Here is a 72089-nt window from a genome sequence, read left to right on the forward strand (position 1 = left end):
GTCTTTTCCATACACTCCATTCTGATTACTATCCTCCTCCCCAAACTCCTCCAGATCCTTCCCATTTCCCCTCCAGTCCAAATCCACACCATTTCTTTCTCATTAGAGTACAACCAGACATTTAAAGATAATAAATAATAAAATAATACAAACTGGGCAGACAAGCAAGCTAGAATTTACAAAAGCACGTGTGACAGTCAGCAGTCAAGGTCATTGTCAAGGCCAATGACCCATTGCTTCAGCTTTCCCCCCAGACCGTTCTGTTGCAGGTAAGGAGTGAAATCATTCTTTACAAATAGTACAAATGGTGCTTTAAATAAATCACTAAATAAATCCATCGGCATTTATCCATTGGTCTTTTCTACTTTAATCTACTGTATTCTTTAAATTTTTAAAATTTATTACACTTTAGTTGTTTAGCATGCACATACATACATTGTTGTATGTGTGTGCAAGGATGTGCATGTATGCATGGATGTATGTGCAGGTGTGTGTGTGTGTGTGTGTGTGTGTGTGTGTGTGTACACAGTTTCAATGGAGAATATGTGGAGATAAGAGGACAACTAGGTTAAACCAGCACCCAGAAAGCAGAAAACTTATATAGAAATTATTACTGCCTTGAAAAGCAGATCTTACCAACAAACTGTTAATGAAGATACCAATACCACAGCTTTCTTAACTCTTATCAAAAGCAAATATTTGATTGATTTGACAAATTGATTCACTATGAAAAATCTTTGTCTTTCTGAAATAAATTAGATATAATTTATTTATGATCTGGAGACAATAATAAATTTAGAACTCTGAATGAAACTAATGGTAGCCTCATATGCTGTTGCACCTAACATAGGACTTCTCTCAGGCAGAGCCTGTGTCCTGCTCCCCACTTACTCTTCATCTCTGCATCGCCTCCTTCCAGCTCCTGATTCAGAGCCCAGTGGTGAGAATAGGAGCACTGGGCACCGAGTCAGCCTGCGGGGGAAACAGCACTGATGACCTCAGTCCCTTGGTCCACTATTTTCTTCCCTGATGTCTGCCTGGTCCATACTCACCATGGTAACCTCTCCTGACATGAAACACCCAACCTTATCCTAAGATCAAGCATATAACAATGCATCATATTTTATGTCATGAGCCATTAAAAAGCATGCAGACTTTTAGGCTCCTTTCTGCTTATGTAACAAAGAAATTAAAACCTGTAGTTCCCATGACTTAAGCCCTTCTGGAAAAAGTGAGGAAAAGAATTTTTTGAGTTACAATAAAATAAATAAAACACAATCACAAAGTACTTCTAAATTAAGTTTTGCCTTCCCTTTCATTTTTTGTTTTTAATTTTTAAATCCTATTCCTCTCTTCTTGATGCATTTAATAACTAAGATAGGTTATTTCCTGCATTACCAATGAATGCCTTTCATGGACCCAAGACTTAATGAGTCAAAAAAAAAAAACCACAAGAAATTGTCAAGTATTCATGTTTGAGAGAGTGTGTGTGGCGGGACTGGGTACTTATTAACAGTGACTATGCACATGAACAGCTAGAGGAACACCTTCTGCCACTATTGCTGGCCACCAGGAACACCAGAAGAACTGACACTGAAAATAGTCCTGTAGCTTAATGGGTGTCCCTCGTGGCGACACCCTGTCACTTTCATCTGCAGACTTGGAATGTTGTCATCTTAGAGGGCCACTGGGAGTTTATCCTGGAGTAGAAATTGTCTTCAATCGTGTAGACTATATCTTCGGTGGGGAGTTGCAGTGTACTTTCGAAAGCTTCATTCATATAAGCATGGAAGACGACTGAGCCGAAAAGAGAGTTGCTGAAAAAGATTAAGAAGGTCACTTTTCAGGTCGGAGCAAAGTTTTCACTTAAGATTAAGTAAGACTGGGTGTTCAGGAGTGCAGGAGCCCCATCCACAAAAACTGGAACAGGAAGTGAATAGCACCACACAGGGACCCGACAGTAAAGTCATAGAAACATTTGCTTGATAAGCATCAGACACAGAAAGAAACATTTAATAAAGTGAGTTGATATTGGCATCTATTGGGATACTCATGTAATAGAACACAAAAGTCAAATATCTAAAAATACAGATACCTAACATCATAGGGAGTAACCCAATCAGGCTGTGCACGTGGGAACTGGCCTAGGAGCTGGATGATTGCTCTATTTGCAGCTTAGGACTGTGGCCCTTTAGAAAGGGTTAGGAGGGCCTGGTGACCCATGCTAGATCCCTGGACCCACAGAAAGGCAGAAGGAGCAAACCAGCTTCACAAAGTTGTTCTCTGATCTTCACAGGTGCCATGGAACCTGCGTGTGTGCACACAAACACACCACCACCACCACCTCCTACCACAACAAAAGATAAGTAAGTTATTGTTAAAAGTGCTTTTTTTAAAAGTGTGCATCTGCACACTCCAACACTAACACAGAAGGGAAATGTGTAAAGCAACGAAGCAGGGCTTTTCCACAGGGGCTGGTGGTCTGGGAAACAGTTGCAGAGTGTACAGTCGGGGGCACACTCGTATACACCACGTGTGCAAAAACATCAGGCACTGTAGGGAGAAAAACTAATGTTGGGAGAGAGTTACTGGTGTTTGGAATCTGGCCTTTCCTATTAGATGAGGCGGGGGTTATCCTGATAGTCACAGGGGATTTCTATGTGAGCTTCTTAGAACTCATAAAGCAGCAAATCAGAGAAGAAAACGGGATAACTTTAACTCATGGGTAGTGTTTAGGCAGAGTGGAGTTTTGTTGTCTGAACACTAGCCATCTCTACAACTGAAATGTAGAACCAGTCAGTCACATCTCTACTGTTGAAATGTAAAAACCAGTCAAGCACTTGAAGAATACATGTGCTGTCATTTACCAAGAAGATGGGACCAAGTTTTGCTTTGTGTAGTTCAGTTTCACATGTACAAGTACGGAAACAACTTAGGGTCAGAAAGCTCAGATGAGCCAGTGTGACAACTGACAGAAAATGGTCTTGGACTTTTTTGTTTTGATCTTCATTTTTGTATTGTTTTAGATTTTATCTGGCTCTTCCTTCCTTCCTTCCTTCCTTCCTTCCTTCCTTCCTTCCTTCCTTCCTTCCTTCCTTCCTTTGTTTGAAAGAAGGAGAACATAGCGTTGGGTGGGTTGGGAAGTGGCATGACCTGAGAGGAATTGGTAGAGGGAAAGGAACATGAGCAAAGTATATATGAAAAAATAATTAAAACAAGTAAATAAAAAAGAAGGGGAAGGAATGGGAGAAAGAGGAGAAGAAAAGGAAAAGAAAGAACAAGGAGAAATCCACAAGATTACAAGCTCCAAAGCAATCGACAGAGCGTGACAACTTACACCTCTGGCTTCCTCTTCTTTCTCGTGTGTCTGCACTCTGAAATGGAGGGGGGGGGGGCAGTTAGGTGGAGTTAAATTGAACATGTCATCAGTAACATTCGTGATCTTTTCTTCTAAGCAAGACTATTGTTTCTGTTTATAATTAAGCCATTCCCTGGTAAAGTGGGAAGGTCATCTGTTCCTCCACCACACAGAAAGTCTCTCGTCTGCCTTTTTGGTTTGATGCACTCACCCAGATACCATTCCTAATGTGCTAGAACGGCATTGGTAAATTCTTGCACTGAAAGAAATGCAGTCTGGGGTTTGAATTGGCTGCTGGAGACAAGCTAACCATCGACTCCCCGAGGGACCTGAGACACAAGGTCCTGCTAATGGTTTCTTCCATCGAGCACCATTTTTTAAATGTCACTATAATGGCTTCGGTTCCTTCTATAATGTTCTTCAGAAGTGTGCACCACTAAGGTATTCCTTACTCTCCACTGCTGTTAAAGACCTTTGACTCCCAGTAGCCACCCTCGGAGGAGAACAAACAACTTTGGGCTAAGAAAGTGAACATATTTGTAGTATTTTACACAATTTATACTCTCATTTTTAAAAAATTATCTTACTATTTTATTCTAAGCTAGTCATAAAGTCATAACCTATGATTCTTCTATATGGGTAGTCTGCATTCTGGGATTATAGGTGAACACCCAATGGTCAGCTTAAATAATCATTATGAATAACCAAGTTTTAAATATTAGAAAGAAACTTTCTGATGTTTGACACATGTATTCTTATTCCCAAATTTCTACACAGTCATGTGAAACAGGTCACTAATGAGCTCATGTTTGTATCTGGAAATGACAATGATTGACATTCTTATTTAGGGAATGGGCTCGACAGACAGAAACGCCTGTGCATTCCCACAAACCCTATAGGAAAGGGTCAAGCAGGCCTGAGGGCCACCGTCAAAGGATTCTGTTCAGGGGTTAGTCATGTAGTTTTCCCTCCAATACCCTATTTGCCTCTTCTATTAGATATGTTCCAGAATTCAACAGTATCATCACAGGGACAAAAACAGATCTGCAGTCTAGAAGAGAACACACTATAGGTCTCCCAATAGTCGCTTGCCTTCTAAATCTCAAGCCTGTTCTTTTAAAAATTTATTCTGTCTCTCTCTCTCTCCCCCCTCTCTTTGTGTTTCTATGTGTGTGTAAATGTGTGTGTGTATGATTGTATGTATACATGTATATGCATGCACCCTTGTGTGTGTGAATATGTACTCTAGAAAGAAAGTGCCTAAATCTAGAGACATCCCATGTGGATGTAATAACAGGCAGTTATGAGTCAACCATCCAGGTTCTGGGATAGATCTTACATCCTCTATAGGAGCAGTCAACTGGCAAAGTGCTGAACCATCTCTTCAGCCACAAATTCAATTTCTTTATGGTAAATGTCAATTTTTCTCTTGAGGTGGCCAACAATCGAAATATAAAGCATATGCTGTAAGCCGAAATACAGAGACAGAAGTCTAAGAACTTCAACACTGGCCTCAGCTACACTATAAGTTCAAAGCCAGCCTGAGATATATATAAGACAGAAAATTTCAAAAATTACAAAGGAAACAAATCAAACAAACAATCATATTTAGAAAATGAGCCACCAGTATTTAAGCTTTACAAGTTACATGAGACAGGAATCCTGATGATGTACTGTAACACTGTTCACTGAGCACGTCCCAAGTGTTAGAATCTCAGTGCAGAGTAGGTCCTAACACATCCCTGGGATCCAGAAGGGACTGCAATATGTATCTTGCATATTGCATGCGAAATGTGAACCCCACAGCATGTGAAGTTCATTGAAGACAGTCAGAGTGGCTGAGAAGCCTTGCTCTAGATCCTTGGTCTGGAAAACAGACATGAAATGCACTGTCTTCTACCAGAGGGCTAAAGAAGACAGAGGAAGTGCCATCTTGAAAGACATGTGGGAAGACACCATTAGGCAAGAAGAACTGGGGAGCAAACATTTTCCTACCGTCAAATTCTGTGCGCAGACACCATTCTCCCTAGTCGCTGCTCTGCTTTATACGACAAGTCTCCTAGACTGTGAGGCCGAGCTCTGAGCACTCAGAATCAGGAACAGAACCTCTTTGCTTTAGAGTTAAAGGCCCAGCAGGACCCCACTTTGCTCAGTGGATTTAAAGTGGTTTTGCACTATGCCACAGGTATAAAATATTTTGCTCTGCCAAAATTCCTTGGCTTGTGTGACCATTTTCCCAGGGAGACCCATTTCCATCCCTAACAATGAGACCTTGATAAAGCTACTCACTTAAGATCATCAGGATGCCCGTGAGAAGCAACAGCCCAACAGACACGGAGATTCCGATGTAGAGGCCCTTAGTGGGGACTGTGATGGGGTGTGGTGTGGGGACCGCTTCCTGAGGAAACATCAATCATTGAAGAGATATCAAATGAGATGAGCAGAAAACACACCCTAGACCTCAATCTAGATTGTTTCCCTCCATCTTCTGTGGCTAATCTAGAATAGGCAAGTATGTGGGAGTGTGCTCCTTGATTCCCAGCACTAGAGAGGCAGAGACAGAAGATTATCTGAGAGTTCCAAGACAGTCTGGTCCACATAGCAGTTCTGGGACCGCCAGGGCCACATAGAGAGATCAGGCATTTAAATAAAATAGACTAGAACACGCAAGTAAACCAGACAACCTGAGCTGGTACTAAGTTGTTCAACTCTAGAGAAAACAAACTTCAAAGTGTCTAGAAGGATGACAATGTTTTCTATGTGATTTGACATTACAACAGGGGTACATATCTTGTGAGTGATTATGTCTGCATTGATATTCAGTATGTTTTTCCTCTATTGAGAAAAACAATGGCTTCTGTCTAATTTGATGTTCTGATGTTCCCAGCCTGTGCTCAGCTACTGAGCCTGGTCTTTCCTCACAGATCCTAATTGTCTTGTAAAATTCTGGATTCTATCTTTTTCTTTTTCTTTCTTTCTTTTTCTTTTTCTTTTTTTTGTTTTTGTTTTTGTTTTTTGAGACAGGGTCTTACTTCTCACTACATAGTCACAGCTCTGCTGAACTCTCTGTATAGACCAGGCTTCCACTGAACTCACAAAGATGGGCCAGACTTTACCTATTTATGGCTGGGATTAAAGCCATGGTCCACCATGCCCAGCAAGATCTACAGCTTTAAAAAAAAATACTCAGAAGAAACTGCTCCAACAAAGCCTAATTACCACCATGTGATCAGACAGAAATGCAGAATCTCTCTAGTGCCCTGGTGCAGGGGATCAGGGATCAGCACACACTGGAATAAGCAGGAGACAGGAGGGCAGCAGGTGTGACCTCTCTAATAGCTTAGCACTAATCTACTAACTGTACACAAAGCCCATGGATGGTTTAACTGCAAGGAAAGGGAGAACAGAGACCAGGTGTTTGTCCATATATGAGCCTCGTCTCCGGAGTCACAATCCAGGCTCCACTGTTTAGTCAGGGAGACCATAGACAAGTTAGCTAAGTTCTGTGAGTGCTGTCGCTATGTCCTCAAACAACATGTTCAGTGGATTCCTGGGAAAGGGATTCTCAGGTCCTTCTTGACAAACACTGTAGGTATATAATAAAGTAATATGTGTTGGTTTTGAGACAGTATCATGTGTATTCTAACTGACCTGATACTCACTATGTAGCCAATACAATGAACTTCGGGTCCTCCCGCATACACCTCCTGAGTACCTGGATCACAGGTAAGTCCATTATGCCTACATAAACATTTACTTCATAACATTTTCCCACTATGAATGGCAGCAATGGCTATTCTTTCTCGTACATCTTCAAATATTTTTTTCAACTTCTTCACGAGCTGAAGTCTAGAAAGTTGATCTACAGGTTCCGGATGCGTGCTGCTATTGCTAGGCACACCTGTAATCCCAGAACTTGAGACGTTGAGACAAGAGGGTCAGGAGTTCTTGATCATTCTCAACTCCATGGAGAATTCAAGGCCAACCTGGTCTCCAGGAGACCCTATCCCCAAAACAAGCAAATCAAAAACCTAGACACAGCACACAAGCACACAAGGTGTGTCTCTGTGCACTGTTCTCAATGCAACTAGAGCCAGATTGACAGCTTCAGAATCCAGATCTGCTAGTTCTTGTTTTGAGTTTAATTCTAAAGTATTTCTTCTTGCTGGTAAAGTTGACTATTCTACAGTTAACCGAGCTCAGGTATAACTACACCATGCAAGGTTGTGCTAAAAACAGCACAAGTCTGCTCAGTTAGCAATACTTTTGACATGGTGTGATGCCCTCTGATATTGTACTAGTATATGCAAATACGCTATGCTAATTTAGTCTCCTCTAGTTAATTCATTCTTTTTATTTTAATGTAACTTTTAAACATAGAAAATGAATCAATCTCTCTGTGTGTCCTTGCCTCCCTCCATTGCTTGTAAAATATCACTTATTGGGCATCGCTGACAAACTTGCCCATCAAAATAAACTTGACACTCTTTTTAGAGACAAATTCGTCTCTTATTTTCATGAGATTTATCATATATATAATATTGTCTTGGTCTCTCTCGGATTGTTGAGACAAGTTCTCATGGTGGACTCAAGCTGACCTTGTAGTTCAGGCTATCCTCAAATTTAGTACCTCCTGTGTGAGCTTCCTGGATCCTACGATAAAGGAAGAAACAACTTTGCTCAAATCTTTTTCTCTTCTATTTCTTCTTCTTCTTTTGAGACACAAGTCTGTAAATTGATTTACAGAGTCTCTAAAGGCAACATGATTCCAGGAAGATAGATGAGAGTCTGGTTGTTAACACAGGGAAGGATTTGCTTACAGTGTGTTTATTCCAAGGGCGGTGTGGAGATGTCACAGTTTCAGTGTAAGCTGTTCAAAAAGAATGAAAATTGTTATTAGAACAATGCTATACTTTCATTATAGACACTACATATATTCGTACCAACTTCTATGGAGGATTAAATGTTAAATAACATGATAAAAAACCATAGCATCAGACTAAATACCAGTATTTTGTTAAATTTATCTAGAAAGTTGTATATCTTAATGTTTCCTCTCTCTCTCTCTCTCTCTCTCTCTCTCTCTCTCTCTCTCTCTCTCTCTCTCTCTCTCTCTCTTTCTCTCTCTCTCTCTCAATGATACATGTACGTGCCCAGGTTGTCTATAAGACTGAGTATGGCTGTCCAGTTTGCATGGCGTATAGCTGCATATGCAAAGGAAGGAGCAAGTTTTGCATTGGTTATTTAATATCTCATGGAAATCGTTTTGGCACATATTTTTAACATCAAATCGCTTTTGAATGGGCTGTTGATGAGAGTAACTTCTGAATAGTGACAATGTTATCTTTTTAAATAAAACACATATAAAAGAAAAATATTAGGTGAAGAAGAGCACTTAGATTTGGAACAGCCTAAGGTTTCACCTCCTCTCTACTTCCATATTAGCTGAGGATTGTAAGTGCACAAAGGCCATACACACACTGAAACATCAGGATGACTCTACTCAGAATGAGAGGAACTACCACGACATCCGAACAGCTTGTGTGCTCTTATCTAATGTGTCAGTTTGCCTTGGCCAGGATCAGAATTGCTTCAGAAATCACCTGTAATATCACTCACGAGTCAACTTGCCACACATGATGTGATTTTGTGTGCCAGGAGAGTCACTGAATTTCAATCTGATTTTGGGGTGTTTCTGAGATACCTTTTTTTGGAATTCTGTTTGTACAGAATTTTCATCCTGCTGAGTCACAGAAATAAACAAATCCTAACAGTGGGTGCCCAGTTTCATTTTATTCTCTCTCTCTCTCTCTCTCTCTCTCTCTCTCTCTCTCTCTCTCTCTCTCTCTCTCTCTCTCACACACACACACACACACACACACACACACGCACAATTCCCAGACAGTGAGTGGTACAGCTGCAGGTCTATGGGACTCCCAGTTACTGCCAAAGCTGGCACTGCCAAGCATGAGTACACTTGGTTGACTATGGCCTCCTGATTCTCACCTTTTTTACTCATCGGGGGCACACTCCCAAGGAGCCAAAGGCTAGGTTTAGGCACCATCTACAGTCTAGAATCTGTGTGTGACCTCATATCTTAAGCACAACCTTCCAGGTATAAGAGAAAGTGACTCAAATATAAAACAAGATAAACTAAATTCAACACTGACAGGCATGGTGGCAAACACCTTTCATCACTAGAAGCAGAGGTAGGAAGACCTCTGTGACTTAGACAAACTTGGTCTACATCATGAGTTCCATGCCAGCCAAGTAGAGATCCTAGCTCAACAAAATAAAATTCAACTAATATCACTCCAGCTGGTCACATAATCATGTCAGCTGTCACTGCTATTCTAAATCTCTGTCTTCCATGAAGTCAGGAACTTGTTCTCCAAACTCAGCCCATGAGCCCAACCCCTGATGCAGGCAGAAACTAAGTCTTGAAAAGTTCTCTCAGTCCCGAGAGATCCTCACAATCCTCCAGTGTTTACAGTGGCCCAGAGCAAAATGGGTTCTCTCACAAATGCTTATGTTCTAAAATCCCAATCTAAAACCTAGGGCCCTCTGCAAATTCAGCTTGTAGCCCACTTCAGAGTCCATTAAGTGTACCCACAGGCCAATGGGAGGCAAGGAAATCAATACTTTCCATTAGATTGATCTAGCAAAACAAACAAAAATCTGTGACCCTTCGGCTGCTCGTCAGAATTCAGCCCTACCTCAGGGGATGGGCTGCTTTAAAAAGCTTTAAGTATCTCAAAGAGCTATTCTCTTTTCAGTGCTGGATATAGAAGAATTGGACCTATTCTTGTCTTTGGATATGACATTTTCCCCTTCTCTAACAAACTGTCTGTTAAAATTAAGTCTAAATTCATACATATGAGTATTTAAAGTTAAATTTTAGGGGTCACCCAAAGCATATGCATAATATTTTATATTAAATTATGCATATATGCATATGTTATCTGTGTTTATATTTCTACACATAATTGCAAATGCTAACGAAGACCAGAGGCCTTAGATCCCCTGGAAGTGGAACTACAAGCATTTGTGAGCTGCTCAACATGGATGCCTGAAACCAACTCACTCAGGATCTCCTCAATAGCAATACTTGCTTTTAGCTATGAAGCCATCTCTCCAGCCCAAGCTTGAACATGTCAAATCTCTAAGGACTTTTAATTCAATGTATAAATCATCAGTATAAAAGACATCTTTTTGCATTTTCCTGATTCCTGAATAATTGGAAAGATCCTTGAAGGAAAAGTTTAGAAAGTATCAACTGTCCATGAAATGGAGTCTTCTTCAGTGAGGATCTGAATACAGGACAAACTATCTAAATATAAATCTCAGAGCCTGTGGCCAGAGTTCTGACCCCAGAATCAGAAGAATCAGCTTCCAACTCAAGTGAACAGGGACAGAGTTTGAGCCACTTTCTGTCTCTATAACTTCCCCCAAGAACTTTCTGACTCTGCCAGTTGCTGTCACTATAAAAGCAGGACAGATCACAGCTATATAGGACACAAGTGTCTGAGAATTAAACACTGCATCATAAAGCATGTAGCATGCTGCCTGGTGCTCAGGAAACACTGAATGTCAGCTTCCCTGCATTGTGGCCTTAGCTGGATGGCACAATTTCAGAATATCTGAAAAGGGTTCGAGTCCATCTACCCACACACTAGTTCTCATTCATTCTTTCTTTAGTTTTTCATCAGAAAGTCATGCCCTACTATCCCAGATTCCTAACATCCTCACAGCTATCCTAGATCAATGATCCAACTAAATCTGGCTAGTACTGAATCCCTGGAAAATCTCATATAGAGAGATGGGTGTCCTCCATGTTCAAATTGTTACAGAAGAGGTGGTGCACATACAAAGACTGGAGAACCATGGACATAGTGAATTCATTGTTTAGAATCCAGCTAATACTCCTTCACCTGGATCATATTTACAACTGCCTTGTGTCTATGTGTTCTACAGAATTCTATGAGAAGGCCTCTGATTAATAAAACACCTGAATTTTACCTGGTTCGGAAGTCTGCCTGTCTACTGGTAGTGGAGAAGTAGAGGTAGAGATTCTGGTTGATTTCGGAGTATTTGTAGGTCTCCTTGTAGTAATTGTGGGTTTTGTGATAGTTGAGGGTCTCCTTGTGGTAGTTGCAGGGTTGATCATAGTCGAGGTTCTGTGTGGAATAGTTGTGTGTTTTGTTATAGTTGCCGGTCTCTGTGGAGTAGTTGTGGATTTTATAGAAGGGATGGTTCTTCTGGAAGTAGGTTTGGGTTTTATGGTTGTTAGGGGTCTACTTGGAGTAGATGTAGGTTTTATAGAAGGTGTGGCTCTTCGTGGAGTCGTCATGGGTTTTATGGTTGTTGATGATCTCCTTGGAATAGTTGTGACTTTTGTGGTAGTTGAGGGTCTCTTTGTAGTAGTTGCATGTTTGGGGGTAGATGAGGGTTTCCTTGTAATACTTGTAAGTTTTCTGGTAATTGATGGTCTCCCTGTAGTAGTTGTAGATTTTGAAGTAGCTGAGGGTATCCTTGTAGTAATTGTGGGTTCTAGAGTAGTTGTAGAGTTCGTCATAGTAGAGGGTCTCATTGTAGTAGTTATGGGGTTTGTCGTAGTAGAGGGTATCCATGTAGTAGTTGTTACGTTTGTAGTAGTTGATGGTGTCGTTGTAGTAGTTGTGGGTTTTGTGGTAGCTGAGGATCTCCATGTAGTAGTTGTTGGATTTGTCATAGTAGAGGGTCTCCTTGTAGTAATTATGGGGTTTGTCATAGTAGAGGGTATCCATGTAGTAGATGTTGGGTTTGTAGTAGTTGATATTCTATTTGAAGTAGTTGTGCGTTTTGTGGTAGCTGAGGATCTCCATGTAGTAGTTGCAGGGGTTGTCATAGTAGAGGGTTTCCTTGTAGTAGTTTTGGTGTTTGTTGTAGTAAAGGGTATCCTTGTAGTAGTTGTTGCATTTGGAGTAGTTGATGGTCTCTTTGTAGTAGTTGTTGTGTTTGTAATAGTTGATGGTCTCTTTGTAGTAGTTGTGGGTTTTGTGGTAGCTAAGGATCTCCATGTAGTAGTTGTGGGGTTTGTCACAGTAGAGGGTCTCCTTGTAGTAGTTGTTGAATTTGTGATAGTTGTTGGTCTATTTGTAGTAGTTGTTGGGTTTGTGGTAGCTGAGGATCCCCATGTAGAAGTTGTAGGGTTTGGCACAGTAGAGGGTCTTCTAGTAGTAGTTATGGGGTTTGTCATAGTAGAGGGTATCCATGTAGTAGTTATTGTGTTTGCAGTAGTTGATGGTCTCTTTGTAGTAGTTGTGGGTCTTGAGGTAGCTGAGGATCCCCATGTAGTAGTTGTGGTATTTGTCATAGTAGAGGGTCTCATTGTAGTAGTTAAGGGGTTTGTCGTAGAAAATGGTTTCCCTGTAATATTTATGGGGTTTGTTGTAGTAGAGGGTATCCATGTAGTAGTTGTTACATTTGAAGTAGTTGATGGTCTCTTTGAAGTAGTTGTGGGTTTTGAGGTAGCTGAGGATCTCCATGTAGTAGTTGTGGGGTTTGTCACAGTAGAGAGTCTCCTTGTAGTAGTTATGGGGTTTGTCGTAGTAGAGGGTATCCATGTAGTAATTGTTGGGTTTGTAGTAGTTGATGGTCTCTTTGTAGCAGTTGTGGATTTTGATGTAGCTGAGGATCTCCATGTACTCGTAGTGGGGTTTGTCTTAGTAGAGGGTCTCATTGTAGTAGTTCTGGGGTTTGTCGTAGTAGAGGGTATCCATGGAGTAGTTGTTGGGTTTGTAGTAGTTGATGGTCTCTTTGTAGTAGTTGGGGATTTTGATGTAGCTGAGGATCTCCATGTAGTAGTAGTGGGGTTTGTCTTAGTAGAGGGTCTCATTGTAGTAGTTTTGGGGTTTGTCGTAGAAGACAGTTTTCCTGTGGAATTTTTGGGGTTTGTCATAGTAGAGGGTATCCATGTAGTAGTTATTGCGTTTGTAGTAGTTGATGGTCTCTTTGTAGTAGTTGTGGATTTGGGGGTAGCTGAGGATCCCCACATAGTAGTTGTTGGGTTTCTCATAGTAGAGGGTATCATTGTAGTAATTGTTGTGTTTGTAGTAGTTGATGGTCTCTTTGTAGTAGTTGTGGGGTTTGTTGTCGAAGAGGGTCTCCCTGTAGTAGTTATAGGGTTTGTCGTAGTAGAGGGTATCCATGTAGTAGTTGTTGTGTTTGTAGTAGTTGATGGTCTCTTTGTAGTAGTTGTGGCTTTTGAGGTAGCTGAGGATCTCCATGTAGTCGTAGTGGGATTAGTCTTAGTAGAGGGTCTCATTGTAGTAGTTATGGGGTTTGTCGTAGTAAAGGGTCTCCCTGTAGTAGTTATGGGGTTTGTTGTAGTAGAGGGTATCCATGTAGTAGTTGTTGGGTTTGTAGTAGTTGATGGTCTCTTTGAAGTTGTTGTGGATTTTGGGCTAGCTGAGGATCCCCACATCATAGTTGTGGGGTTTGTCATAGTAGAGGGTCTCCTTGTAGTAGTTGTTGCGTCTGTGGTAGTTGATGTTCTCTTTGTAGTAGTTATTTGTTTTGTGGTAGCTGACGATCCCCATGTAGTAGTAGTGGGGTTTGTCATAGTGGAGGGTCTTCTTGTATTAGTTATGGGGTTTGTTGTAGAAGACGGTTTCCCTGTAGTAGTTATGGGGTTTGTCGTAGTAGATGGTATCCATGTAGTAGTTGTTGCGTTTGTAGTAGTTGATGGTCTCTTTGTAGTAGTTGTGGGTTTTGATGTAGCTGAGGATCTCCATGTAGTAGTAGTGGGGTTTGTCTTAGTAGAAGGTCTCATTGTAGTAGTTCTAGGGTTTGTCGTAGTAGAGGGTATCCATGGAGTAGTTGTTGGGTTTGTAGTAGTTGATAGTCTCTTTGAAGTTGTTGTGGATTTTGGGCTAGCTGAGGATCCCCATATAGTAGTTGTGGGGTTTGTCATAGTAGAGCGTCTCCTTGTAGTAGTTGTTGCGTCTGTGGTAGTTGATGGTCTCTTTGTAGTAGTTATTTGTTTTGTGGTAGCTGACGATCCCCATGTAGTAGTAGTGGGGTTTGTCATAGTGGAGGGTCTTCTCGTATTAGTTATGGGGTTTGTTGTAGAAGACGGTTTCCCTGTAGTAGTTATGGGGTTTGTCGTAGTAGAGGGTATCCATGTAGTAGTTTTTGCATTTGTAGTAGTTGATGGTCTCATTGTAGTAGTTGTGGGTTTTGTGGTAGCTGAGTATCCCCATGTAGAAGTCGTGGGGTTTGTCACAGTAGAGGGTCTCCTTGTAGTAGTTCTGGGCTTTGTTGTAGTAGAGGATATCCATGGAGTAGTTGTTGCGTTTGTAGTAGTTGATAGTCTCTTTGTACTAGTTGTGGGTTTTGAGGGAACTGAGGATCTCCATGTAGTAGTTGTGGGGTTTGTCATAGTAGAGGGTCTTATTGTAGTAGTTTTGGGGTTTGTCGTAGTAGAGGGTATCCATGTAGTAGTTGTTGCATTTGTAGTAGTTGATGGTCTATTTGTAGTTGTTGTGGATTTTGGGGTAGCTGAGGATCTCCATGTAGTAGTTGTGGGGTTTGTCATAGTAGAGGAGAGTATCCTTGTAGTAGTTGTTGCGTTTGTGGTAGTTGATGGTCTTGTTGTAGGAGTTGTTGGTTTTGTGGTAGCTGAGAATCCCCATGTAGAAGTTGTGGGGTTTGTCACAGTAGAGGGTCTCCTTGTAGTAGTTCTGGGCTTTGTTGTAGTAGAGGGTATCCATGGAGTAGTTGTTGCGTTTGTAGTAGTTGATAGTCTCTTTGTACTAGTTGTGGATTTTGAGGGAACTGAGGATCTCCATGTAGTAGTTGTGGGGTTTGTCATAGTAGAGGGTCTCATTGTAGTAGTTTTGGGGTTTGTCGTAGTAGAGGGTATCCATGTAGTAGTTGTTGTGTTTGTAGTAGTTGATGGTCTCTTTGTAGTAATTGTGGCTTTTGAGGTAGCTGAGGATCTCCATGTAGCAGTTGTAGGGTTTGTCACAGTAGAGAATCTCATTGTAGTAGTTATGGGGTTTGTTGTAATAGAGGGTATCCATGTAGTAGTTGTTACGTTTGAAGTAGTTGATGGTCTCTTTGAAGTAGTTGTGGGTTTTGAGGTAGCTGAGGATCTCCATGTAGTAGTTGTGGGGTTTGTCACAATAGAGAGTCTCCTTGTAGTAGTTATGGGGTTTGTCGTAGTTGAGGGTATCCATGTAGTAGTTGTTGTGTTTGTAGTAGTTGATGGTCTCTTTCTAGTAGTTGTGGATTTTGGGGTAGCTGAGGATCCCCACGTAGTAGTTGTGGGGTATGTCATAGTAGAGTGTCTCCTTGTAGTAATTGTTGTGTTTGTAGTAGTTGATGGTCTCTTTGTAGTAGTTGTGGGGTTTGTTGTCGAAGAGGGTCTCCCTGTAGTAGTTATGGGGTTTGTCATAGTAGAGGGTATCCATGTAGTAGTTGTTGTGTTTGTAGTAGTTGATGGTCTCTTTGGAGTAGTTGTGGCTTTTGAGGTAGCTGAGGATCTCCATATAGCAGTTGTGGGGTTAGTCACAGTAGAGAGTGTCATTGTAGTAGTTATGGGGTTTGTCATAGTAAAGGGTATCCATGTAGTAATTGTTGCATTTGTAGTAGTTGATGGTCTTTTTGAAGTTGTTGTGGGTTTTGAGGTAGCTGAGAAACTCCATGTAGTAGTTGTGGGGTTTGTCACAGTAGAGAGTCTCCTTGTAGTAGTTATGGGGTTTGTCGCAGTAGAGGGTATCCATGTAGTAGTTGTTGCGTTTGTAGTAGTTGATGGTCTCTTTGTAGTAGTTGTGGATTTTTGGGTAGCTGAGGATCCCCATGTAGTAGTTGTGGTGTATGTCATAGTAGAGGGTCTCCTTGTAGTAATTGTTGTGTTTGTAGTAGTTGATCGTCTCTTTGTAATAGTTGTGGGGTTTGTTGTCGAAGAGGGTCTCCCTGTAGTAGTTATAGGGTTTGTCGTAGTAGAGGGTATCCATGTAGTAGTTGTTGTGTTTGTAGTAGTTGATGGTCTCTTTGTAGTAGTTGTGGCTTTTGAGGTAGCTGAGGATCTCCATGTAGTAGTTGTGGGGTTTGTCACAGTAGAGGGTCTCCTTGTAGAAGTTTTGGGGTTTGTCGTAGTAGAGGGTATCCATGTAGTAGTTGTTGCGTTTGTAGTAGTTGATGGTCTCTTTGTAGTAGTTGTGGGTTTTGAGGTAGCTGAGGATCTCCATGTAGTAGTTGTGGGGTTTGTCACAGTAGAGGGTCTCCTTGTAGTAGTTATGGGGTTTGTCGCAGTAGAGGGTATGCATGTAGTAGTTGTTGCGTTTGTAGTAGTTGATGGTCTCTTTGTAGTAGTTGTGGGTTTTGAGGTAGCTGAGGATCTCCATGTAGTAGTAGTGGGGTTTGTCTTAGTAGAGGGTGTCATTGTAGTAGTTCTTGGGTTTGTTGTAGAAAAGGGTCTCCCTGTAGTAGTTATGGGGTTTGTCGTAGTAGATGATCTCCTTGTAGTAGTTGTTGGGTTCGTACTAGTTGATGGTCTCTTTGTAGTAGTTGTGGGTTTTGTGGTAGTTGAGGGTCTCCTTGTAGTAGTTGTGGGTTTTGTGGTAGTTGAGGGTCTCCTTGTAGTAGTTGTCGGTTTTGTGGTAGTTGAGGATCTCCTTGTAGTAGTTGTCGGTTTTGTGGTAGTTGTGGATCTCCTTGTAGTAATTTTGGATTTTTTGGTTGTTGGGGGTCTTCTTGGAATAGTTGTGGGGATTTTGGGGATTGTAGGGATTGTGGGGATTATGGGGATTTTGGGGATTGAGGGGATTGTGGGGATTATGGGGATTGTTGGGATTATGGGTCTTCCTGGTTTAGTTGTGGGGTTTGCAGTAGTTGTAGTAGTAGTGGGATTTGTGGTAGTTGAGGGTCTCCTTTTAGTAGTTGTGGGTTTTGTGGTAATTGAGGGTCTCCTTGTAGTAGTTGTGGGGTTTGTTTTAATTGCTGGTCTTTGTGAAGTAGTTGTTGATTTTATAGGAGGTGTCGGTCTTCTTGAAGTAGTTTTGGGTTTTATTGTCGTTAAGGGACTACTTGGATTAGATGTGGGTTTTATAGGAGGTGTGGGTCTTCTTGGAATTGTCATGGGTTTCATGGTTGTTGATGGTCTCCTCAGAGTAGTTGTAGGATTTGTGGTAGCTGAGGGTCTCCTTGTAGTAATTGTGGATTTTGTGGTAGTCGAGGTTCCCTGTGGAATAGTTGTATGTTTTCTCATAGTTGCTGGTCTCTGTGGAGTAGTTTTAGATTTTGTAGGAGGTGTGGGTCTTCTTGAAGTAGGTTTGGGTTTTATAGTTATTGGGGGTCTACTTGGAGAAGATGTGGGTTTTATAGGAGGTTTGGGTCTTCTTGCAGTTGTCATGGGGTTTATGGCTGTTGATGGTCTCCTCAGAGTAGTTGTGGGGCTTGAGGTAATTGTGGGTCTCCTTGGAGTAATTGTAGGATTTGTAGTAGTTGATTGTCTCTTTGTAGTAGTTGTGGGTTTTGTGATAGTTGAGTGTCTCCTTGTAGTAATTTTGGGTTTTGTGGTAGTTGATGGTTTTCTTGTAGTAGTTGTGGATTTTGTTGCAGTTGATGGTCTCCTTGTAGTAATTCTGGGTTTTGTGGTAGTTGATGGTTTCCTTGTAGTAGTTGAGGATTTTGTTGCAGTTGATGGTCTCCTTGTAGTAATTGTGGGTTTTGTGTTAATTGAGAATCTTTTTGTAGTAACTGTGGGTTTTGGGGTAGTTGCTGATCTCTGTGGAGCAGCTGTAGATTTTCTCATAGTTGAGAGTCTCTTTGGAATCGTTGTGTGTTTTGTCATAGTTGCTGGTTGCTGTGGAGTAGTTGTGGATTTTATAGGAGGTGTAAGTCTTCTTGAAGTAGTGTTGGGATTTATGGTTGTTGGTGACCTACTTGGATTAGAGGTGGTTTTTATAGGAGGTGTGGGTTTTCTTGGAGTAGTCAGGTGTTCTATGGTTGTTGATGGTCTTCTTGTAGTAGTTGTGGATTTTGTGGTAGCTGAGGTTCCCCTTGTAATAGTTGTTGGTTTTGGTGTAGCTGAAGGTCTCCTTGTAGTAGTAGTGTATGTTTTAGGAGTAGAGGGTCTTTTTGGAATAGTTGTGAGTTTTGTGGTAGCTGAGGATCTTCTTGCAGTAGTTGTGTGGTTTGTAGTAGCTGAGGGTCTCCTTGTAGTAGTTGTGGATTTTCTGATAGTTAAAGGTCTTTTAGGAGTTGTGGGTTTTATGGTAGTTGAGGGTCTCTTTGTAGTAGTTGTAGGTTTCATGGTAGTTGAGGGTCTCCTTGTAGTAGTTGTGGGTTTTATGTTTGTTAGGCATCTCCTTGGAGTAGATGTAGGTTTTATAGAAGGTGTGGGTCTTCTTGGAGTTGTCATGGGTTTTACAGTTGTAGATGGTTTCCTTGGAATAGTTGTAGGTTTTGTGGTAATTATGGGTCTCCATGGAGTAGTTGTGGTGTTTGTAGTAGTTGGTGGCATTTTTTTAGTAGTTGTGGGTTTTGTGGTAGCTGAGGATCTTCTTGTAGTAGTTGTGGTATTTGTGGTAGCTGAGGGTCTCCTTGTAGTAGTTGTGGAATTTGTGGTAGTTGAAGGTCTCCTTGTAGTAATAGTGGATTTTGTGGTCGTTAAGGTTCTCTGTGGAAGAGTTGTATGTTTTCTCATAGTTGCTGGTCTCTGTGGAGTAGTTGTAGATTTTGTAGGAGGTGTGGGTCTTCTTGGAGTAGGTTTGGGTTTTATAGTTATTAGGGGTCTACTTGGAGTAGATGTGGGTTTTATAGGAGGTGTGTGTCTTCTTGCAGTTGTCATGGGTTTCATGGTTGTTGTTGGTCTCCTCACAGTAGTTGTGGGGCTTGAGGTAATTGTGGGTCTCCTTGGAGTAGTTGTAGGGTTTGTAGTAGTTGATAGTCTCTTTGTAGTAGTTGTGGATTTTGTGGTAGTTGATAGTCTCTTTGTAGTAGTTGTGGGTTTTGTGGTAGTTAATGGTTTCCTTGTAGTAGTTGCTGGTTTTGTGGTAGTTGAGGGTCTCCTTGTAGTAATTTTGGGTTTTGTGGTAGTTGATGGTTTCCATGTAGTGGTTGTGGGTTTTGTGGTAGTTGATGGTCTCCTTGTAGTAATTTTGGGTTTTGTGGTAGTTGATGGTTTTCTTGTAGTAGTTGTGAATTTTGTTGCAGTTGATGGTCTCCTTGTAGTAATTCTGGGTTTTGTGGTAGTTGATGGTTTCCTTGTAGTAGTTGAGGATTTTGTTGCAGTTGATGGTCTCCTTGTAGTAATTGTGGGTTTTGTGGTAATTGAGAATCTTTTTGTAGTAACTGTGGGTTTTGGGGTAGTTGTTGATCTCTGTGGAGCAGCTGTAGATTTTCTCATAGTTGAGAGTCTCTTTGGAATCGTTGTGTGTTTTGTCATAGTTGCTGGTCGCTGTGGAGTAGTTGTGGATTTTATAGGAGGTGTAAGTCTTCTTGAAGTAGTGTTGGGATTTATGGTTGTTGGTGACCTACTTGGATTAGAGGTGGTTATTATAGGAGGTGTGGGTTTTCTTGGAGTAGTCAGGTGTTCTATGGTTGTTGATGGTCTTCTTGTAGTAGTTGTGGATTTTGTGGTAGCTGAGGTTCTCCTTGTAATAGTTGTTGGTTTTGGTGTAGCTGAAGGTCTCCTTGTAGTAGTAGTGTATGTTTTAGGAGTAGAGGGTCTTTTTGGAATAGTTGTGAGTTTTGTGGTAGCTGAGGATCTTCTTGCAGTAGTTGTGTGGTTTGTAGTAGCTGAGGGTCTCCTTGTAGTAGTTGTGGATTTTCTGATAGTTAAAGGTCTTTTAGGAGTTGTGGGTTTTATGGTAGTTGAGGGTCTCTTTGTAGTAGTTGTAGGTTTCATGGTAGTTGAGGGTCTCCTTGTAGTAGTTGTGGGTTTTATGTTTGTTAGGCATCTCCTTGGAGTAGATGTAGGTTTTATAGAAGGTGTGGGTCTTCTTGGAGTTGTCATGGGTTTTACAGTTGTAGATGGTCTCCTTGGAATAGTTGTAGGTTTTATGGTAATTGTGGGTCTCCTTGGAGTAGTTGTGGTGTTTGTAGTAGTTGGTGGCATTATTTTAGTAGTTGTGGGTTTTGTGGTAGCTGAGGATCTTCTTGTAGTAGTTGTGGTATTTGTGGTAGTTGAGGGTCTCCTTGTAGTAATAGTGGATTTTGTGGTCGTCAAGGTTCTCTGTGGAAGAGTTGTGTGTTTTCTCATAGTTGCTGGTCTCTGTGGAGTAGTTGTAGATTTTGTAGGAGGTGTGGGTCTTCTTGGAGTTGTCATGGGTTTTACAGTTGTTGATGGTCTCCTCAGAGTAGTTGTGGGGCTTGAGGTAATTTTGGGTCTCCTTGGAGTAGTTGTGGTGTTTTTAGTAGTTGATGGCCTCTTTGTAGTAGTTGTGGGTTTTGTGGTAGCTGAGGTTCTCCTTGTTGTAGTTGTGGGTTTTGTGGTAATTGAGAATCTTTTTGTAGTAACTGTGGGTTTTGGGGTAGTTGCTGATCTCTGTGGAGCAGCTGTAGATTTTCTCATAGTTGAGAGTCTCTTTGTTGTGTGTTTTGTCATAGTTGCTGGTTGCTGTGGAGTAGTTGTGGATTTTATAGGAGGTGTAAGTCTTCTTGAAGTAGTGTTGGGATTAATGGTTGTTGGTGGCCTACTTGGATTAGAGGTGGTTTTTATAGGAGGTGTGGGTTTTCTTGAAGTAGTCAGGTGTTCTATGGTTGTTGATGGTCTTCTTGTAGTATTTGTGGGTTTTGTGGTAGCTGAGGTTCTCCTTATCGTAGTTATTGGTTTGGGGGTAGCTGAAGGTCTCCTTGTAGTAGTAGTGTATTTTGTAGTAGTGGAGGGTCTTTTTGGAATAGTTGTGGGTTTTGTGGTAGATGAGGATCTTCTTGTAGTAGTTGTGGGTTTGTTGGTAGCTGAGGGTCTCCTTGTAGTAGTTGTGGATTTTCTGATAGTTACGGGTCTTTTTGTAGGAGTTGTGCATTTTATGGTAGTTGAGGCTCTCTTTGTAGTAGCTGTGAGTTTTGTGGTAGGTGAGGGTCTCCTTGGAGTCGTTGTGAGTTTTGGAGTGGTTGAGGGTCTCTTCGTAGTAGTAATGCGTTTTGGAGTGGTTGGGAGTCTCCTTGTGGTAGCTGTGGGTATTTTAGTCGTTCTTGGTTTCCTTGGAGTAGTGATGAGTTTCTTGGGTGTAGTTCTGGTTTGCATTGGTGTAGTACTGGGTCTGTTGATAGGTTTGAATGTACTTGTAATTGCAACTCTTCTTGAAGAACTTGTTGGAACTCCTGGATCTAGAAATCAATATAAAAGCAAAGGTCAGCCAAGCAAGAGAAAGAAGAGCCTTAGATACACCCTCTCCCTCGAATATCAGGTAGAGGATGTCTCCAGGCAGAGGTTCCTCTCCTGAACTTCTGTTCTTTGTCATTGAGCACCTAGGATGCAGCAGGGTGAGGCTGTGGAGACAGCTCATCAATAGGAGGCAGCTGCACTGACAACCTGGAGATGAGAACGGGGCCCACATCCCTACTGAAACATATTCTAAGCAATAGATCAAATCCTCACATCTCTCTCAGCATCTCCGTGACACTGAGAGGGTATTGGGAACTGGAGCTGAGTGTGTTCCTCTCAATGGTGACTGACTTCACCCACAGACTGCACTCTGAGCATGTTCTAGTCTAGAGAGGACACGCACACAGTGCTGCATCACAAGGCTAACTAGGCCAGTTGGCCCACAAGAGGTCCCATGCAAGGCCCAACACGAAATTATGGGCATATTTGTATAGGGAATAGACACAGTCAACTCTAGATTCTTCCAAGCTAAGAGAAACAGGGTGAATATTCCTTATAAAAAAATTTTGGTGTCAACAGTTTCAGAATTTTGGCAATTCTGAAAATTTTGTAACAGTTTATGTATAGTTCACATATGGGGCTCAAGTCTAAACATGGATAGATGTAGCATTCATCACATACACTTTATATACATAGCTTATAGGGAGATTTATAAACTATTGATAATTCTATGTATGAATACTTAATGGCATTTAATTTTTTAGGTATATTACCAAGGCCATGCCCAAGAGGTTTTAGATATTGAAGCACTGCAGACCTCATATTGGGACAAAGTAGTTTTAACCTGCAATTCACAAATCAGAAAAAGAATCAGAAGTGCTGCAGGAATCCAAGCAGCTCACTGATGCTCAGGGAGTGCACAGAATGCCAAGGCTGGAGTTGAGGGGAAACGGTGCCAGGAGGAAAGAGCCCATGACCAAGTCCAGAAGGAGCACACAGTGCTTATGTCAGCTGATGGCTTCCACACAAGCAGCTCTTAGTGGTGCTAACTCTGCTGGCTACTAAATAAACCCTGCGAACTGGGAATAACTCCTCTGAACACTCTTCTCTGCAGTAGATGTGATGGCATTTGAATCGAGCCAGGTTTTACCTCCAAAGAAGGAAAAGAAATGAGTTCACCTGTTATAGGCAGGAAGCTAGTAGAAGTAGAGTCCAGCCCACTGTTAAAATTTAAAAATTGTATTTCTTCATTCGTTTCTGTTGCTCTCTGTCTCTCTGTCGCTGTCTCTCTCTCTCTCTCTCTCTCTCTCTCTCTCTCTCTCTCTCTCTCTCTCTCTCTCTCTCTCGCGCGCGTGCGCGCGCGTGTGTGGTGTGTGTGTGTGTGTGTGTGTGTGTGTGTGCGCGCGTGCGTGCAGTTTTTCATAGCCAACATGTTAAGGTCAGACAACAGCTTGAGAGAGTTGGTTCTCCCCTTCTCCCAAATAGGCTGCAATAACTGAATTCTGGTAATCAAGCTTGGCCATAGGCACTTTTACCCATTCTTGTGGTTTAAAAGAAAATGTCCCCAAAAGGAGTGGCACTATTAGGAGGTGTTTCTTTGTTGGAGTAGGTATGGTCTTGCTGGAGGAACTGTGTTAATATGGAGGCAGGCTTTCAGGTCTCCTGTGATCAAACTATACCCAGTGAGACAGTTCACTTCCTGTTGCCTGTGAGTCAAGATGTAGGACTCTCAACTCCTTCTCCAGCACCATGTCTGCCTGCAGGCCACCATGTCACACCTTGAGAATAATGAACTGAACCTCTGAAACTGTAGCCAACCCAACTGAAAGTTTTTCCGTTATAAGAGTTGCCATGGTCATGGTGTCTCAGCAATAGAAACCATAACTAAGACACCCACTGAGCCATTTCACTGGTCCTCAAGCCCCTTTCCTACAGAGGGTCAGATAGTTACGTGTCCTGGACTCAGGAACCAAAACATAGGTGTTCAGGAGCATGCGTTCATGTCAATCACTTTGAAAATCACTGCTGATAACATAGCAAGGAGTGGGTGTGGCTGTGTTAGAACAAAACTGTTCACACTATTTGATTCAAACTGTTCACAGTATTCAATTCAAACAGTTCACACTATTCAATTCCAACTGTTCACACTATTCAGTTCAAACTATTGACACTATTCAATCCAAACTAGTCACACTATTTAATCCAAACTATTCACACTATTTGATTCAAACTGTTCATACTATCCAGTTCGAACTGTTCACACTATCCGATTCAAACTGTTCACACTATTTGATTCAAACTGTTCACACTATTCGATTCAAACTATTAGATTGTGATTGAGTCTACTGCATGTGCAGAGGCTTAAGCACAATGCAAACCTTCCCTGGGCGGAATGAAATCTCTTACAGAGAAATGTAAGCATGGGAACATTCTAGTCATAAGACCACTATGAGAACCAGGAAAGAAGCCACCAGTTTGGGAGCTTTGCTTTTCTTGTTCTGGGGCAATTTTCCTCCCAGGTAGATGGGAGCGTCTGAAGGAGCTGATGAGGGTCCTAAGGCATGGGAAGAGGAAGCTTGGTATGTTAAAATACACAGGAAATCATAAAAAGTCATGGTTAAGGATGAAACAGAGTCACTTTTGAACCCCTTAACTAGCCAGACAGAGGACTTGTCAACACTGACCTGTGAAATGGTTTCTATGCTCGATACCAGCCAACTGTCAATAATTTTAAGCAGGTGGGCACTGTGAAACAGGCTTTTGAGCCCATCCGTCAAAAGACAGAGGCAGTTGGATCTGTGAGTTCAAGGATAATCTGGTCTACTTGAGAGATCCTGACTGTCCACACCATGCAGTGAGGTTCCGTGTCAAAACCAAACAGATCAATAAGAAGCAAGGGACAAAATGCCAAGGCTGAACAATGATGAACGATGTGGATATGCTGGATTTTAAAAGTAGAGACAAGCTAGAATTGCTGTCGATTGTCAGTGTGAGTCCTTAGCAACGGAGATTAGGGGATATCAGCAGAAGCTGCATCCTTCTGGCTCTGCTCTTACTATGGCACATCACAGAGAAAACTGTGATGATTTAAGAACTGGGGCTTTCATGAACTTCCCACTGGTCACCCCTGGAAAGGCACTGGGAGAAAAACACCTTCCCTTATGGCCATGTTTTTGTACAAAGGATAATTTTGTGACAAGATGTGAGGACTCTTTTAAAGCTCAAGGCAGGACAGACCTGAAGTGGAACTCTCGTCCTCCTGTGCGTGTGGTCTGTGCTCAGCAGGGTCAGCTGACCCTTGTGGAAGCCAGCTCATCAGTGCAGCAGCTCCCTGCGTGGCCTGCTTTTCAGGTCAGAGCTGCTGGGCTTTTACAGTGTAGAGGACAGGTGACTTAATGTCATAAGACATTAACTCCGAGGCAGAGGACAGCCTTTCGTTCAGGTCACTCAGCTTAGGTAAAGCTCCCCACTGAGTTTCAGGATGGAGAGCAGATGCAGTTTCCAGGACTAACAAGATGGTCCCGCGTACAGTTAGGACCTGGATCCTGACTTAGCTCATGCTCTTGCGTTAGGCTGATCTTAGCACTTACAAATAAATAAACAAGTAAATGGTATACAACTGAATTATCAAGACTAAAGTGCTTTAGGATGGAAAAACAGGAGGGCAGGGCCATCAAAAAACAGCCTGAGATTCATGAGATTATGTCATTAAAAAATAATAAAAAGCAAGTGTTTAATCGCAAGCATGGCTATAAGAACCTACATTTCCTGTTCTAGTAAAAAGAACAAATCTCTAGTAAACAGAAGACTCGGTTCCCTGGCAAGTTCCCTTATAGGACATAAATAAAGCAGCAAGGCACACTCACCCGGCTGAACTTGCAGTGAGGCCGTCAGTCTCTGTACGGCATTCCATCTCTTCATCTCCACTCGACAGCAGTAGAGCCCACTGTCCCTCCCAGTAGCATTCTCTATGGTCAAGGACACATCTCCTTGAAGAAGCTGCCCCTTCAGCTGGTAGCGACGGTCTGTCCGATAGTAGACTCTGTGTCCGTCCGTCCAGATGAGTGTTTGTCCGCATGTATCCCCACATTCCCCTCGGCCCCAACACATGGAGGAGATCCCATCAGACACTGGATAAGTACATGGCAGTGTCACGGAGTGGCCCACCACTCCACGCACTTCTGGGAAAGAATCCACAGCCGCTGTGATAAGAAGGTGAAATTGGAGAATGAGCACTCAACAGTTTCCTACAATGGATCTACTCCTTCATTTCGGTCCCTGTTTTCCTTTTGGCTCAACTGTGGTTAAACCTGGGGCATGGGAGGTAATTGTTCTATTTCCAGCCCCAGCCTTCCTTTGCATGTTTGTCTGTAGAGTTTTCATAGCTTAACATTTTCACTATAAACAATTCTCTGTTAGCTTATTCTTCAGCATGTGTGTGGGAAAAGCCATTTACTGCACTGTAGTATATTCACACTGTATCTTTTTAATTTTTTGTATTTATTCATTTATTTCCCTTTCTTTCTCTCCTTCCTTCCTTTCATTCTATCTTTTATTTTTTTTTTCTTTTTGAGACAGAGCTCACTAGGTAGTTCTCACAGGCCTAGAACTCTCTATGTAGACTAGGCCAGCCTGAAACCCATATAGATCCAGCTAACTCTGCCTTCTGACTGCCAAGATTAAAGGCATGTACCACCATGCCTGATCTCTTGGTTTGTTTTTAGACAGGGTGTTGCCGTGTAGCCCAGGCTGGCTCATACTCACTATCCTCCTGTCTCAGACTCCTGAGAACTGGGACTACACGCATTTACCACTGACATTAGCTCTAATTCCTAAAATTTTAAAATTGTTCTTCCAGACGTTGTACATGATGAAGTAGGTATTCCTGCCAAACCAAAATTTGAAGGTTAAGTCAGGAAACTAGTGAGTTCAAGACCAACCTGGGCTTATGAGACTCGGTCTCAAACCATCTCTAACGCCCCTCAGTGCTATTGAAAGTGAAACCAGTAACTTTACCCACCTCTCCTATACAAAGAGTTGGGCCCAGTTTTGTTTACAGCATCACTGATTTAAAGGCAGAATTTTACAGACTTCAACATCAGTTTTCAGAATGGCTTTGGTTTGCTCACATGGTTTCGCTGCTTTTTTGAGACACAGTCTCTCTATGTAACCTTGGCTACCTCAGTATTTAGAACTCTGAATATAGAGCTGGCTGTCTGAATTCATGGCGATCTGCCTGCCTCTACCTCCCCAGTGCTGGGATTAAGGGTGTACACCACCAAGGCAAACTCAGAAGGGGCCTTGTAATACCATCTGGAGGACTGAGGCTTTAGGATTAGTTCCCCCAGAAAAAAAAAATAAAAATAAAAAAATAAAAAACAGAGCAAGAGTCTCTGCTTATATGTTGGTACCATTCCAGGAATTGAATAACACTCAATTATAAAGTGAGACCACAAACTCAGAATATTAACTCAAAAACTAAACCATGCAACTTTTAAACCTAAAGTAATAATTTTAATATGAATCCATTGAGATCACGGCTTGAAATCCCTATTACCAATTGTTTCCAAGTCAGGGAGCTCTGCGGGCTGAAGATGCAGCTCAGGGGACCATGCTCACCTCACTCATGCCAGCCCCTGGGTTGGATCCCAGCACAGGAGCAAACAGAGAAGCAAACAGCATGAAACAGTGGACTGTGAGGTTTACTAAATAGTCACCCATATTCAGGCTCAGGTCATGAGTTTGGGACATGGTCTGAGAAAGCACACTTCTTATTCTATAAAGCGAGTGTGTAACGAGAGTGTATTTCTCATTGGGACACTCATTCCCTCATTTTGCCTTTTACTTTTTAGGATCACAAACATAATACATATTATAATAAAATTTTAGAAATTATGAAAAGAATTAATGACCTTCCACAACCCCACTTCCCAGAGATTAGACTGTAAAGTTAGAACGTGTACCAGATGTAGGGGCTCACACCTATAATCTCAGCTCTTGGGAGGTAGGGACAGGAGGATCAGAAGTTCAAGGACATTCTCTGCTGTCTGTTACGTCTGGGGCAGCCAAGGCTATCATGGATCCTGTCCCAAATAATGTAATATGCAATTCATTATTTTCCCCAATATCACAGAATGGGTTCAGTTACTATTTGTAATTAAATAATTGAGAACAAGGGATTTTTTGACAGCATATAGTCCAAATGAAGGTTAGGTTGCCTATTCATAGCCTTTCTTCAGCCCTTAAGAATTGACTACAACATGCATGTACTTGTTCTCACCCTTCCTTGAATGCACATATTTTCATCACTTAATAGTCTTGTGGATATTATTTTTTAATTCACATAGGTTAAGACATCTCTATGGAGCTACAGTTTCATTTTCGTTCTTTGCTGTAATACAGATCCCAGGGACCTGGTTTTATTTTTTCTGAACCCCTATCCTCCTCAGCCTCCCCCAGCTCACCTCTCACTTACATGGGAGAAGGAGTAAGAGGCCTGAAACGAGGACTTGCGGATGCATCATGATGTCGACAACAGCAAGACACTCTGGTTGGCTGGGACCCTCACCTCACGGAATCTGGGCAGGTCTTAATTCTCAGAAGACGGCTTATCATCGCATCCTGGTGGGGTGATTTATGTGTGTCTACTCTGCCGACAATGAGAGGAACCCACAATCAAAGGCTTCATCTAGGGCTCTGTGCCTTCCCATTGGCAAGGAAAGCTAACTGTCCTCCCAATCAGCCTCTTCTTCCCGGTCCTTCCCCACATACAGACATCAATCTAACTCCTGGTCTTGGCACAAATAAGAAGGCAAACAGAAATATGAAGGCAGAAATGAGTGTGTTCCCTTGGTAGAACCCTAAACAAGGACCAGCCTTCTAAGGGTGATGCACTTGCCCTCTGGCGGACTCAGGGCTGTTCCTGCTTAACCCAGAGAGGTTGGTCCCTAAGCCTTTCTAAACACATCGTCCCACGCGGGCCAAAGACAAGGGTTTGGAAGCTTTTCCTTTTAGTTTCACTGCAGGCACTACCAGGCTGGGCCGAGGGGGATGAACGAATATTACTCTTACGTTAATATTAAAACATTAATATTAGGCTGCCACAATGGCTCCTGGTTAAGAGTGCCCACTGCTCTAACAGAAAACATAAGAGAGGTTCCAGAACCTATGGTTGGGATGCTCACAGCCACTATCCCTGGAGATGCAGAAGACCCAAACATTCCTTAGATACTGTTGCCCTAATACAACATCACCACACATAGACACACACACAGATGTACAAACTTAAAACAGTAAATATACATCTTTAAAATGGTAATATGCTTATAACAACTTTAAAATCATATATTTATAAAATTAGAAGGTATCTGATTTACTACAGTAAATACTAACATAATACTAAGATTTTACTTATTTCATAAATCTGTTTACTGTCGCCAACAAAATACATGAAGACCTTTGATTCTCTGAATCACACACACACACACACAAAAGCCATAGAGCAAGCTAAGGGAGCTTTTGTGGCAGGTTTGGACGGAGTATGGTGTGACGTTATCCTGGGCAGTCCGGCTTAAATGGACTTTCTAAAAGCTGCTCACATCCTGGACTGACCACCCCCTTCCCATGTCCAACATTCCAACTGAAACAAACTTTAGTTCCTCCTGCCTTTGGCTTCTTCACCTTGTATCACAAAACCTCAAGACTCTACAGCCAACTGAGAGACTTCACACTGCATACAGCTATTTCTTACAAAATTTTCTAATTCACAAACAAAAAAAGTTCAGTGAACATCGCAGCAAATATATGTATGCCCTCTTCTCCCTGATCTCATTTGCCTATTATTATAATTATGCAATTTTACATATTACTTATAGACATTGGCCTCAATAATTAGGACTCAATCCAAGGTAGCAAACTCTTTTTTACAGCTTCTTTTTCTCATTTATCATGTTAACGCTGCTTAGGCAGGCTTTAATAGCTCATCTATGGAAGTCCTTTTAAATGAGGCTTTATCTTCCAAGTCCATTTAAATGAGGCTTTATCTTCGAAGATTCCAAAGAACTCTACTGGATGCTAAGTTGCCCTAATGTTTAGAGGCTCACTCCCCATTGTCCTAATGTACTACCCACAATCTCACAGCATCCCATACGTAATTCCAGATGGTCCAGAAACTGCACAGAACACTATACTGATTGCGTCTCTCTAACGTGAGTCTGTAAAAGCCCCTGCTTACCTGGTACTTAAGAGAGTGGAAACTTCATGTTACAGCTTCTCCTTCTCATCCTCTGCTGCTGCTGGATGCTTCCAGAACTATTTGCGGATAAAGAGGAGTCTCTCTTATACGTCCATCCTTATCTCCCAGCCACCCTTTCACCTGTTCTGTGTGAAAACTGAGTCTCTCCAGTTCTCCAGTCCGCCTCCTAGATAGCATCTACTCGCCGACATGGACAGACTGAGAACACAAGTGAGCAGAGCTTCGCTAATGTGCCCCTGGGCTTGTTCCCAAGCTGCAGCAAAGATCTTCACCCGAGGTGTGACCATGCTGCTTTTGAGAAGACTGGAGAATGAAGGGACTTTAGCACCTGGACCAACCCTCTCAATTTACAGCGAATAAACCACACTCGGGAAAGAAGACTGAACTGTAGGGAACAGGAGTCCCCGGAGCAAGAGCACAAGGGACACCTGGCTCTTATTATATCCCCTGGATGCCATTCAATTAACAGCTTTGTAAAAAGTGTTTACCAGTAGCTTAAGTTAGGATGGAACAAATGAAAGAATACATCCAGCCCACTGTGTACGACTACTTCCCCTTCGGCCACTAGAGGATAATATGTTGTTAAAGCAAGCGTTTCTAACAACAATTATGAATTCTGAGGGTATCCTCACTCCTAAAAACCAAATAAGTAATAAACTAACAACCAACCAACCATGAATGGTCTTCTTAAGACACTGAGGACAAGGTCACAGATCTGTTTGGAGCTACAACTTCTGGCCCATCACCATCTGCGTGGATGTAAGATGCTGCCCCCACAGCCATTTGGGGGAGACAGATGTGTCACAGGGACTCAATAACATTAGTTATTTATTATTATTAGTTATTAGGCTTTACTAAAAGAAGTTAGGATAATCGTTTAGGTTTTGTTGTTTTATTCTTTGGTTTGGTTTGGTTTCTTGGTTTTTGTTTTTTGGTTTGTTTGTTTTTGTTTTTGTTTTTGTTTTTTGTTTTAACAGGGTCTCACTATGTAAGACAGGCTGGCCTGAGGTTCCCTTGTAGTGAAAGATGATCGTGAACTGATCCCTCTCCCTCCACTGCCGCAGGATCACAGGTGTGTGCTGCCTCCCCAGGTTTCTGCTGAGCTGAGGATCCAACGGAAGGCTTCATGCACACCTGCAAAGTCCACTAAAACTGAGTTACAGCCACAGCCTGGATTATAACATGTATTCTGTGTCGGCCACACTGACTTTCCCTCCTCTGCTTCTAGGATGTCTCTTGGTCAAGGCATCGCTTCCATGGCTTTTCCCTTTCTTAGGACACTTCTCTCTGATGGCTTGAAAAAGCTGCCTCATACCTTTCTGTCTCCAGTTTACATTTGTTGTCTATAACAACAAATCTCTAGTCCAGTTACTGTCCTGGAGAGCTCATTACAAAATAACCCTTATCTCAAAAGTAGTCACTAATAGCATGCCGTATCTTAGGGGCCTACACAATGCTTCTCTCAGGTCTCTTGATGTGTAACAAATGGAAAATCACACTTAAGGTGGAAGAAGTGTGAACACTTCTTAATGATTTATCTATCTATCCCATGTTGGGAATAGAATACTTATAATGTGTTATATATAATGTTGTCTAGACTCCACGACCTCCCACAGCTCCTGAGCCCTAAGCTGAACAGTCCATGCCCATATGAAGTTTATATTGTATTATGTCAAATAGTCTTAGATGGAGACTTTAAATAAGGCCAATCTGCTTAATAACAATGTGTATTTATGAAGACTATCGGCATTTTATTGGGACTATATGACAAAATATTTTCAAGAAATCTAAGTGAAAAACTAATTACCTATTTCACAGGAGCCCATTTCTGTGAAATCATCACAACCCCATGGTAACACATTTGCATGCATGTGTTAAATGCCATGGAAAAAACCACCAGGTTCTTCAAAGTATTTGTGGAGTAACAGGGTGGGGAAAAACTTTTAGATTGGAGCTCTATTCTCTTTTCTATATTTCTGAAAAAAGTTATTTGATTTTGTGTGTGTGTATGCGTCTGTGATTTAGTGCATGCATGTACACCACATGCTTGGATGAGCTCACAGATATCAGAAGCTGGCCTTGGAGTATCTGAAACTGGAGGTACAAACAGTTTAAAGATGTCAGGAGGGTGCTGGAACCTGAACCTAGGGCTCGCTACCACTGAACCATCCCTCCAACCCTGAAGCTCTATGTTAACGTATCGTTTGAATATTTGAGAAGACTCACTAGTGTACTAATACAGCTTAAATGCAGGTTATATATTTTTTTAATTTTTAAGCACGTTTGTGTGTGTCTGTGTGCGTGCGTGCGTGCGTGCGTGCGTGCGTGCGCGACATATAAGAATTCCTTTGGAGGCCATAAGAAGGCATTTGTTTCCTTGAAGCTGGATTTACAGGACATTTTGAGCTACCTGATATGGATGCTGGGAGACCAAATATTCCCTCTAAACAGGGGACAACTACTCTTAAGTGGGAAGGCAGATCTTCAAACCCATGGTATGGATTTCAAACATTAAACCAACCAACAAACAAATAAATAACAAATGCAAACAGATGAGTGGCAGCTGCCCACAGGCTGGAGTCTTTTCTCAGTACAAAGCAAACTGAGTAGCAGCATCCATCTCTTTCTACGCCCTGTCTCTACACACTATGCCGTCAGCTGGCTCACTCAACTGCCATCGTGTTCCGCATGTGATGGACGGTTGCTGTAGAATATTATTTGAAGGTGTGTTGCTTTTGTTTATGCTGCATTTGTTTAACCCTGTGAAGCTGTGTTGCTTTGCCTGTCTAAAACACCTGATGGTCCTAATAAAGAGCTAAACGGCCAGTAGCGAGCAGGAGCAAGGATAGGTGGGGCTGGCAGGCAAAGAGTATAAACAGAGGGAGAACTGAGGAAGAAGAGCTAGGAGAGGAGGATGTCAGGGGCCAGTCACCTATCCCCCCTGCCATCCAGCCAGTCCTGGAGCAAGAGTGAAAGTAAGCTATACAGAAAGAAGCAAAGGAGAAAGCCCAGAGGCAAAAGGTAGTTGGGGATAATTTAAGTTAAAAAAAAAAAAACTGTCAAGAAACAAGCCGAGCAAACTGAGCAGTAGTGGCACACACCTTTAATACCGGCACACAGGAAGGCAGAGGCAGAGGCAGATGGATCTCTGTGACTTCGAGGCCAACCGGATCTACAAAGCAAGTTCCAGGAGAGACAGATACACAGAGAAACCCTTTCTCAAAAATTTAAAAAAAAAAGGGACAAACCAAGCTAAGACTGGGCATTTCATAACTAAGAATAAGCCTCCATCTGTGATTTATTTGGGAACTGTGTGGTGCCCCCACTAAAAGCCAAAAGAGTAAAGAGCCCAAAGAGTAAAAGAGTATAAAGCTAACACTACAGACTGTTACCCTCAACTTTGTTTTCTTATTACAAAGGTACAAGGTTGTTTTCATGAACATGGGGTAGTTTTCTAAGCTTAATTACAATCCTCCCTTTTTTTTCCAGGAAGACAGATGATCCATTAATTCCATCAGCAAGTTTGTAGGACAGAAGACGACATGCACACAAGCGCTGCCCTGACACACGTTTCCTCACCCCGTAGAGATGCCTTCCGTCACCATGGGTTTCCTCACCCCGTAGAGATGCCTTCCGTCACCATGGGTTTCACCTGGGGCGCAGCTGTTAGAACCCATCACGTGTATCCAGCCATGAAGTCTCCCATTCGTGGTTTTGAACAGCTGTTCCATATGGTTGTCCTTATTCCACAGCTGCCAAGGATTTGTGTTTCCAGAGAAAAGAGAAAAGGAGGACGCGGTCAAGAACTCCTTCCCCGTGTCCTTCAGAGCGTAGTGGCAGTAGCTCTGCTCCATGCACTGTGTCTTGCTGCAATCCTTTGCTTGGGTCTTGAATCCCCTGCTTCATTCTGACTTCCTAGAGGGAAAAACTCATGAATCTTTCTCTCTAAGGTGCACAGCTTGTGTTTGCAATACAACAGGCATGTGCTCATCCTTCCAACCACAGCACAGACCCTGATTTTATCAACTGTGAGTCAAGCATTGTGTAGCCTCCTAAGGCATGGCATGCTACCAGTGACTAATTCTGATAGCCGGTGTAGGTTATAAGAAACTACCCAAGAAAGAAACTGGACTAGGGATGAACAGATCGTTGCTATAGACAACGGTTTTAAAATGAAAAGTGAAAGATAAGACTCTTCAAACCATCACAGAGAAGTGTCCTAAGAAAAGGAACAGGCATGGAATAGGAGGAGGGACAAGGAGAACTCAGGGTATCCTAGAAGCAGACAGGAAGCCAGCCAGTGTGGGTGAAGCAGAGAGGATGAGGAGGGGCTGGCGAAGGCAGAAGAAAGGCAGCCCCCTCCTCCCCCGCCAGGAAAATGGCTGAAAGGTCCTCAACCACAGAGCAGGTCCGTCTGATTGATAATCTTAAAGAGAAAGCTGGAATACTTAGTCTATCATGTGACAAGTATAGACTAGTAGAAAACTGAGGAGTAGAGGCCTTCAGTTAGGACACTGATTCCTGGAAGAGGGAAGAGAGAAGTAAGGGATGAGATGAATGAGTGTAAAAATCACCAGGATTCCAACAGAAAACTGGTGAGAATTGCTTGGCCTGGATGCTTTACTTAATGTGATTCTGCTTTGGAAGTCTGTTGTTTTTGCTTGTTTGTTTGTTTGGGTCTCCAGCTCTGCTCCTCGTGCACCAGCCTCCTGACTGCTAGGTCACAGGTGCATAGCCTCACACCCCAGGCACTGTCTCACGTCCAGTTTCACTGGATTCTCCAACCAATTTGAAAAGCAAAAACAAAATTGAAAGGACCATGCCGAGATAAAGATTTAAATTTCTAGGGCCTGGAATGTAACTCATTAGAGTGTCCAGCATGGGCCAAGCTCTGCTTCAGCACCCAGCGTGGCAGTGCACACATGCGATCCCCAGCACTTGGAAGTCAAAGGCAGAAGAATAGAAGTTCAAGGTCATCAGTGAATACAAAAGAACTTCAGGGACAGCGTGAGGAACGAGAGACAATGCTGTCTCACAATTTTCATTTGTTTTTCAACATGATCACCTTGTTAATAATATATGCATCTAGGTATCCACTTACTGCTATCTTTGTTTAAAATAAACTATCGTTTCATAGTTATAGCATTTTAAAAAGTACCACACTCTTTGACAAACCAAGTTCACCTCTAGAATTCTGAACCTCAATAACATTTAAATGCACACGACTTCATATATAGCATATACCTTTCAACCATATTTGAAATGGGAAAAAGCAAAATATCTATAAGTAATTGATTTAAAAAACCACAATACATTTATTTCACGTCATACCACATATCCATCCAAATAGTGTTACCCAAGAAGAAAATGGGAAGTTACACTGTGTAACTATTTGTGGGTAGGACAGATAAGCAAAGACTTAAGGGAGATGTGCCGTGGGTCACAGAAATTAGATCCTAACCCCATGTGTTTGCTGAGGACCCGTGATGTAGCCAGTCAGGGTTGAGATACATTACAAATGTAAAACACACACTGAGTTCCCAATGCTTACAGTGAAAGAGTGTGGATTCTTCCTGGTGGATTTTCTTTCTATTCCATGTTGAGATGACAAGATTTGCAATGCACTCTGGATTAAAGAAAGTTTATTTTTAAAAGTAACGTCACCTGTTTCTATTTTTAGACATTTATGCATTTGTGTGTGGATTAAAGTGAGAGTGGATGCATGTGTGTGCATGTGTGTGCATGTGTGTGCATGTGTGTGCATGTGGGTGTGGATCCGTGCAGATGCAGGACAGATGAGGGTATCTAGTGCCTATTTCTTTGAGGCAGGATCTCTCCCTCAACCAGGGCCTCCTGAATCTGGTCAGACTGGAGGGCAGAAAAGCCCAGCAATCTGTCTTCCTCTCCCCACTTTAAAATTGGAATTCAGATGCTCTTGGGGTTGAGTCTTCTTATGTGGGTGCTGGGATGCTCAGACTGGCCTTCATGGTGTGCGGCAAGTACTTCTAACAACTGAGCCATTTCCCAAGCACTATCAGCTGCGTCCTCTAAAATGGACAGTAGAAATTTTACAAAATGCTTATAGAGAGTCCTCATTGTATTAGGACTAGGCCATGGTTTAGAAGTGCAGAGCAATTCCACAGATCTCTCTTGGGAAGTGTAGGAATGCCAGATGGGAAAGACAGAAAGGGGGGTATCCCAATGTTAAAGTTAAACACTACCTTTTTGGAAGTTTGCTTGACTGGGTTTTTGTTGACTTATTTTGAGAAGGTCTCTTGCAGCCCGGGCTGAGGCTGCTCTTGGACTCTTGGTCCTCCTGTCCTGCAGCCCGCTTTTGTCATTTTCACTGTATTATTTTACTTTGTGAGTAGTTCACATAGATTATCATAATCTTTGCATGTTACTTATTTACTTGCTTTCACTTATTTATGTACTATATGGAGGTATAGTCCCACTCTTGGTCTTCATTTGGAGACAGGGTCTTGCTTTGTAAACCAGGCTGACATCATCCCAGCAATCCCCCTGCCTAGTGCTGGAATTTCACTCAAGTGCTGGAACTACACTTGTGTGCAGCCACACCCAGACAAAGCGTTCACACTTGAGGAACCAATCCTAGGACTCCCAGCCAGGAACAGGGCTCAGTTAGCAGTACCATGCTGGTTTCTTCATTTTGATCAAGGCTCCATGGTGTGCATGGTGCCGGCATTAGAGGAAACTGGATGATTACAGGGACACTTGAGGTTCTGCTGATGATCCAGATTATTTCAGGACAAAGAGTTGAACGGCAACAAGGAAATAAACAATCCAAGGAGATCTGTATCTTCCCAGAACACTGTAAGCAGTTAGCTCCCAGCAGGCTGCCCCGCCCAGAGTGTCCTCGTGACAGTCTGACTGGAAAGAAGCAGCTAGAAGGGTGTGGATGTCAGATTCAGAGTCTTTACCTGAGCTTCCAGGATGATGAGGCTGCTGTGTGTGTATTGGGAATTCTTAGCCTGAGGAGGATGGTTGATGTCATTGTTGGAAGAACAGTGAAAACTGCAGAGAATTCCCTGAGGCCTGGAGCAGACAGGCCTCGAAGCTCCTCACCCTCAGCACTGAGTCTTCCCTCCACCACAGCTCAGCCAACAGCAGGTCAGGAGAATTTGGGTAAGACCTAGTGATTAATTTTGGCATAACCATATTGCTGCAGCCCAGCAGAGGTGCTGCTGCACAAATCTATTATAGAATAAACATGTAGGAAACAGTCTCCCCAGAGCTGCCCAGTTCCTTTAACTTTTTACTGAAGAGTTTTCTGTGCAAGCTCAGCTCACAGCTGAACAGTGGTGACATCAGTATGTCACAGATGGCAGGAGGGAGATACAGGGATGGTCATAGCAAGGATGGTTGTAACAGCACATGTTTGGCAGCACGCTAAATGTCTACGTGTGGGAAGCTAGGTAAGTAAATATGCCTCATCCATGATATAAATCATGAACCTGATTGATCCACCCAGTGTGGAATATGCTCAGCCACAGTACTATGGAGAAAATCAAGATGCAGATCCGTGCATGCAGAAAGGCTCCTTGGGGTGTGTGTAGCAGTAAAGTGTCCAGAAGGCTTTGATTTGGGGGCTCTAGGAGAGGGGACTATGGGAATGGAAGAGGTGGGAAAGAGAATCATGATTCCACACACATCTTAGATGGCTTCACTGCTTCCCTATATTGTCTATTACATATAAATGTATTATAAAGTAATTAATGTTAAACAGTAAAACAACCTGTAAGCAGTTTGAAATGTATAAGCTTCTTATTTGTCCAGTGTGTTTATTCACTATGTAGATAGAGACAGAGATACATAAAGACACACACACACACAATGAAACCACACAGAGATTGATTGATTGATTGATTGAGAGGCTCCTTTTTGGCTAGAGAACAGATCATTTGCTCAAATCCCAGAGAGGTGGGCCATTTTTCTGACTGTCAGCTTCCCTTAGCCCTGTCACTCCGTGTTCACAGAACTGATCCACAATTCTCCCCATCATCGTGGCTCTGAACAGGAAGATTCAGGACACAACGCATGGGAACTGAGAGCAAGGCAACCTCACAGATTCTGACTCCAACCAACTAGCCCAGACACCCTGCAATTCTCTGTATCCCAGCCTGGCCTAAACTTATTATGCAACCCAGGGAAGGATGGAAATCATGGCAGTCCTCCTGCCTCAGTTTCCTGAGGGTTAGGATTACTGGTGTGAACATATTTGTTTTTTGAGAAAATGTATCAATGCTCAGAATGGCCTGGAAATTGCTTATGTAGCTCAGTCTGACCTCACCCTTTCATTTCTCCTGTTCCTGAGTTCCAGGATTATAGCCACGTGGAATTATAGAAGGTATTAATGCATATTATATGTAAACACATAATAATGAACCATATTTCCAGAGACAGGAGAAGACATACATGCCTCTAATGGTGACATTAGACTCAACTCCCATCTATTTATCTATGAGAAAAATTAAAACCTGGGTTTCTCAGGATTTGAGTCCCTCGGGGAAGGTAAGGAAAGTGGCATTTTGAGTTACAATAAAATAGACAAGACATAATCAGAGTACCCCCCTTTAACTTTATAATCCTTTTCCTCTCTTACAGATGGTTTTGGTAGCTAAGATAGAAACCCATTTCCTGAATTACCAATGATTGTTTTTCAAGGGCACAAGAATTATGAGGTCTAGAGAAAACATTAAATTCTGAAATAAGTGTCCATGTTTGAGAGAATACTCCCCAGTGACTTGCAAGACTAAGCATGATGTCAACAGCGAGTGTGAGCAGAGACAGCGAGAGGTCCATCCTCTCCTCTCCACTAATAGAAAGTGGGGACACCAGATGAACCAACACAGAAAATGGCCCTGGAAATTAGAAGGTGTTCCGCATGGTCATATCCAGTTGCTGGCTGCTGCAATCGCAGGAGGAAGACCCTCAGTGAGCAACTGCGACTTAATTCTTGACATGAAGACTGTCTTCCATGATGTAGACCTTGTCTTCACCTCAGGGCCTTGTGACCACTGTGTTTTGCAAAGCTCAGATCTTAACGATGTGATCTACCAAGCTGCAGAGAGAGAAAAAAAAAAGGTGTTTAAAGCAGAAGAGGTCACCTTTCAGGTCTGAGCAGAGCTTTCATTTATGATCAATACTCAGAAAACTGTAGCAGTGAACAACAGCACCACACAGAGCCCCAGTATAAAGTCAGAAAAAGGCTCATTCAATAAACATCAAACAAGCCAAGAACTATTTCTAAAAACATCAGCTCGTATTGGCATCCTTCACAAAAGTGGAAGATCTAAAAGGACAGATATTGAGCACCATGATTAGTTATCTAATCAGGATATATGCATGGGAACTTGGCTAGGAACTGGATGACAGATATATTTAGTTTTGCACGGTGACCCTTTAGAAAGTGTTAGGAGCAGGGGCTGGAGAGATGGCTCAGCGGATAAGAGCACTGACTGTTCTTCCAGAGGTCCTGAGTTCAATTCCCAGCAACCACATGATGGCTCACTACCATCTATAATGAGATCTGGTGCCCTCTTATGGGGTGCAGGTATGCATGCATGCAGAACACTATATATAATAAGTAAATCTTTTTGTAAAAAAAAAAGTGTTAGGAGTGGCAGGTGACATGAAATAGATCCCTAGATCCTATATAAAGGTAGAAGGAAAGAACTAGCTTCACAAAGTTGTCCTCTGTCCTCCACAGATGCCATGGCACTTCATCTCACACACACACACACACACACACACACACACACACACATCATACACGCAATAATACAAATTTTCTTTATCGAAAAAGAATTTTGAAACCTGCATAGCATCTAATCCTCTAACAATAAGCATAGAGTAGAAAAACATTTAAACAACGAAAAAGTGTCTTTGCACTGTAGCCGCTGGTCTGTGGCACAATTTCAAAGAGTGCTGTATGTGACACATTCATAGTCACTGCTTGCACACCAACATCACACACTGAACTGAAAGAAATTTGGGGAGAGCATTTCAGGTGTTTGTGACTGGCCCATTCCATCAGCTGTAGGAGGGGCTTCTCTGGAGAGCTCATTCTGTGCCCATGTTAATCAAAGTGGGCACAGTGGACTGATGTTATAGGGGCAAATCAGAGACGAAAACAGACTAATTCCCATGACGTTATGTCATTTGAACACAGTGCTATTTCTAGTACTAAAAGAGAAGCAAAATGAACGTCTCCAGTGAGCCACATGAAGATAAACGCCTGCCCTGAGAATCATAAAGCAGATGGGGAAAAGCTTCTTAAAGCCTGGAACGTCACACATGCACAGGTATGAAAACAGTGTGGGGTCAGAAAGCTGTGATCAGTCGGTGTGGTATAAGTGACAGAAAAAGTCATGAGCAAATGCCCAGAGTATAGTAATCAGTGGATTGAATGTGTGTGTGTGTGTGTGTGTGTGTGAGAGAGAGAGAGAGAGAGAGAGAGAGAGAGAGAGAGAGAGAGAGAGAGAGAGAGAGAGAGAGAGAGGAATCACACTAAGGCTCACTGACTGCCAGCCTATCAAGTCACAATAAAAAATAAAATTTAAACCTCTAGGAAAAAAAATCTCTTTATCACTATGAGAAACCAAGGGACTAAATGAATACTGGGTTTGGGGTGGTGGGATTTTCTTATAAGGAGTATTTCCTATCCAATCTCAGAAGCAGTTAGTGAAAGGAATTCTGGGCATTAATTCCTCAAATTGAGGCCGTTAAACTCTGCAGTGTAATTCAGGGCACTCTTTCACCTTTCTGAACCTCTTTTCCAATCTGTAGGATGCGTAGAATAATAGTGTATGGTCTGTAACATATTCTTTACTGGGAAGAACATGACCAAAGCAATAACAGGCAAGTGTACTGGGCACTTATGATGTTCCAGAAAGCACTGAAAACACATCGGCTCACATGATTAACTCAGACACACAAAGGAGAAGTAGGTGTAGTTGACAGTAGCCAGAGGGGTGAGGGGTTTGATATAAAAATGGCCCTGCGTAGAGCAAATTGAACCAAATAAAGCAGACTAAATGGCTTTAAATCAATGCAGATAACTACATGTCATAGAGAAGGTACAGGGAATTTTCAGAGGAGAGACTGAAAGAGCTACAATCAATTAAAGAACCTACAAGAAAGATAACTATGATAACTGAGCGACAAGAACTCGGTATGAGTGGTAGAGGCCTTTGCTTGCCAGCGTTCCTTTGCACTCTCTGCTTCGACAGGAATTATCAAGCTCCAAATCTCCTGCTCCTATGGGACTCACTCAAACAGCCAGGCTATTAACTCCTGTGATCTTTGATTTTATTCATTTGATTTTAATACCTTTACCTTTATGCTATGTATATTAGAGCTCTTTCTGAATGTGTGTATATGTGTGCCACATGCATGCCCTTTGGTTATTGGTTTTTAAGATGTTTTATTTTTAATTATGCACGTATGGGTATATATATATATATATATATATATATATATATATATATATACAGATATGTGCACATGAATGCAGGAGTCTGTACATGCTGGTGTATCCCTATCCATATGGAATGGAATTTCAGGCAGTGGTGGGTGCTGGAAACTGAGCTTGGGTCTGTGCAAAGGCATTACCACAGGGTGTCTCTAGCCCTTACATCATCTTTAATACAACAGGAACCCAATGAGAGACACATCAGCTAAAATCAAAGCAATACTTTCAATACCAGCTCCAGAAAGCAAAATCGACCATTCAGCACTTGCTACAAGTTGTCAGAGCCAAGGTGCTCCTTCCGTAACAGTTCAGACACAACGGTTGGGAAATCAGAATGCTGATACATTCCTGGAAGGCATGGTAACAAGAGAGGGACTCCCGAAACTAATCTACAATCCAAGATGAACAGTGGGAGCCAAGCAACGTGTCCCTGCCTGGGAGAAGAAAAGGGGGAGGAAGAAGAGGGAAGAGGAGGAGGGAAAAAACAAGAGATCTACAAGACTGTGAGCAGAAAAGGAACTGACCCGAGCTTGCCTCTGTGATCCCGGTTTTTTTTTTTTTTTTCTTCACATGAGAGTACTCTAAATTAGGGTAAGGCTATCCAAGAGAGATTAAAAGGGAAATTGAACACGTCATCAGAAACCATCATGATGCTCTTTTCTATTCAAGGGTATCATTTTTATCTTTAGTTGAACCCTCCCCGGTAACTATCGGAGCTTTGTTTCTGTAGCCCGCAGGAAGGGTCTTCTCTGCATTCATGGCTTGATGCACTCACCCACATAGCATCCCTAATGTGCTAGAATGACATTGGCAAGCCGTCATTCACTGAAGGAAATGAAGATGTCTAGGTTTGTAAACTAGCTGCTGGAGAATAAGCTGAGCCTGGACTCTCGAGGTTCTGCTAATGTTCTCTGCCCTCAAGCCATGTGGGATCATAGTAGGTACTAATGCATATTATATATAACCACATAATTATGAACCATATTTCCAGAGAGAGGAGAAACCACACATACCTTTAACTGTGACATTAGACTCAACTCCCATCCATTTAAGTTGTAAGCGTTATTTAATAAGAAGACAGAGTTAATAGGCCAAACAGTGTTGTAATTAATATGGGTTCTGTGTGATTATTTGGGACTGGGCAGCAGGAAAACAAAGTGCAGTCTCCATTTACAAAGGGTTTTATAATGCATTACACTCTGGAGAAATGCCTTCTTCTCTGCTCTCAGAGGAAAGAGACTATATCACAAATATGAAAGGGTGAAAGGACTTGGACTTATGGGAACATTTGAATGTTTAGTGTGACAATGGTCTCCAAGTATAATAACCAAACTGAAAAAACTCTTTCCCCCTGAGATAGGGTCTCCTGCAGCCCCCCCCCCCCCCCCCCCCCCCCCGGCCTGGAACTCAGTGTGTAGCTGATGATGGCCTTGTACTTCTGATTCTCCTGCTTCTAGCTCCAGGAAATTCTGTGATTACAGAACTTACAGTACACCCCCATACCTTCTTTTATGAGGCTCTTGTATTTCCTGCACGCTACAAAAGTACTTTAACAACTGCACTACATGTCCAGACCCCGAGTTGTCTATTTAAATAAAGATAAATACCTGTATTGCTGAGCACTGAGAGGAGAAACCCCAGTCTGGAAGCCCAGGCATGGTTCAGTGTTAAAGGGAGGCACCTGAGAAAGCAATATAGAAACCCACAGAGAGAAAGGTTGTATTGTTGGGCTTCCTAATAAGCATGGATATAATTTTATTTAACTAGAGTAGCTCTTTCAGTGAGTGAGAGAGAGACAAAGAGAAGAGAGGACCGGGGGAGGGGGAAGATGAGATAAAGGAAGGGGAGGGGAGAGAAGAAGAGGGAAAGGCAGAGAAGGAGAGGGACCCAGATGCTTCAGCTCACATATGGAGGCCAGAGGACAGTCTGAGGGAAGAAATTCATTATCTTCTCCCAGCATGTGGGTCTCTCAGATCAAACTCAGAGCATCAGGCTTGTGACAGGCACCTTAACTCACTAAGCCATCGCACGAGTCCCAAGATTAGCTTGTGTATCTAAAGATAGCCATTCTGTTGTCTGCCGCACTTGAAGGTCTAGACTTGGACCTTGCTCACAGTGAAACTTGGAGAACTCAGCTGCTCTCAGCAAGCTTTACTTCCCTCTGCCCTAGACTGGGAAGAAATAGTACTGCCTAGTTTATAACTGTTGGTGACTAAGATATCTGTAAAACATTTAGCACAATGTCTACCTGCCACATAGGTAGAACTTTGAAAGATCTCCAGTTATCGGCCATGTTACAGGCAATGTGTGGAAGGACAAGTGAGTGTCCTTCAGGTTTGCTTAGAAAGTTGTATTTCTATCTAGGTTTGCACTGTTCCTATGGTAACCATTCTCTATCAGAAAATAAAAGAAGCAGCATCCAGCAACTTACATTTAAGGAATAAAACACCAAAGATGAGTGTCAGGGCCAGCCCAGCAGAGACTCTTACTCCGATATGGACAGCCGTTCTGATGGCTTCTCCAGAGTCCTTCATTTCATCGGTCCATGTGGAAATTTGCTGGGGGACAGAGAACAGGAGTCAAACTTGAGAAGCCCAGAAACTGGTCATGGGCTCAGCAAGTCTCGTGATTCAAGAGGAGGACCACTCTTCTTCATAGTCTCAGGATTGCAGGGATGATGAAGCCTCCCTTGATCTGCCCTCTTCTAGACTAGACCCAGTCAGCAGAGGAATGAAATGGGCTAGCTCAGTGTTTGCAGTTAACAAGGAGATAAAGCACCCCCTCCAGTGCTGTGGGTATAGAAGTCACTCAGCAGCCCACCTGCCCACATCCCTACAGAGGCTGGATAGTGGATCCTACTGCCTCAAAATTGTGTGTTTGGAGGGAGGGAATTCCGGAAGTATTTCAGGGAAACCACCATTCACACAGAAATGTCACACAGCAGTGTTACCAGAGCCAGGACTTTGCAACCACACAGTCCTCCCTCAGCTCAAATCCCATATCCCCAAGAGCTCAGTGACCCTGTGGAGTGATTGAGAAAATTAGTGCAGAATCTGTTTCTTTATGAACACTCGGTCAGTGGCAAACACTACTATTATTTCTCTCATTTCTGATACCAAGGAGTTGCAGAGAACATCCTTCTATTTCTAAACTGTTAGTTCACATTCCACCATCAAAGGCAGTAATAGTAAGACACTTTAAAAAATAATCCAACAAGCCATAGAGGTGAACATTCATAATCCCAGCACTCGGGAGGCTAGGGATGGAAAGTAGCAAATTGAAGCCAGCCTGGGCTACAGATCGAGACCCCATTTCAGAAAGACCCGCAAAGCACTCATGTATATATGGGAACTAATTAGACACAGTAGGTTATGAACAAGAAGAAGACATGAACATGGGAGGAGACATGAGAGGGATCTAGGAGGAGTTGGAGGAGAGATTAAGTGAATCTTATTGAAATACACTGTGTTCGTGTACAAAATGATCTAAAACTAAATAAAAACTACATTTAAAAACAATACAATAATAAACAATGAAAGCAAAAAATCTCAGAGGTTAAATCCTCCATTTAATCACTTCACGTGACTTCTGCAAATCAGGTTGCCTATGTACGAGCACTATGTGTTAAGCACCTGGGACGACAGAAGTTCTTAAAGGTGCTCTCTATCTCAAGAGGGGAGAGAGAGACAAGCACACAAGATGCCAGGCACCAACCTTGAGTGCACAAATAAGGGACTGAATTAGATGAATGCAGGTCTCTAGACATGGCCTCAAAGAGTTGGTTTCATTATACTTACCTATTTATTATTGGTTTGTGTGTGCACACACATACATGTGCATCCATGCCATGGTACATGGTGATTGGAGGACCACTCTCAGGAGTCAGGTCTTTGCCTCCACCATGAGTTCTAAGAATCACACTCGGGTAGTCAGGCTGTGCAGCAAGTGCCTTTACACACTGAGAAACTAAATGTCTAGTCATTGAAGTTGCTCCTGAGAGCTGACTGTTTAGTGTTTTTTCCCCTGTCTAGTTCAAGACATAATAGTTCAGGACATAAACTCTTGCTTCTGGATATTCCTGAGTCGTGTCTTGTTACATAAAAATGAATTTTAAAAAAATGCATAATACAAGCTGGGCACCCCAGCCCTGTGGAGGAGGAGGTAGGAAGACAGGGAGTTTGTTATCGTTCTTAGCTACATAATAAGTTTAGGACCAGCCTGGGTAACATGACACCTTGTCTCAAAGCCACAACAAGATTGAAGTGGAAAACCTGAAAAGAAAGGCAAGGAACCTTTCAGAGCGACACACAGCAGTGGCAGATGAAACTTCTTTCTTCTTGGGGGATTTCCACACTTAGCACATGCCAGAAATCTCACGCTCACACCCAACTTCTATCAGGAACAGGCCTATATGGTCAGACCATCAACACATGAAAGCCGCAGAGTGTGAAGACAAGAAAGATACAAGCTTTCCCACACAAGGGGTGGCCTGGAGGAAGTCTACAGCTGATCATAATGTCAGCACACACACCAAAGTCACTTACCGTCAGGTTTTTATCCTGGAGGGTCCCCAGAGTCTGAGTCTCTGTCACACACATGTACAAAGGGGAGAGTAGACAATAGTTAAGAATGGTTTTAACTCCAGATCAAAGAAAAAAATAAACAAGAGACTTGGCTCTCGAGGGGTTCCCAGATGTCCAAGGAGATATCCCCATCTAGGTCCTTGGGCAGCAGAGGAGAGGGTGCCTGAACTGGCCTTATCCCATAGCCACACTGATGAATATCTTGCATATCACCATAGAAACTTAATCCAGCAATAGATGGAGATAGAGACAGAGACCCACATTGGAGCACTGGACTGAGCTCCCAAGGTCCAGATGAAGAGCAGAAGGAGGAAGAACATGAGCAAGGAAGTCAGGACCGTGAGGGGTGCGCCCACCCACTGAGATGGTATGACTGATCTAATGGGAGCTCACCAAGGCCTGCTGGACTGGGACTGAACAAGCATGTGATCAGACCAGACTCTCTGAACATGGCTGACAATGAGGGATGACTGAGAAGCCAAGGACAATGACACTGAGTTTTGATTCTACTGCATGCACTGGCTTTTTGGGAGCCTAGTCTGTTTGGATGCTCACCTTCCTAGACCTGGATGGAGTGGGGAGGGCCTTGGACTTCCCACAGGGCAGGACATCCTGACTTCTCTTAGGACTGGAGAGTGGGGGGAGTGGGAAGGAAATGGGAGGAGGTGGAAATTTTTAATAAATAAATATATAAAAATAATTTTAAAGAATCTTGAATTGTAATAAAAATGACTTCATCAACAAAAGCAGGGATGGTTCAGCATAGGCAAATCAATAATAGTAATAAGTCACATAAATAGACTAAATGGCTTTCCTGGACTTTTGACTACGATTGAGTACAGTACATTGAGGGCAGTGGAGGAAGCCCTGAGTGAATGTGTGCTGTTAACATGGGTCCGGCCATGTCAAGGGCTCCTCCAGTGCCTCAGCCCCATGGGAGTGACAAAGCTTCCCTTGGGAGACACTTAGGGCTGCCAAAGCCTTTTTCAGGGATTCAGGTATGATTGTTGATAGCATGTTCAGAAAATGTCCACTGTATCTTTCTCCTGGCCTGATGCTCCCCTCCAGAGTTTGCTCCTACCAAGCTAAACCTGCCTCCTTATTCAGCCATATGTAATAACCCCACCTCCCTGTTCAACTCTATATAAGAAATGTGGTGAGTTTCCCAGGTGCTGAGGCTGCACCATCCAAGAACCCAGCTATTGTGCATGTCTACGTGTTTGTAATTTTTTCATTTCTCTCCACTTCAGTAAGAGGTCAAGTCCCTGGAGCTGGGCAAAGACGTGGCAGTACATAAAAAGATTTAAGGACAAAAAGATCAGATGATAGTATCAGATGATAGTAGACTCAGGAAGGGCCTATGAGCAAGTTTAACATGACTTTGTGCTAAAAGAAGCTGAGAAGAAATTAGGACTAGCAAGTCTGAGCCTAACTAACTGACTGTGGTTTAAAGATTACAAAGACGGTCTCAGCCTAACATCATTTAGGGAGAAAGTGCTCCAGCTTTGTCTTCATTACCTGAAAGCAAATTAAAGCAGGAAAACCACAGGGTGGAACTTGAGAGTAAACAGGAACCTTCAAGACAGGCAATATTTGAAATGGAAATGTCACTTCTGCTTCCCCATCATGGTGATTCTTGGTCTAAGTGGCAAGACTGACTTGTTCTCTCTCTCTCTCTCTCTCTCTCTCTCTCTCTCTCTCTCTCTCTCTCTCTCTCTCTCTCTCTGTCTCTCTCTCTGTCTCTCTCTCTCTATCCCTCTGTGTATGTGTCTGTCTCTGCGTATATGTCTCTGTGTGTGCCACTCTCTCCTCCCCTCTCTCTGTCTCTTTCTCTCTGTCTCTCTCTTCTTTTTTGAGACTGTGTAGTCCTGGTTGCCTTCAAACCCTACTTGTAGCCAGGAGACCCTGAACTCCTGATCCTCCTACCTTCCCCTCCTGAGTGTTGGGATAACAGGCCTGGGCCATCATACTTGATTCATGTTCAAATTTATGATTTATGCTGGGGATAAAAGTCAGGGCTTCCATGGCTAGACAAAGACTCTGCCAGTTAAGCCATACCTCCAGCCCTGACCTCTTTTCTCCTCCATTTCATTTCAGTATAAACAAGAACAAGAGATGTCTGTACTGCTGTTTTCTGTTTTACTTGGAGAACTGAAGATTGCACTAGAAACAGGCAGCAGGGAGGAGGAATAAAATGGTCATGAATGTATATAGATGTCACGGTTACTGTTACTCGGCACCGAGGTGCTAGCAATGGTTCTTAGTACTGTTAATCTTTTTTATAGTTATTCGGTTGGATTTCTTCTTTCCTTCCTTTTTTCCGTTATTTCTTTCTTTCTTTTCTTTTTTTTTTTTTTTTTGAGACAGGGTCTCTCTCCATGTAACCCTGGCTGTACTGGAACTTGCTATATAGATCAAGTTGGCATGAGAATTTACAAAGATCCTTCTATCTCTGCCTCCCAAGTGCTAAAATTAAAGGCATGTGCCATCATGCCTAACCCTAATCTTAATTATATGTATAAATACGTTATAGGTAAAATATATAAATAATTATATATAAATATATGTGTGTAATGTATGTACATATGTACCATTATTTTGCCATTTTCAAATAAAGAAAAAGAGTTTTACTTTATCTTAATGTTCATGTATGCATGCGTGCCTACAAGTAAGTGTGTGTATGTGCCCATGAGACATGCTATGGAAATCAGAGGAAAATCTTTGGGAGATCCTTCTCCACCATTTGGGGACCTAGGATCTAACCCAGGTTGACAACCTTGGTGGCTGCACTAACACACCAACCCAGAAACAGGATGTTAGAGAACTCTGCTCATGACACATGAAACCGAATCTTCAGAGACCAGAACTGGCCAGGAGAACTGAATTTAAAACCCAGTTTATTCTCACTGCAGTACTGAACCATTTTCCCAGTCTGCCTTCTGGCCCTACTAACAGCATTGGTGGCAGGCACTAATGTACCAGAGATCACACTATGAGCAGACACTGGTTTCATTTTCTTATTGAAATCCCACAAGTCGTAGCTTGTGAGAAATATGATATGATGAGAGGGGACTTAACATATTTTCCTCTCCAATTTCAGAAAAATAAAAAGAGCTTCATAGCGTTTAAGAGCAGAACTCTACCCAGAAATAAGATGAGATTAACCTCCCTGATCGATGTGCCCTGAGGTCAGCTTCTTCTGTCTCCTGTCTCCTGGGACAGCTTCTAACCTTGTCCCTAGAAAGAACTGAGCTCCTCCTTCTGCGGCTGACACTGAGGAAGCTGATGGTCGCGTTCAACTAGAAAGGTCCCTGATTTCACCGAATCAATCCCTTATCCCAGATATAAGCAACAGTGCCAGCCCAGAGTAAATCAGAAAATAACAAAGACAATAATCCTTTACACTAAGTTTACTTAATATCTAACCAAAATAGAATCATTTCTTATTAAAAGTTTTTAAATTAAACTTTAAGTAAATGCCAGCAAAATGACCCCACATATAATGGCACTTCCCTGAGACCTGAGTCCGGTCCCCTCATCTCATACAGGGCAAGGGGAAAGCAGGTGCCTCTAATTTTCTCTCTTATCTCCACATGCCATCTATGGCTCATGATTAGAAAGAGAGAGAGAGAGAGAAAGAGAGAGAGAGAGAGAGAGAGATTAAAGTATTAAAATGTAATAACATTAAATCTTTTTAAGTAAAAGGGGGCCCTTGTTGGCAGTGAACCCTACCCTCTAATAGCTGAGCCATCTCTACAGCCCCAAATGACTCTCTTTCTAAATCACATGATGGCAATGATACATGATTCTCTTTCTTTGTGTAGCAAAACCTGTGGACATCCAAATTAAGTTCTCCATGGGGGCAATGTTATTTTCCTAAGGCAGGAAAACCAGAGGTCTCTAGGCCATGCCTCTTAGACAACAAGAAGAACCAGAGCCCCAGGGAACTGAAAGGCCTTGGTCCAGTGTAGTAAAAGGAGCTGCAGAGCCCCAGGGAACTGAAAGGCCTTGGTCCAGTGTAGTAAAAGGAGCTGCAGGCTGCTTCCTGCCGCCTGGCTCCCGGCTAGCTTTATCCAAAAATAATTACACAGAAACTGTATTTATTTAAACACAGCCTGGCCTATTATATCTAGCCTCTTTTTGGCTAAGTCTCACATCTTAATTAACCCATTTTCATTAATGTGTATTGCCATTTGACTGTGACTTACCGGCATGAGTCTAACCAGTATCTGTTTTGGAGAGAAGAGCCATGGCATCTGCATGACTCTGCTTTCTTTCTCCCAACATTCTGTTTGGTCTACTCCACCTATCTAAACTCTACCCTATCAAAAATCCAAGGCAGTTTCTTGATTTGACCAATAAAAGCAACAAATAGAAAGAAGACCCTCCAACACCAGCCCAGATCACTTGGCTAGTTGGTGACCAACAAGTGTGGTCAACACCTCACTAACCTCAAACAGTTTCTCAAGTGCGAAAACTGAGTTTCATAGCTATTTATCATATTCTAAACTCTGTGAACTGAGATCTGAGCTAAACACATACGCCTGTGGTCATGTCTCACCTGAGCCATCTCCCTTGGTGGTTAGGGTTCTTGGAGTAGTTGGAGTAGGCTATCCACGAGCAGGGACAACTGGGGCGATCTTGGCTTGAGTCAGAAAAAAAAATTAAGGATCAGGATTTTCAGTTAGTTCTCTCCTTTCAGCGTGTGGGTTACAAAGACAAAACTCAGGGGATCAGGCTTGGCAGTCAGTGAGCTTACCCGCTGAGCCCTCTCGCCTGCCCAGGAGTGAGGCTTTTCGTCAGGGAATCCACAGGGCAGCAGAGAAAACGTGAAAGATGAGAAGCGAAAGACACATGCCCTCACCTTCAAACCGGCATGGTCACATTCAGAGAGAGATAGCACCTATTTCAGACACGTAACCACAGCAGGACGTGGTTGCCATCAATAGTCTCGCCAGTGATGGAACCAACAGCCACGATGGAGGTCACACTAAAGCTCTGCATAAACATCACCTTGTAGAATCCTTTCAGTGATAGTTGACTACATTGTACAGCTAAAGAGGTCACACATGAAGCAATGCTCCAATGTTACACAGTTAGTAAGACAGTTAATTTGAACTCTGATCCAGATGACCAAAAAGGGTTTTTTGCTGAGCTATATACCTAACCCTATCTATTATAAACTTTAAAACATAATAATATGCACATATACACCTCAATAAGACACACATACAACCCAATTGCCTATATTCCTGACTTACCTGAAGTATGTTTATAAAAAAGAAAAAAGAAAAAGAAAAGAAAATTCAGAATTCATCCCAGTTCTGGCAATTTCTGCTCTGCAGGTGGGGCCCAAGCACCCAAAGGAGGTAGAAAGATAGTAAGACTCAGAGGTGGTAGATGAACCCAAGGAAACAGTCTTCCAGACAACACAGGACCGCTGCACATATGAACTCACAGAGACAACGACAGCTCTCACAGACATGCAAAGCCTCAAGCCACACACATCCCGGCACTGAGATGGGGAAGTGGTCATGGATCCCCACTCCTAATTTGCATTGACAGCAGCTGGGACAGTGACAGTCCAGCGTCCTCCAACGGAGTGCCACTGGGTATGCCAGCCACACCCAAGAGCAGGCCCCCTGCCAACTCAGACTCCATTTGACTTTGGGCACTTTTTTGGTTTGATATTTTTCAAATTTTAGTTTTACTCTGTTCTGACTGTTGGCGGGGTGTTTGGTTTTGCTTTGTGTGTATGTAGGGGTGTGTGTCTAAGAGATAGAAAGAATATGAAGTTGTGTGGGTAGGAAGGTGAGGAGAATCTGGTGGGACTTGGAGGAGGGGAAAGAGTATGATTAAAATATATAGTATGAAAAAATTAAAATGAAAATTAATTTAAAGAAAGGAAGTTTCCATTTGATCTAATGATCAGGCAGGGTCTTGAACCTCTCTCTGGTCTAGGCCTTTCTTCCCCTTCTCTAGGCTGCATCCTTGAGTATGAAAGCTCATGGCAGGTACATCACTGGCCTTCACAGGTGAGGCCTCTTCATCCTGGGTCTTCCCATCCCACCCCCAGGACTGTAACTTGAGGTGATAATAATCCATATGTGTATTATGATATCATGACCCACGGGTGATTCTTATAAACAAAGAGGACATGGGAAGGGTTTACTCACCTGGTCTGACTTCTAATTCCAGGTTTAATTTTTTATCATTCCCTAGACCAGGGAATTGTACCCAGCAGCAGTAGGTCCCATGGTCAGCTAGAGTCACATTCTCTATGGTCAAGGACACATCTCCTTTGAGGAAATTCCCCTTTAGCTGGTATCTTCTGGATTTCTGATGTATCACATTTCTTTCATCAGTGCTAAGCACCCAATTGACACAATGTGACCAAGGACAGGGTCCCCTGTCCCAGCACACAGGCACAGGTGTCCCATAGGCAAGTAGATTGTAGTCGCAGGGCAGATATGCATTCTTACCGACCTCGACTATAACTGCATCTTCCAAAGACCCTACACAGAGAGAGGAGGAGGGCGAGAGAGTGAGGCAGTGGGTCCATTTCTGTTGCAAATGCATCATAGAATTAAAGAGGGCACTGTGGCTGCTCTGTTGGGAGGAGGATTGATGGTGCCAATGATTCTCTGTCACCAGAGGAAGCAGCGAGTCCTGTTCAAATACTTACTATGATTGACCATCCCTCTAATCCGGAAGCTTGGCAGGTGGAGATAGGAAGATCCCAAACTAGCCTGCATGATGAAATCATCTCTCAAAAAATAAATTAACAGTCCAGAAAGTGATGACTGCCTTTAATCCCTGTACTGAGGAGTCTGTGGCAGAAATGCAGTGAGTTTGAGGCCAGCATGGGCAACCTCTGCTCATTCCCTAAAATGACTGCCTCCATAGGTCTGAGAAGGAACATGAGAACCTGCATGTCTCTCAGTTCCCATGTGTGTGGGCCCTTGATCCCCACCCCCATTCTGACAAAAACACATACTTTTCAGCCCTCAAAGAGAACTGTGAACAGTTTTTTGAAGATTAAAAAACCTGGGCTAATAGAATCAACATTCAGAAAAATGAAAATTGTTGGCCAGGAAAATGACCCACCTGTCTGGTCTAGCTGTCTGTTCATTAGCAAAGGAAAGGTAACCTAATTCTCAATCTCTCCTCTCTCTCTCTCTCTCTCTCTCTCTCTCTCTCTCTCTCTCTCTCTCTCTGAGATAAAAGTTCTGACAAAACAAAACTAGTAGCTTGCATATTTGAAACTCTTCAAATGTTGTACTGAAGTTTAAATTCCTTTATAAACACACACACACACACACACACACACTTCTATATGATAAAGTATTTAAACCACATAAAAGATACATGAAAGCAGGACCACCTCTCCCAATTCTTCCCATCCCCCAGTTTCCCCTCCTGGAGCTCAACCATTAAAAAACGTCCACTGGCAAGTCTTACACACATAATGGGCACCTAGGTTCTGTCTGTAGCATTGTGATTCCCAGCATCTGTATCAGGTTGTTGAATTAGGCTCCTTGCTTCTCTCATGGTTATGTCTAATTTACTTACCCGGTCTCCACCATTGACATTTAGGTTACTTCCCAACATATGCTATTAGAACTAACATCACTACACCCATCCTCTATCTCTGTCTTGCCCTCTGTGTGATAATCTTTCTCCATATGAAAAGTTAACCGGCCCAGACTTACTTGCAAGTAGCAGTAGCAATAGTAGCAGGACACAGTTGAAAATAAGATGTGAAAACATTAGTACTTGCCAGGGAAGAGCAAAGGCCAGCTCAGTGTAGGCACAGCTTTAGGTCTCCAGTTAAAATGGTGCTTCCTCTAACTTCTGTCTACCCCAGAATCATGAGGGCTGACCACACCCTCTGAGAGTCAACCTACTTCCCAGGGTGTCTGACCATCCGTGGTTTCCTTGTTAGTACAGCTAGTCACATCTGAGAATGTTCCCATTCTGCGTCATGTCACAGTAGACAGAGCCTGCTGGCACCCTGACATTTATCACGTGAAATCTACAAAAAGGAAAGTATTTCAGGTAAGGAAAAGTATTAGTCATGGCAAGAGTCTTCTAATATCTCAGATGAAATAGCCTGAGATGGTCCATGTATAAACCCAGCTGGTTACTGAGGAACAAAAAATATAAACATGTCACTCATGTATTCGTGCAGTAAGGTCCCTCTCCATCAATCAAGCCTCTGACTGCTGTGCTCGCAGCACCTCGAGTGGGAACTGAAGCAATGAAGCCGGACATGTGGCCCACACCTTTAATCCCAGCTGCTGGGAGGCAGAGACGCAAGCGGATCTCAGACTTTAAGGCCAGCCTGGTCTACAGAGCTGGAGTTCCAGGAGTTCCTACACAGAGAAACCCTGTCTGGCTAAACAAACAAACAAACAAACAAATAAATAAATAAAATAAATAAATAAGCAGTGAATGTTTTATTTATTATTTTTACATGTATAAATTACTTCCATGCCAATCGAGAGCCCAGTTCTAATCCTAGGTCTAATACACTTTAGAATGTAATCTGTAAGCTTATTGTGTCTGACTTTCCTTGTTTATAATGATGTTGAAGACAAGGAAATGATCAAGACACCATTTCAAGTGCCACATGCTTTTATAATTACAGCTCTCAGGAGGCTGAGATAGGAGGATCACTGAATAGGAGGCCAGCCTGGGCTACACAGAATGCCCTCTGTTAATGATGCTGAAAAAGTGTGTCAGCACTGTATGCAAAGCCCCCAAATCATTCAGATTTTGACTTGTCTGTAACAACTACTTTCCGTCCCTCTAAGAATGGTGTCCTCCCTCAGACCCATTCAATTTCCATTGGCTTCATCTCTTGAAGACCTCATCATTTTTCAAATATGTAAACAACTGAAGGACAAAGAACATCCAGGCCAGCTACATGTTCAAATGGGTAAAAAGTTACAGGAATATGAAAAACTTACATTAGGAACCTTGTTCCCACCCCATTTCCCATGTATTGCAATTATTTAGACTCCTACTTTCCTCAAGTCTCTGGAAACATACAGAACAAGTGAACTATAGTCTTACCCCTTCTCATTAAGTGAGAGAGAGGGGGGAGGGGGAGGGAGGGAGGGAAGGAGGAAGGGAGGCGAGGGAGAGATACAGGGGAACAGAAACAGAAGAGAAGGGGAGGAGTGTCAGACAGAGATGGGGGAGGGGCTAAGGAGCTCCTCTGTGTGCAGAGGTCAGAGGGCACTTCCAGGACTTGGTTCTCTCCTTCACTGTAGGCTCCAGGGATTTGACTTGGGTTGTCAGGGTCACACAGACGTCACTGTGAACCGCTGAGCTGACTTTCCTTGTTTTGGCAAAATGGAGTATCAAAACACGTTTTATTCCTTGTATCTTTTGTCTTTTATTTGCTAAAGCAATTTTTAAAAAGAAGATAGACGTGTTTCAGCACCGCCTCAGACTGCAATGTACATCTACTTCCAAAAAGAGGAAATCCTTCTGTGCGGCCATGGTTCACTGCCACTCAAAACAAAGAAAACTCTCGATGATTTTCTATTCCTCATGTTAAACCGTAACCAAATTCTCCTGGCTCCAAAGTATTATTTAATTGATTTGTTTTGATCCAGGCTCAGACAAGGAGTCCACATACAGCTGGGTGTTGCAGCAACCTCTCTCTTCATTGATGACAATCTGCCCTGCATTTCTCAGTCCCTCCCTGGTCCTAGGAGCAGCTTCTTCTGAATAGTTTATACAGATGTAGATCTTGCCTGGCATGGGGCCCATGGTTTTAAAGCCAGCCCCCCCATGCTTCCAGGAAGGTAGACATGTGAATCCCAGTATTCACACATGGGAGGGATGTGCTTACAGTGTGATTATTCTAAGGGTGGTCTGTCAATGCCACAATGCTGTTCCAATCTGCTCAATTAAAAAGGAAAATAAATGATATTTACAAAAGTGTTAGATTTTTTCCACTGCTGACACTAAAAATTTTCACACTGCCTTCTGTCATGGCTTGAAAGTTAAATAACTTAATCTAATACTACAGGCACTTGGTCATCACTCCAACTACTTAGCATTTAATAAGTTTCCTTAGAGTTGTGCATCTTAATCCTTCTGTTTTTACCTCATGGAAAATAGACTCCTTTTTTCTATCTGTATGGGTAAAGTATGCATGTATATGCCCAAGTTTATCTACAAACTTAGGGAAAATAAAGAAGTGTGGAAGAATTGATGATCCCAGCTAATCTACACTTCCAGATAATCTGAGGATGGTAAGGGCACAAAGGACACATGACCTTCCAAAGAGCCATTCACTCTACTCGGTATGACCAGAACAATGATGGCAAACAAAACAGCTGCTTTGTGTTCTCACCAAATATATCAGGGTGAATTGACCTGGATCAGAATTGCATTAGAAATCACCCACAAGCCAATGTGTCTTATGTGATGTGATTTCAGGCGTTAAGGGAGTCACGGAATTGCCTTTGGTCTCAAGGATCCCAGAGATACAGCTGAGGCAGTAGAGCAGCTCCCTGGAGAAGCGCATACCTGTGCCCCAGTGTGTCCAATTCTTTCCCTGAGCACTATTTGTAATGACCCCATGCTTAAGAACTATGGTAAGACACCTGCCAGAAAACCAGCTAGCAGGCCCACAGACCTTCTCTTCTATCTCCCTGTCCACTAGGCCCAAACCCTCAGTCTCATCCCTGGTGCTACAACAGATCACCAGCTGCAGATTCCCTTCCCCTCTGCCCACATCTCCTGTGGCCCACACAGACCATCCCTTCTTAACATCCTTCCTCCCACTCATCCCAGGCTCCAACACCAGCAGACATTCCCTGTGAATACACCAGTTGAGCAGGTGAGTAAAACAGGCAATCGCAGCCATCATACATCCTGAAAATCCATAGAGGACACAGAAATCAAGGAACAAAACACCGACCCAAAAGACAAACCCAGAAATCAGTAACTAGACTATAATCACCCCAAACCTACATGCCGGAGTAAGAACATAATCAATAACAGCCAGGGCAATATATCTCCACTAGAACCCAGCTATCCACCACAATAGGCCCTGAATATTCTAACATAGTTGAAGCACAAGAAAAAGACCTTAAAACCAAATATGTGAAGAAGATAGAAGTCCTTAAAGAGAAAATAATTAAATACCTTAAAGAAATCCAGGAAAACACAAAAAATTGGAGGAAATGAATAAACCCCTTAAGGAAAGCCAAGAAAACATAAACAAAAAGTTGAAGAAAACAAATAAAAAGGTTCAAGACGTGGAAATAGAAATAATAAAGAAAGCACAACCCAGGCAGTGGTGGCACATGCCTTTAATCCCAGCATTTGGGAGGTAGAGACAGGTGGATCTCTGTGAGTTCGAGGCCAGCCTGGTCTACAGAGTGAGTTCCAGGACAGGCCCAAAGCTATACAGAGAACCCTGTCTCAAAAAGAAAAGAAAAAGGAAACACAAACTGAGGGAATTCTGGTAATGAAAAATTAGAAATTAGAACATGAACTAGAGAGGCAAGCATCACCAAGAGAATACAAGAAATGTAAGACTGAATCTCAGGTATTAGTGATACTCTAGAAGAAATGGATACATTGGTCAACGAAAATCTTAAAACTAAAAAATTCCTAACACAAAACATCAGGAATCTGGGACACTGTGAAAAGACCAAACCTAAGATTAACAGGAATAGAGGAGAGAAGAATCCCAGATCAAAGGCCCAGAAAATATTTTTCAACAAATCCTAGAAGAAAATGTTCCTAACCTAAAGAATGATACGCCTATAATGGTGCAAGAAGCATATAGAACACCAAATAGATAGAACCAGAGAAGAAAGTCTCCTCAGTGCACAATAATCAAAACACTAATTGTACAAAACAAAGAACTATGTTAAAGGTTACAAGTGGAAAAGACAAGTAACATATGAAGGAAGATCTATTAGAATCGCACCTGACTTCTCAATGGGGACTCTAAAAGTCAGAAGGGCCTGGACAGATGTACTGCAAATGCTAAGAGACTACAGATGCCAGCCCAGACTTCTATACCCAGCAAAACTTTCAATCACCATGGGTAGAGAAACAAGATATTCCATGATAAAGCCAGATTTAAACAGTATCTATCTGCAAATGCAGCCCTAAAGATGGTTGTAGAAGGAAAATTTTAAGGCCATTAATTACAACCATGAAAACACAGGGACCAAATACTCAAAGACCAGCAAAATCAAAATAAGGGAAGCACACCCACACACGACCACCACCATCAACAACAATAATAAAATAACAGGAATCAACAATCATTGGTCATTGATATCTCTCTGTATAAACCATCTCATTTAATAATAATACACAAACTAACAGAATGGATGTAAAAACAAGATACATTCTTCTGTTGTATCCAAGAAACACACCTCAACATCAAAGATAGACTTTACCTCAGATTAAAGAGTTGGAAAAAGATATACCAAGCAAATGGTCCTAACTAACAATCTGGGTAGCCATTTTAATATCCAACAAAATAGATTTCAAACCAAAACTAATCAAAAGAGACATGGAAGGACACTATATACTCATCAAAGGAAAAGTCTGACAATATGACATTTCAATTCTTAACATCTATGCCCCATACACAAGAGCACCCAAGTTTGTAAAAGAAATGTTATTACACCTTAAATCACATATTGACAATGATAGTGGGGGACTTCAGTACCCTACTCTCCCCAAGGAACATGTTGGTCATGCAGACAAAAACTAAATAGAGAAATACTTGAACTAACTGATGCTATAAATAAAATGAACCTAATATATTTACAGAACATTTCACCATACACAAAAGAACATGCCTTCTTCTCAGCACCTCATGAAACTTTCTCCAAAACTAACCACATAATCAGACACAAAACTAGTCTCCACAAATAGAAGAAAATTGAAATAACTCCCTGTACCCTATCAGACCATCACAGATTAAAAGTAAATATCAACAACAACAGAACCAACAGAAAGCCTACAAACTCATGGAAACTGAACGACTCTCTACTAAATGAAAAATGGGGCAAAATAGAAAGAAAGAAAGAAATTAAAGACTTTCTAGAATTCAATGAAAATGAATGTGCAGGATACTCAAACTTATGGGACACAATGAAAGCAGTGCTAAAAGATAAGTCCATAGCATTAAGTGCCTACATTAAAAATTTGGAGAGATCTCATACTAGAAACTTAACAGCACACCTGAAAGCTCTAGAACAAGAGGAAGTAACCACACCTGAGAAAAGTATGTGGCAAGAAATAATCAAACTGTAATCAATAAAATAAAAACAAAGAGAACAATACAAAGAATCAGTGAAACAAAGAGTTGGTGCATTAAGAATATTAACAAGATAAACAAATCCTTATCCATACTAACTAGAAGATGAGGAGAGAATATTCAGTTTAACAAAACCAAAACAAGAAGGGGGACATAACAACAGACAATGAGGAAATCCAGATAATCATAAGGACATACATTAAAAACCTATACTCCACCAAGTTGGAAACTCTAAAAGAAATGGATAATTTTCTTTTTTTTCCTCATTTATTTTATTAAACATTTCCATCTCCTCCCCTCCTCCTCCCCCTTCCCTCCCCTCCCTTCCACCCATACCCTCACTCTGCCCCTCTCTAAGCCAAAGAGCCATCAGGGTTCCCTTCACTATGTTAAGTCCAAGGTCCTCCCAACTCCCCCTAAGTCCAGGAAGGTGAGCAACCAAACTGATAAGGCTCACAGTGAGCCCGTCCATACTGTAGAGTTCAAGCCCATCACCGTTGTCCTTGGTTTCTCAGTCAGCCTCCACCGTCAGCCACATTCAGAGAGTCCGGTTTGGTCCCCTGTTCCATCAGTCCCATTCCAACTGGACTTGGCGGTCTCCCGTTAGATCTGTCCCACCGTCTCAATGGGTAAACACACCCCTCATGGTCCTGACTTCCTTGCTCATGATCTCCCTCCTTTTGCTCCTCATCAGGACCTTGGGAGCTCAGTCCGGTGCTCCTATGTGGGGCTCTGTCATTTTCTCCATCCAACGCCAGGTGAAGGTTCTATGGTGATATGCAAAATATTCATGAGTATGGCAATAGGATCTGGACATTTCTGGCACCCTCTCCTCAGCTGCCCAAGGAACTAGCTGGGGGCGTCTTCCTGGACACCTGCGAACCCCTCTAGAGTCAAGTCTCTGCCAACCCTAGAATGGCTCCCTTAATTGAGATATAAAATTCCTTGTTCCCATATCCACCCTTCCTATATCCCAACCATCCTATTCCTCCAAGCTCTTCTCATCCTCCACTTCACACTTTTCTCTCCCCTTCCCCCCATCCCCCCATCCCACCCCACTCCCAAGTTCCCATTTTTTGTCTGGCAATCTTGTCTACTTCCAATATCCAGGAGGATAACTATATGTTTTTCTTTGGATTCACCTTCTTATTTAGCTTCTCTAGGATTTTTTACAAATTATAGGCTTGATGTCCTTTATTTATGGCTAGAGACCAATTATGAGTGAGTACATCCCATGTTCATCTTTTTGGGCCTGGGTTACCTCACTCAGGATGGTGTTTTCTATTTCCATCCATTTGCATAATTTTCTTAATAGGTATCACATAACAAAGCTAAATCAAGATCAGGGAATTAATTTAAATAGGCCTATAACCCCTAGTGAATTAGAAGCAGTCATCAAAAGTTCCTCAACCAAAAAAAGATGAGGGTCAGATACTTTTAGCACAGAATTCTATCAGACTTTTAAATAGCTAATGCCAAAACTCCTCAAATTAGCCCACAAAATATAAACATTGTCCAATTCATTTTAAGAGGCCATAGCTACCCTGATACTCAAACTACATAAAGACTCAACAAAGAAAGAGAATTACAGACAAATTATACAGTTGCAAAAATACTCAACAAAATACTTGCAAGCCAAATTCAAGAACACAACAAAAAGATAATCCACCATGATCAACTAGGCTTCATCCCAGAGATGCAGGGATGTTTTAATATGGGAAAATCAGTAAATGTAATCCACCATGGAAACAAAATAAAAGAAACAATACCACATGATCATCTCATTAGATGCATAAAAGGCCTTTGACAAAACCCAACATTCTTTCATGATAAAAGTCTTGGAGCAATTAGAGACATGAGGGGCATACCTAGACATAATAAAAACAATTCACGTAAGGCCTGTAGCCAATGCCAGATTAAAGGGAGATAAACTCAAAGCAAATCCACTAAAATGAGGACAAGACAAGGTAGTCTGCTTTCTCCATTTATTTAATACAGTACTTGAAGTTTTAGCTAGAGCAATAAGACAACTGAAGGAGATCAGGAAGTTACAAATTAGAAAAAAAGTCAAAGTATTGTTACTTGCAGATGATATGATAGCATACATAAATTACCTTAAAATACCCACCAGGGAGCCAGGTGGTAGTGCTGCACACTTCTCATCCCAGCACTGGGGAGGCAGAGGTATGTAGATCTCTGTGAGTTCAAGGCCAGCCTTGTCTACAGAGCTAGCTCTAGGACAGCTGAAGCTGCTACACAAAGAAAGTCTTTCTCAAAAACCAAAAAAAAACCAAAAATCCACCAGGTAACACCTACAGCTAATGAACACTTTTATTGAAGAGGATGGGTTACAACAGTAACAACAACAAGAAAAAATCAGTAGTCCTCCTATATACAAATGACAGACTAAGAAAGAAATCAGGGAAACAATACATTTCACAATAGCCCCCAATAATATAAATTATCTTGGGGGTAACTCTAACCAAGCAAGTGTTATAAAAACTTCAAGTCTTTGAAGAAAGAAATTGAAGAAGATATCAGAAGATGGAAATATTTCCCATGCTCATGGATCAGCAGGATTAGCATAGTAAAAATGATTATCCTACCAAAAGCAATCTACAGATTCAATGCAATCCCATCAAAATCCCAGCACAATTGTTCATAGACCTTGAAAGGACAATTTTCAATTTCATATGGAAAACAAAAAAACCCCAGGATAGCTAAATCAGTCCTGAACAATGAAAGAGCTGCTGAAGGTGTCACCTTTTCCCTGATTTCAAGCTGTACTGCAGAGCAATAGTAGTAAAACCCACATGGTACTGGCACAAAAACACACACATTGATCAATGGAATGGAAATGCAGACCCAGACATAAGTCCAAACACATATGGACATTTGATTTTTGTAAAAGAAGCCAGAAATACATACTGACTTCATTTTAATAAATGGTGGTGGTCAAACTGGATATCTGCATGTAGATAAATACAAATAGATCCATTATCTATCCCCCTGCACAGAACTCAAATCCAAGTGGATCAAAAACCTCAACATAAATCCAGATACACTGAGCCTGAAAGAAGAGGAAGTGGGGGACAGCTTTGCATTCCTTAGCACAAGAAATGACTTTCTGAACAGAACACCAATAACACAGGCACTAAGATCAGTGATAAATAAATGGCACCTTTATGAAACAAAAAACTTTTGCAAGGCAAAGGATATCATCAATGGACAAAGCAACAGCCAACAGAATGGGAAAAGATTCTTAACAACTCTTGCAGGATATATGATCACACTATGAACCCTGAGTTTGTGTTGATGTTAATTAAGTAAAATTAACCATGGGTCAGGAGGCAAAGTCAGCAACTAGTTGACAGAAAGTAATCATAGACAGTCAGAGAGAGTCCAGAAAACGGATAGAGACACACAAGAAGTAGTAGGGAGGGACTTGGGTGTGGCGGTTCTTTTTGGTTTTGGAGGTGTTCTCCTTTTGAGATGCCAGAGAAGATGGAAAATCAAAGAGTTGTTCCTCAACCTCTCTGAACTAGCAGGTTTTCACCCCAGCCTCTGACTTCTGAGACTTTACTGGTAAACAGAATGGCAGCGACTTAGTTAAAAACTACATTTGGTGGCAGCATTAGGAGACAGATCATCCCACCAGGCCGCTGCCTGAGAAGCAGGCCAGTAACTGAGGTTCTGCAGCTACTGACTGAAATCACAGTAGATTCAGGTGAAGCTGCTGGGCTGGGAAGGGGGCGGGTGGAAGGAAAATTCCACGTCCGATAGAGAACTAATATCCAAAATATATAAAGAATTCAAGAAATTATACATCAAAAAGACGAATTAATTTAATTTTAAAGTGAGGTACAAATCTAAACAGTGAATTCTCAATACAGGAATCTCAAATGGCTGAGAAACACTTATAAAAGAAATGTTCAATATCCTTAGTCATCAAGGAAATGTGAATCAAAATTACTTTGAATTCCATCTTATACCTGTCAGAATGTTCCTCATGATATTCTGCTATACTATAGCAGAATACTATACTATAGAATACTATACTATTCATAGATCATTGCCTTATCCAGTCATCATCAGAGAGGCTTCCTCCAGCAGCAGATGGGGACAGAAACCGAGACCCACAGTCAGACATTATATGGAGAGAGAATCTTTATTGGAGGTCTCCATCAAATATTTCCCCTAAGAATTCAGAGAATAATGCAGAAATATTATAAGAGTCCAAAGGAGAACATGAACAAAGGGAGGAGCATGTGAGCTCATAGGGACTGAAGCAGCAAGGACAGGGTCTCCATGGGTCTGTACCAGCTCATCATCTATATAATATAGCTATTAGCTTAGGATTTTTATGGGACTCCTGACCATGAGAATGAGTGGGTCTCTGACTCTCGTGGCCTGCTCCTGAAACTGTTTTCCTCCTATTGGGCTGCTGTGCCCAACTTCCATATGAAAGTTTTTGCTTCCTCTTAACTCCATTTTGTCATGTTTTTTAAGAACTATGTTAAAATGTCTCTTAACGAACTTTCCATCACATTGACTCTCCCTGAAATACTTTTTTTTTCAATGAAGCCACATAGCACAGTTCGACCAGAACGGAGAATTTTGGGGGAAGAGAGACCTCTTCAGGCTGCTGTGGGGGATGGAATGGAGTTCTCGCTGTGCCTACCACCTGACAATAATATCAGGTCTGTCTTGTTGCAGAGTGTGCTCTCAACCAACACCAGTGCCATCAAGGTCTAGATCTTTTGGGAGTCCAGGGGGGTGAGTGCAGTTGCCTGTAGAGGTGTAGGGTGGCATGGCACCGTCCACTGTCCACTGGAGTTCTGTTGTTCGAGGTGGAGAACGTCTGGGGGTTGCTGGAATGAAAACAATATAAGAACTAACAGTTTTGAGAGCTTTGAAAATCTGTCTGCCAGTTACCATTTCACTCCTGGGATATAGAAGATTTGTCTAAATTTGTCTTTGGGATGACAAAGCTTTCCCCTCATCCAAAATGAATTATTTATTGTTATTAAATCTAAACTCTCATCCGTGCTCAATTTGAAGTGTGCACTTTGTGGCATCATCCAAAGCATAGCATTCTAAACTTATTTTTATTTTAAATTACGTGTATGTTGTTTGTGGTTTTCAACACTTGAGTGCATATGTTCATGGAGACCGGAAGTATCAGATCTCCTGAAACAGGAGTTATGGTTGTGATAATCACAATGTGGGTTCTTGGATCTGACTCAGGTTCCAGGTGGGGAAAGTACTTGCTTTTACCCACTGATCTGTATCTCCAGCACAAACACTGTAGATCCCTAAACACTACAGATTTGGTGTGTAAATGTATATTCATATCGCTATAAAGAACATTGGTTTGCGGTTTCCATGCCACAAAAATAAGTGAAAAGATCCTTGAAGCAAAACATTACAAAGCTTCAACTCCCCCTAAAAAGAGAGACTTGGGAAGTCTGCTTCAGTGAGGATTTGAACACAGGACAAACCTTCCAAACATAAATCTGTGCTAGTGGCAGAAGGCCTGGCCCTGAAGTTTTTATTGAAAGAACCGGCTTCCAATTCAAGTGAATAAAGATGGGCTCTGAGCCACTTTTAGTCTTCATAACTGTCACCATGAACTTGCATGACATTTCCTGTCACCATCAAATAGGCATGAATCATGGCTGTATCAGACATAGTGGTCCTGAGAATTAAGTGTTGTATTGTAAAGCATGTAGCATATGGCCTGGTGCTTAGGAAACACTCAACGTTAGCCTCAGTGACTATGGTCTCTGCTACATGGCACAGTAGTGAATCCAGAGTCTCCCTACCCCAACCCTAGCATTCAGTCATTCCCTGCTTCCTCACCAGAAAGTGATGCCAAGCTGATCCAGATTCCCACCACCCTCATCAGCTCTCCTAGATCAATGATCTCCTTAAGTCTGGCTAGAGTGAATCCCCTGGGAATCTGATACAGAGAGATGGGTGCCTTCCATCTCCAAGTTCTTACACAGCAGAGGGCACACATAAAAAGGCTTGAGAATCATAGACATGGAGAAGTTATTGGGGAGCCTTCACCTAGATTGTATTTAGAACTTGCTGTTCTCTGTGTCCTACAGCATCCCATGAGAAGGTCGCTGATTGCTGAAATACATGGTTTTTACCTGGTTTGGGAGTCTGTGTGTCTGTTGGTAGTTGAGGAATAGAGGTAGAGATTCTGGCTGATTTTGGAGCATCTGTGGGTCTTGTTGAAGTATTTATGGTTTTTTTTTTTAAAGTTGTGGGTTTTGTAGTAGTTGTGGGTCTTGTTGGAGAGTTTGTGGATCTTGTGATCATTGTGAGTCTCCTTGGAGGACTTGTTGGAATTCCTGGATTTAGAAATCAAGAAGAAAGAGTATCAGTCAAGCAAGAAGCGGGTCTGTGGAGACAGCTCACCAATCAGAGGCAGCAGCACCAACAACATGGAGATGAGAACAGAGTCCAGGTTCCTAAGGACATGCCATAAATGGCAGATGTCAGATCCTCAGATGTCTCTCAGCATCTCTGTGAGACTCAGAGGTATGGAGGCCTAGGACTTCTCTCAGTGATTGCTGACTTCATCCACAGTTTCCAGACCCAGCATTCTTATTTTACTCAGTCTTGAGAGGGCACACTATACAACCCTGAGTCTTAGCTGAGGTGTAACTAGGCCCACTGTCCTATGAGAGATCCCATGCAAGGTCCAACAAAAGGATTTGCACTTTTGGGAAGAGAGCGGACATAGTCGTCATGCATGGCTTCTTCCAATCTAAGAGATACAGGCCAAAAATGCTTGGTACCAGGAATTTCAGGATTTGGGTCTTTCTAAAATTTTCTGCATACTTGCATGTACCTAATATCATATGCATGATGATCAAGTCTAAATATTAATTGATATAGCATTCATATGCATACACTTTACATATATCGCCTAAAGAGAAGGTTATAAACTCTTGATAATTCTGTACATGAAAATTCCATGCTAATGAATTCTCCATGTGAATTATCACATCTGTGCTTGGAGCTCTGAAGATCTGAGACTGGACTAGGCAGAGTCAACCTGTAACCCACAAATCCACAGCCTCAGAAGTGCTGTTCGTCCCAACATTACTCGTGGTCCCAGTGTGCACAGAGACCCAGGACTGGAAGTGAGGGGAAGCAGTGAATCGAAAGAAACTTCGAGGACTCCAGCAGGAGCGCTCAGAGCTCTGTCAGCTGCTTTCCCGTGAGCATCGCCCTTCAGTCCTAAATCTACTTAGAGAGGAAAAAACCCAGAGAACTAGGGCTGATCCCTTTGAAAACTTCTCTTTCAGGGAGGGATGCAAGGGAATTTGGAATCTAGCTTGGTCTTTTTTTCCTTGAAAGAAGGAAAGAGATGTGTGTGCCTGTCGTTTGCAGGAAACAAGTGAAAGTAGAAGCCAATACCCCTTTAAATTTTTTAATTACATTTATTGCTGTGTGTGTGTGCATGTGAGTGCATGTGCGTGCATGTGTGTGTGTGTGTGTGTGTGTGTGTGTGTATGTGTGTCATGCACCATGGCCCCCATGTAAAGGGGATAGGATAGTTTGAGAGAGTTGGTTCTCTCCTCCTACCTTGTAGACTCCTAAGATGAAACTAGACTTGGCACCTAGTGCTCAAATGAGCTAAGCCATATCACTGACCATCTGGCCCCCTTTTTATAAAGGGCCATATGGTGAATATTGTCAGCTCAGGAGCCCAACAACACATGTCCAGTAGTAGCAAGTGTCTCCGTCAGTTTGGAACTCACTTATGACAATGTGGTAATGAGTGGGTGTGGCTGTGCTACAACGAAACTGTTCACACCAGTGAGTGGGTCTGTCTCATCACCAGATCTCACCCTGGCTCTGGGCTGACCCAATCTAATGCATATCCAGGGGCTTGAGCACAATCTAAAACCTTCCCAGGACAGAATAAATCTCTCACTCAGAGAAAGAAGCATTCAAGGCACCAATCCAAGAAGACCACTAGGAGAGCAACCAGGAAAGAAGCCACCAGCTGGGGAATTTTGCTTGTCTTGCTCTGGGACATTTTTCCCCCAGGTAGATGGAAAAATCCAAAGGAGCTGATGAGGGTCCTAGGACAGCTGAAGAGGAAGCTCCATGTATTAAAAACACAAGAAATTATTCTTAAAATGGTAGCTAAAGGATAAGGTAGAGTCATTAGCTCGCTTGTGGACCTACTGGCCCAACAGAAACTTTGAACAATGACATTTAAAGGAATTCTTAAGCTTGACAAAAGCCTACTATTAATAGTTTCAAACATCTTGGCTTGTTGGCATGTGTGTTGATGGGTACTTGCAAACCCAGAATTTGGGAGATATAGGCAGGAAAACCAGGAGTTCAAGTCCAGCCTATGTCACTTGAGACCTACACCCATTCCTCTTCCTCTCAAAACTATTGACAAAACAATTAACTCTTTACCCACCTCTCCTATACAATGAGTAGGGCCATAATTTCGTTTACAACATTGTTGGGTTAAAGACAAAACTTCACTAACTTCAATATCAATTTTTTTTAAGGATTTAGAATATCATTAGGAGGGGCTGAAGCTTTAGGATCCGTCTGTTAAAGAGAAACCTGAGAAGGGATCTCTTCTTGTATGTTAGTAACATTCTAGAAATGGAACGACACTCGCATATAAAGTAAGACCACAAAATCAGAATGTTAAATCAAGAACTAAATCATGTGACTTTTAAAATTAAAGTAATAATTTTAATACGTATCTGATGAAGTGGGGGAATAAAGTCTTTATTACCAATTGTTTCTAAGTTTGCCTTTAAAGGAACTTTGTGGGTCGAGAATTTACACAAATGATACAGTGCTTACCTAGCCCTGTGTCAACCCCTGGTTTAGATCCCCAGCACAGGACAAACACACAAAGACCACAAAACAATGAACTCAGATTCACTAACCTATATGCAAGTCTAGGTTACAAGTTTGGGATGTGGTTGATAAAAGCACATTCCTTGTTACATAAAATGAGTGCTTTCTGCTGGGATGCCCTTTACTTGATTTTGCCTAATTCCTTTTCAGTATCACAAAAGAAACACATGCTGTTACAGTAAATTAGAGTAGCATTTGATGAGGATGAGCTTCCTTCCACAATCCCACATCCCAGAGATTAGATTTTAGGATGTGTGCCATTTGTGAATGCCCAGCTTTTGGGAGGCAGAGGCAGGAAGAGCAGACATGAGAGATCATCCTCCACTATATATGGAGTCTGGAGTCAATCCAAGCTACCTTAGACCATGTCTCAAAAAATGTAATTTACTACCATCACCTGTATCTTAAAATGTTATCAATTAAATAATTAAAACCATTTTTAAAGACACAAAGATGTCAGATGAAGTCTAAAGTGTCCGTTTGATGTCTTGTCCTTACTCCTCAAACGGAAAACACGACTACTATTTCCTATGAATCTTCGAGTATAGCATACATGTACATGTACACCCCTCTTACTTGTCCATCACATGCAAATTGCCCCTTATCTGACATACTTTTGTGGATCATGCTTATTTAGCCATCATTTTTGAAATCAGTACAGGTTCAGCAAGTTCTTTGTAACTACAGCATCATCCTGGTTCACTGCCCACTGTAGCAATATTATGTTGGCTACAGTTATAGTGGTTATAACCCATATTCAGTAAACACCATAGGATACCTTCCCCCCCCCCACAGCTCTAGCTTCTGAAGCACTCCCAGCTCACCTACTCGCTTACCTGTGAGAAGCAGGGTGACACCTGAAATGATGGCTTGAAGACGCATCATGGTGTTGACCAAAAGGAAAATGTGAAGCCACTCTGGTTGGATGCGGCACTCAGCACATGGTATGCGGTCAGGTCTTAATTCTCAGAGGGCAACTTCCCATTTCTTGATAATGTGAAGCATGTGGCCTGCTCTGATGGGACTGCAAGAAAATCATTTTCAAATCCTTCTCCAGGGCTCTGTTGGCCCCTAGTGGTGTAGGGCTCTGCGCCTTCCCAAGTACATGAAAAACCGTCCTCCATAAGTCTCTTCTTTACCAGTCCCTCCCCACGTATAGCCATCATTGTCACCCTTGGTCTTAGCACAAATAAGGCAGCACAGAAAGGCAGAGATAAGAGAATGGAGCCTTCTAATGACAAGATGCACTTGCCCTCTGGTGGACAAGGCTGGTACTGCTCAGTAGCGGTTGGTCCCTAAGCCTCAACCAATTTCATCATTAGCAAGCTGGACTGAGCAAGAAGGTGAAGCACTGTGGCTAAGCATTCATGCTGTCACACACAACGACAGAGACCACATCTTCCTGAGAGATATCTAGGGACACCTAGAAAAGCACTTGGTACGGATCTAAACTTTCCTGTCCACAAAGCTGGGCAGCCCTGAGAGTTGCCGTGCCCCTCCAAGCCTTGATCTACTCCTTCGTTAAGTAGTACTAAGTCCATTTGCTCAGTCCTTTGGGGATTCTACTGTGAACTGGATTCTAGGCTCCTTACTCACAAGCACCTAATCCTTACAGAACCCCAGAGGTGGAATTTTGGAACCCCATTGGTGGAGTGAAGATAGTGTGTTCTATTTCCAGCTTCAAGCTTTCAATTTCTTAATGCAAAGTATAATTATTTGGGTTTCATAAGGATCCATGTATAACTGGATTGAGGTTATTTAATTAATATGCCACTAAAAGATAATTCATTTAGTTTTATTAAAAACTTAAACATTTTTGACTTTTTGATTTTTCTTTACTGCTTATTGCTACATGTAAATGTACATGTAAATATGTAACTATAAATTGGAAACATGGCACAGTTATGAAGAGTACCAACTGTACTTCTAGATGACCCAGGTTTGATTCCAAGTATCCACACGGTGGCTCACAACCATTTGTTACTCCAGGTCAGGGGAAACTACGCCCACTTCTGGTTTCCAAGGTCACCAGGCACGTATGTGGTACACACATATACATACAGGCAAAATGCCCATACACACGAAACAAAATGATTTTAAATAAATAAATGCAACATGCTGAGTCTGTTTAGCTTTGTTCAGAGGTATATGTTTGTATGGCTGACCATTTCATATTGGGTTACTAATTAGGGAAATAATCCAGAGAGAAAACTCATTGTCTTTCTTTCAGCAATTATTCATTTCCTGGAACTCTTCATCTAGGGTGCGATTTTCCAAGATTTCTCACATCCATGTTAGTATGTCAACTGTCGTCCTTGTTGACCTTCATGGTCATATGTGGCCACTGTTCAGGTCCTGTTTAGTCACCATGCATTTCATGGACACAGCTTTCCTGTCCTTTGTGGAAGACACAGTACTAGTGACTAATTCTGATAGGAGGGGTAGGTTATAAGAAGCTACCCAAGAAATAAACCGGACTGGGGGATGAACAGATCATTGCTATGACAACAGTCTTAAAATGGAAAGTCAAAGATAAGAGGCAAGTCTTCAAACCATCACAGAGAAGTGTCCTGAGAAAGGGAACAGGCATGGGATAGGAGGAGGGACAAGGAGAACGAACTCAGGGTATCCTAGAAGCAGACAGGAAGCTGGCCAGTGTGGCTGAAGCAAAGAGGATGAGGAGGGGCTGGCGAAGGCAGGAGAAAGGCAGCCCCCTCCTCCCCCGCCAGGAAATGGCTGAAAGGGCCTCAACAACAGAGCAGCTCAATCTGATTGACAATTTTTTCCTGATTGGTAGTCTTGAGAGCTGGAATACTTAGGCCACCATGTGAGGAGTATACACTGTTAGGAGAGCAAGAGTGGAGGGCCGGATAACTGGAAGTTAGGTTAGGATTCCTAGGAGGGAGAGAGAGGAAGGCAAGAGGTGAATGAACATAAAAATCACTGGGATTCCAACAGAAACCTCACGAGAATTGATTGGGCTTTTATGGTTTGTTTAATCTGATTCTGTTTTGTTTTGTTTTGTTTGGTTTGGTTTGGTTTGGTTTGGTTTGGTTTGGTTTGGTCTGCAGCTCTGCTTGTCCTGCCCCAGCCTCTTGACTTCTTGATTTTAAATGTTGAACTGGATTCTTTAGACAAATTTTGAAAACAAAACCCCAATTGAAAAGACCATGCCAAGATAAAAATTTATATTTCTAGGACTGTAGTATAATTCACTAGCGTGTCCAGCATAGACCAAGCTCTGCTTCAACACCCTGCGTGGAGGTGCACACCTGCGATGCCCAGCACTTGGAAGTCGAGGCAGAAGGGTCCAAAGTTCAAGGTCATCAGTGAATACAAAAGAACTTCAGGGACAGCAGGAGGAACAAGAGACGAAGTCTCACAGTTTTCGTTTGTTTTCTGACCTGCTTACTTGAAGCAGAAGATAGATTGGTGGGTAGATAGGCAGATAAATAATAGATGATTAATAGATAACCAGAAGGTCAGGAAAGCAAAACAACCAGCCACTGGCTCTCACCTCTACCTCAGTCTAACGTCAGAAGAATATAGGACCCAGGGCAGCTTGGTTCACATCTGCCAAGACAGGCACTATAGACGAACAGGAAGGTAGGCCTGAGCTGAGTCTCAGTTTACTCTAAGACAATGCCTGGTTCAAAGAAAGACCACAAACTGAGATCACCCATGCTCCACCCAGGAACAGACCATCCAAAGGAAATTACTAATGTTACAACCATTGTAGAAAGGATCACCTGCCAGCACACACCCATTGCTTTTCACCAAGCACCCCTAGACAAATGTCTGCCAATCAGGGGTCCTGAACCTTAGAAATCCCTCCCCCCCTACCTATGCTGCT

At 42.3% G+C, this 72089-nt stretch overlaps 1 protein-coding gene and 1 pseudogene across 1 annotated transcript; both read right to left on the reverse strand.

Moving 5' to 3' along the window:
- Nucleotides 1-1648: 1648 nt before the first annotated feature.
- Nucleotides 1649-28201, reverse strand: LOC119813693 (hepatitis A virus cellular receptor 1 homolog). Its single transcript, XM_038329100.1, has 6 exons — nucleotides 28153-28201; nucleotides 25544-25879; nucleotides 8179-8228; nucleotides 5648-5756; nucleotides 3338-3374; nucleotides 1649-1817 (listed from the first exon to the last, which is right to left on the reverse strand). Exons 1-6 carry the CDS (start codon nucleotides 28199-28201, stop codon nucleotides 1649-1651), a joined length of 750 nt encoding a protein of 249 aa, XP_038185028.1.
- A 10408-nt stretch (nucleotides 28202-38609) lies between these two features.
- Nucleotides 38610-53778, reverse strand: LOC119813541 (annotated as a pseudogene).
- Nucleotides 53779-72089: the final 18311 nt, after the last annotated feature.

This window comes from Arvicola amphibius, chromosome 4, assembly GCF_903992535.2.
Source record: "Arvicola amphibius chromosome 4, mArvAmp1.2, whole genome shotgun sequence".
Classification (NCBI taxonomy): Eukaryota; Metazoa; Chordata; class Mammalia; order Rodentia; family Cricetidae; genus Arvicola; species Arvicola amphibius.

Excerpts from the sequence above, each read along its gene's own strand:
- LOC119813693 (XM_038329100.1), bottom strand. The coding sequence starts at position 28,201 with ATGATGCATCCGCAAGTCCTCGTTTCAGGCCTCTTACTCCTTCTCCCA. Across the intron at positions 3,375-5,647 it reads GGGCATCCTGATGATCTTAA|AGTGCAGACACACGAGAAAG; the intron begins GTGAGTAGCTTT and ends CCTCCATTTCAG. Across the intron at positions 1,818-3,337 it reads AAGAAGAGGAAGCCAGAGGT|CAACTCTCTTTTCGGCTCAG; the intron begins GTAAGTTGTCAC and ends AATCTTTTTCAG.